The sequence below is a fragment of the Lycium ferocissimum genome, chromosome 5, assembly GCF_029784015.1.
Source record: "Lycium ferocissimum isolate CSIRO_LF1 chromosome 5, AGI_CSIRO_Lferr_CH_V1, whole genome shotgun sequence".
Taxonomy (NCBI): domain Eukaryota; kingdom Viridiplantae; phylum Streptophyta; class Magnoliopsida; order Solanales; family Solanaceae; genus Lycium; species Lycium ferocissimum.
The window spans coordinates 60,561,448-60,633,536 of record NC_081346.1 but is presented as its reverse complement, the minus strand read 5'-3'; the positions used below and the strand labels follow the sequence as shown (position 1 = coordinate 60,633,536).

Sequence of the window (72,089 nt, the reverse complement as noted above, 5' to 3'; positions counted from 1 at the left end):
TTCTCAAGTTCAATTTGACTTGTTTTAGCTACTTTTGAAGTAGTCTATTCTTTTCTACTTCATCGATGAGACTCATCCGGTCTTTTCAAGTTTGCTTTCAATCTCAAGATGAGTCTTACTGCCCTCCCCTTTTTGTTTTCTCCAAGGCCTGTTCATCTATTTTTTCATTGGCTATTTAACAGAGCATTATCTCTAGACAATTCCTCAAGTTGTTCCCTTAGATCCACTATAGTGACTGCCATATCATCTTTAGCTTGTTCTAAAACATTAACTCCCTCATTTAGAGTGTTTTTCTCATTTACAAAACTATGATATGCATCAACTAATACATTTGGAAGAGATATTAACCCATTTTGAGAGTAGTTTTTTACATTTCTCTGAACATCTAGAAGATTTACCTCGTTGTCATCCTCATCTTCAAATCTTGCCATAAGTGCAAGGATGAAGTCATATCGTGAAGCTTCATCATCAGTGTCCATCGAGGATGCCTCCCCAGTATCATTTTCATCTTCAGATTCGTCTGAGGTATCTTTAACATACAGCGAGCCTCTTATCATGATGTCGGTGGCGGTTTGAATTGAGCTTGTCGACTGGACACAATTCTTTTCCTTTCCTTCTTTGAGCATTTACTGCTAAGGCATCCTATCTTAGATAGTTCTTCGATGTACGAGAGTTAATTCGGACTCCTCATTTCCGGGTTACTTTGTCCTCATCCTTGGTAACTTTCCTTGTTCGCCGTAACTTCTTGTTTTCTTCATTTTTCTTTTTTTAGCTCATAGATCTTGAGATCGTATATAAGCTCATCAAGAGTCACATTTTCCAAATCTTCAAATTCAACGATGGTACACACTTTCTTTTCCCATGATATTGGCAATGCCCACAGTAGTTTGCGAATAAGAGACTCTTCCTCGTATCCTTTACCCAGAAACGAAGCTCATCAATGATTGGGGAGAATATAGCATTCATATCAAAAATTTACTCACCATCCTTCATTTTGAAGAACTCATATTCAGTAGTAAGCATCTCAATCCTGGACTGCTTTTCTCTATTGCTTCCTTCTAGAGGAGTGTGATATTGTGCAAAAGAAAGGAAGATCAAGATGCAAATTTACTATATCTAGTCTCATTGAGGCAAACGAGAAGATCTTGCCTGAAATGGATAGGTTGCTAGTTGAAAAAGCTCTATTGAAAGCTAAAATTGCTAAGTTGAAGCTAGAAGGACCTGGTTCGAGTGTGGTGCAGACAGCAGAGGTTGCTGAGTTAAGATAAGATAATGCTCAGCTGAAGAAGAAGGTTGAGAAACTTTAGGAGCAGATCTTGGACACCCACAAAGCTACAGATGCTAGGCTGGACATGACGCTCAAAGCTTTCAACCCCACCAAACCTGCAGACCCATGACTCAATTCCCTCCGTTCTCCTTCGTTGTTAAGCTTTGTCCTTGTTTTTGATAATACTCTATTTGGTTTGACTGATGACATTGGCACTCTGGCAAGTTTATTCTGTATGTTTGTGGCACAAATTGACTGCTAAGCTCTTTTGCAATTTACTTCTATGGCACTCTCTCTATTTTGTGCATATGCTTCTCTTTTTGTATTGTTTTGGTTGCTTCTGTTAGTGATTATCTAAGTCTGTCCCTGTGGCCTGCGTTAATATCTCTGAACTTCTTTAAGCTTGTGCTAAACTTGTGTCTCTTTTCGATGATGCCAAAAGGGGGAAATAGTGTCCTTTGACGTTTAATGATTGCTGTAATGAGATTGATATGGTTTATGTTCTCAGGAGGAAGTAAGTTCCAAATAAATCAGGTATAGTTGCACAGCTGTTTTGATTACATAGCAAGTGAAAATGTCAACATGAAGTTGAGGGTCTAATTTACAGGGGGAACATGGTCCCACAGGTACAAATAGAAATGAAAAGTGCATACTGTTATGCTATTGAGATTTATCATAAAGAAGAAACCTGATTCTCAGGGAGAACATCAGTTACAAGTTTGTCATCATCAAAAAAGGGGAAATTGATGAGTTATAACTTCTTATAGTTTTGATGAATCGAAAAACATGCCAAGGACCAAGTCCTTGATTAGGTCCCCTGAAGACTGTACATCACATGACAGCTATAAAGTTGTGTGCACTATTCCTTCAGGCAGTACCACAGCAGCATAGCTGTATGCATGCTAAATACTAAAGACTAGTGTAACGACTCTTTTGAGGTCAGATGCACCTTACATGATCCTCACATGCTCTCATTTGAGTTCATATTTAAACAACATGTTGGCATTGTTTTAACCCATCACTTGAAAACCTAAAAATTCATATCTTTACAAGTGCAGCCGCCACTGTTCTCTTTGGGGCTTTCAATAACTAAGCTAAGACAAGTTCAAGGACCAGATCTCAACAACGAAAGATGTCTTTTAGTCTACAGAGTTGTCTAGTCTTTATGATCTCTATATTGTAAACCTACATTTCTTCAAGAGAGGAGTTACGTAGGTATTTTGTTTTTATCAAGCTTTTATTGTAAACACTTGGCTAGAGTTAGTCATAGTGATGTTAAGGTTCAGCTAGAGCTAGTTGAATCAGTTTGGTGCTTGACTAGAGCTAGTCAAGAAGGTTATTGCAATAGAGTTATTGTAAAGGGAAGGATTAGTGGTCTAATTCCTAGGTTGCAAAAGCTTGTAATCTTAAACATTGCTCAGTTTAGTGAAGTTGGAAATCCTACTGAGGTAGGTCGTGGTTTTTAATCTCTTGAGTAAGGAGTTTTCCACATAAATATCTTCTCTTAATTACTTTTGAGTATTTATCCGTGAAAATAGTTTTGGGGACCAGGTCCCTTGGATTGTTTTGGTGGAATCAGAGGTTCTATCAAACCAATTTTCCGATAGCTAATAATCATTTTTCTTACAGTGAGTTATGTATCGAAGGAAGGTAAAAGATATCCAATCGAAAAAAGGAACCTTATTATTTAAGAATTGTTTGAATTTAAATTTTTGTTTGTATATTGAATGTGTAACAAAATTTTCCAGTAAGAAGGAGTAAATGCAATATTTGAAAACTTTTTCCACTAAATTTAATTTTTTTGGATTACAATAATCCATGAAAGAAATAAAAGTACGAAAATCCATCAAAGAAATAGAAGCAGTTTTTGAGGATATAATCCTCGTCAAATTAATTAAAGAAAATAGAATACATCAGATATAGGTAGGCTATTAATAACTAGTCACAATATTTGTCATTTCTTTTGCTATAAAAGCCCCTATCCTTGAACACCCATCATCATGCAATTCGTCAAGTGTTTTATTTCTTAGAGGAGTGGAGGGAGATGGTAGATGAGGGCTTGTTTGCAGGTAACCAAATCATTTTGTGAGTATTTTTTCGCAGGTAGCAAAAATGTTCTTGTAAAATGGTAAAAACTTTAGCAATATCTCCCGACCCATCTTTTTCAACCTTAGGTTTTCTTTTTCTAAAATAGGTCTTTTTCTTCTTGTTTTCTCCCTGTTCCATCAACACCTTCTTCGACCACTGGAGCAGTGATTTTGACCTCCTTTGACTTGGATTCCTTATCAACAAAATCTACCTCACACCAACCTTTTGCACTGTAATTTTCACACTTATGCATACTTTTACCAATAGGGGTTTGAATATGGGTAGACCCGTTCCCAACACGATTTTGATGATTTTGACGAATTGGATTTTATTTGGTGTCTCGTTTTATTTGTCCTTCTTCTTGTTTTTACTTTTCTTGTTGTTTCTTCATTTTTCTTTAAGCCATCGTTCTTGGATCTGGTCTGTGGAGACTTAATTTGAGGGGCATGAAGGATACTTTTAAGAATCAGCCTCAGCCATTGAAGATCAAACCAAGAGATTTCGATTCAGTCACTTATTTTTTTTTATTTGATCTTCAATTGTTGAGGCTGATTCTTAAACGTATCCTTCACTTCCCTTGAATTAAGTGTCCACAGACTAGATCCAAGAACAGTGGCTTAAAGAAAAACAAAGAAACAACAAGAAAAGTAAAAACAAGAAGAAGGAAAAAAAAAAAAAAAGCAAAACACCAAATAAAATCCAATTCGTCAAAATCATCAAAATCACGTTGGGAATGGGTCTACCCATAGTCAAACCCCTATTGGTAAAGTATGCATAAGCGTGAAAATCATAGTGCAAGAGGTTGGTGTGAGGTGGATTTAATTGATGTGGATTTTGCTCCAGTGATCGAAGAAGGTGTTAATGGAATTGGGAAAAACAAGAAGAAAAAAAACTATTTTGAAAAGAGGAAACCTAAGGCTGAAAGAGATGGATCAGGTGATATGGCCAAAGTTTCGACCATTGATATGGTCGAGGAAGAAATCATGGCAGTTGTGAGTGTGGAAGACGGTGGAAGAGAATTATCTAAAGTTTAGACCATTGCTCAAAAGTTTTTCTTGGTTTGATCTTCAATGGTTGTAACAACCCCTCTGTTTCGTTCTCTTCTCCACCATTGAAACCCCTCGGTCCAAACTTTCATTGCCATAAATGCGCAAAACAGAGATTCAAAAATTGTTTGAGACGCAGCTTCATTGAGATTGGGCTTGTGGAAAAAAAAATATGAAAAAGAACATGGAAGAAGATCGCATGTTTTTGGATTGGGGATATCAGTAAAACCTGTGAATCCCGTGCATATTGAAATTGTATAATTTTGGTCGTCACTTTTTTCTTACTGCACTTGTATATGTTTTGTAACAAAACTCTTGCTACATTTGGTAAACTACAAAATACTACTCACTCTGTTTCAATTTATGTGAACCTATTACTATTTGGAGAGTCTACGAGGTGATTCTTTGATCACGTTTTTCTTACATTTTTTCAAAATTATTTGAATTAAAAATTATCCTGGCTTAAAGTACTTTTTATTTGATTTCTAAATATATATATTTTATTATTACAAACTTTATAAATCTATGTCAAAATTTACGGTCAAAGCTATAAAGGTTGACTCTCGTACTTCGAAAAAGGTTCACATAAATTAAAACGGAGGGAGTACTACATTTGATAAATATGGATCTAACTTTGTATATATATATAGAGAGAGAGAATTTTTTCCCAATAAAAAAAAAAAAAAAAAAAAAAAAAGTCAGATCTTGTTAAACCATGAACTGGTTTGTTTCAATCATATTTGTTTAATTAATTAACAGTGATGTCAGATCTTGTTATTCCATATTTCAATATCATGGTTTCATTTCTTATTTGTTTTCTTAACCTGGATTTCTTGCTTGTTATTCCATATTTCAATATCATGCTTTCATTTCTTATTTGTTTTCTTAACCTGGATTTCTTGACTTAGATCTGACTAATTAATTAACTGAAATCTGATTTTTTAGACCTCAAGCTTTTACAAGATGAAATTCCATGATGATACATCCAAATCAAAATGATATATTCGAAAGGAAATCAATATCGATGAGGATTTTGAAAGACAATTCCTTTTTGAGTATCCTCTATATGAATATTTGATCAAATAAGTTAAATCAATGAGTCACCAAATTGTTATCCTCATTAGAATCCTCTTAGGATCAGATTCGCAAAATCGGAAAATTTAGTTTTAAGGGATTAACAAGCATTGAAATTAATTGTTTTCTATGGAAGATTGATAAAACTTTATGTATTATTTTGTTTAGTAATTGAATGTAAGTTGCTAACCTATTTTATTTTCCTAGCTACGGAGGTTAATAAATAGTCATATCATAAAATGTATCATGGGAGATTTTGTAACAAGAGTAGCGGATTTTGTCAAAGACTATATTTTTATGTTATATCCAAATGTGTATAAAAAGATCATGATTGAGAAATTAAAGGTTCTTCTACCATGCTGAAGTGGACACGTGAATATTTGAGCTTACAATACAAAATTCAGTTACTTCCCAACAATTAACAAAATTTTAGCATTAAAAGGAACTAATCATCTTGAGTAATGAACTTAGAAATATTAAATAAGAGCATCTTGCCCCCAACAATTAACAAAATTTTAGTAATGACTACTTAGAAATATTAAATAAGAGCTTTTATATACACACACACACATACACACACACACACATATATATATATATATATATATATATATATGTATATATATATATATATATATATATATATATATATATATATATATATATATATATATATATATATATATATATATATATATATATATATATATATTTGATATATACACACACACATATATATATACATATATACACATATATATATACGCATATATATATATATACACATATACACACACACACACACACATACACACACATCGAGCCTATATTTTTTCGCGTCATTTTGATATATATATATATATATATATATATATATATATATATATATTTGAATCAGCCTTGAACATAACTTCTATTTATAGTTATTAATTCAGATGTAATTACCTAAGTAAAGATATCGCAGCTAACGTGGGTATAGCAATTTTAGCATCTCTAGAAATTTTATCAATAAAGAACTGCATATCTAAACAACACAAAATTTTTATATCTATCAAGCATGTATAATTGTGTTGATCATTAAATTGTTACTTATTTGGTGTGATAGAGATGAAGAATTTAGTAATCAGATATTTATTAATTACCTTACTCAATGTGGCATTCAAAGACAAGTATCAAGCTCACATACATCTGAGCAGAATGAAGTTGTTGAATGAAAACATAGATATCTAGTTGAGACCAGCTTAATTTTATTATTCAAAATGCTAATGTTCTGCTGTATTTGTGGGTTGAAATATTCATGACATCAGTATATCTTATAAACTTGGTCCTTACGTCTGTTTTGAAGATGTCATGTCCCCTTTCAACAGTTACACAGGATAAAATCTGATTATAGCGGTCTTAAATCATTGGTTGTAGATGTTTTCCACATCTAAAGATTACAACAAAAATAAATTTCAACCAAAGACTTCTCCGTGTGTTTTCATTAGATATAGTTCAAATCACAATTCTACATCCGAAAGGAAATCAATAATGTTACGACCAAAAAATCATAAAGTCGTGATGACACCTATCCCAATCAATAGGTAAGTCAAACCCAACAATTCCCAATTAAGCGACATGAAGTAAAGGAGAGTTACAAAAAAAACTCCATGGGTTGCTAAACACAATTTGATAATGTGCAAGGTGTTTAATCAAATTCCTCAAAAGACATTCTTTGTCCTAATTCTTTTGATGCTTTTTCAGTTAGAGAGGAACAATTACTTAGTCTGGACAGTCCTAAACTTTATGTTGCACATCCAGAATTGGCAAACATGCTAATTCAACAGCATGCTGCTAGTTTGGTTTGTTCCATCCCTGTTTTGAAGCCCTTAATGGATACTTTAATCATTTCAGCGTATGAGGTGCCAACACAATCTTTGGGGTCATTTAGTGATCTACAAGATGAATCTAGACAATAACTAATCTCTACGGGAAATGACCAAAATGTGGATTCATTGGTGGCTTCAACTCCAGCGCACTCAATTAACGACTTTAACACTAAGAGTTGCCAAAAAAAAAAAAAAATGGTGTGAGTTCAAAGACTTGGGATGATATGACGGAGGAGGAGGAGAAGCAGGTTATATCCCCTCCAGTGCGCAACAAGTTGACTCATAGCAAGTTGAGTCCAAGGTAGCCCCCGGCATTTGTGCCTAGTCATGCCATGGTAGTTCCACTACTAGCTGCAAGACAACTTATGGCTCAAGTGAGTGCTCCAAATAGTAATATTGCGAATAGGGATGCTCTTAATGAACTTGTAAGTAATAAAGTTGAAAAGTTGAACTAACTTGAACTATCTAACTCCGATTAACACTAGTAAGCAATTATGAGTTGTTGGAAGTAGTTCTTTTTCTCCACATATTATACAAGATGCAGACCTTTTTGACGAAAGCGAAGGGGATGAAATTCTAGATTGATGTTTTGCAAGTGCCACTAGGGACACTAACATCTCTCCTAGGCAACAAAGATGGAAATGCAAAAATAAAAACAAAACCCATGGTAGATATCATTGTTGGGATGATAAAGTGTCTGAAGAGTTTGTCCCAAGGTAACTACCAATGAGAGTGGAAAAGTAGAAGGTGACAAGGTTCAACTACATTAACAAGGTTCAACATATCTAAGAAGAATTATGTATTTTCAAGGAACTTTTGAACAGGGTGGGGGAAGGAGATAAGGAGAAGAACGAAGTTGATACAAGGCTACATATTTTAGGATTTGTCACTGGTACAAATAAGAATGAGATCTACTCTACTTTCTTTCTTGTTTTATTTTATCATTTTATTACTATCCTCATATGTAATAACATTATATAGAGTGTGTTATAAGTACCGTGACGATCTTAGAGTAAGTTCTCTCAAGTTCTTATGTCTTACAAGCTTGCTAGTAATAGTAAAGGCACTTGACCTCATTAAGATTTGCAAGGTAAGACCCCCCTTACTTGTCCTTATTCTTTTTTTTTAGGTTCTTTTATTATCAATAAAAAGTCACTCAAGGTGAATACCTGAGTGGTCTAGTATTCGAAAAAAAAAAAATTCTCCTACCCCCAATTGAAAATATATATATATATATATATATATATATATATATATATATATATATATATATATATATATATATATTTTTTTTTTTTTAAAAAAAAAAAAACAGTTTGATATTATTTCTTTATTTTGATTCAATAATAAATTAACAACCTACATTATTCGCTTTCAACCCAATTATTTCATTGTTGCAATTTATGTGATAATTTGCTTTTCGAAATAAAGTTTATGTACTTAAATACTTATTAAAAGTAGCATAAGTTACAATATTTAATATTTTAAAATATCTAAAAGACATATAAAATAATTATGGTGGCAATGAATAAGTCATTTGACTCTCAAAATTCGAACATATCACATAAATTGAAACAAGAGAAGTAATACTCCCTCCGTCTCAATTTATGTGATACATTGTAACTAAATATAAAGTTTAAGAAAAGAAGGAACACTTTGAAACTTGTGGTCTAAAACAAGTCATATATTTGTGTGACATTAAATAATTTTATTAAGGATAAAAAGAAAATTTTTGAGTTAAATTAGTTTAATTCTAAATATAGACATGTAACATTATTTTTAGAATAAATTAAAAAAAAGTGTATCACTTAAATTTGGACGTATAATTACTCCCTCTATATAAAGTCATCCATGTCATTCTATACAAAGAACATTAGTAAGAAGTAAAGAGACGAAACTATACTCATAAAATGCTTAATTTATATGGCATTTTGTTTTTATACTGTCTCAAAAGAATATTATCTTTCTATATTTAGAAATACTTTAACTTTATTAGATGATTTAAAGCCACATAACTATTTAAAATTTATTTTGGATTATAAATTTTAAAAATCTTTCTTTTTTTTCTTAAATTCCGTCTTAAATCAAATGATGACACATAAACTAAACGGAGAAGTAAGATATTAAATGTTACTTAAAAAAGAGGAAGATGCATGCACCGAAAGGTTTTATACAGGTATAAAATATAAAAAACAGAGAAATTCGATCTCACACACAACTATAGATCCACGTGTCTTCCTTTTAAACATGCCATAAATATTTGCCTAGTCTTTGCTTGCATGCAATTACCTATTTGCTAGTCCAAGTGCCCACTTCCTCGGTACTCTCAGTGGGCGGGCCAGCAGCTATTATTTTTATAAGTTTAAAATTATTTTTTATATATATATAGTAGATGTTGAGCATGACGCCAACTTCGTATGTTTACTTTTTTATATTTTGAGCACTACTATTGAAAATCACCAGCTCCGTGCAGATGCTACTCTATCCAACTAACCTTTTTAATGCTATATTTTTGTTTTCAATTGTAAATTCTGCATTATTTGAAGGATTAGAAAAGGTAATCCCATTATGAAATTTGTATAACAATATAAATATAGTATTTTACTGGAGAAATTAAAAACGAATAGTTTCTAGTATTGGTTGGCTGAGGGATTTCTTAAAAGTTTACAAGCTAGATAGTCAAATTTTAAATTTACTTCCGCATAGATAATATTTTTACAGCAGTGTTTATGCAACTTTATACATTATTATGCGGTATACATATATATATCTATATAAATACTATATTTATTTTTGTATATAATAATATACAAAAATTCACTTGTATAAAAACAGATTCTTGTTCGACCGATCAAAATCTTCAACATTGACTTCAAATTTTATAGACAACTCCTTTAGCCTGTTTTCAAAACAATACAATTTAATATTCTCACAAAAAAAAAAAAGAAGAAGTAAATTCAACATTCAAATTCACATCTTCAAGTTTGTTTAACAATATTGAGTAGCTTTCAATATAAATTTTTACCTCTCAAACCTTATAAAATCCGCTAACCATGATTTTGAACTCCAAACACAATATTAACTTGAGGAATTTGTCAATTAACAATCAAGAGGTAGCTGAGGTGGGAAAAAAAAAAAAAGAAGGGAAAACGATATAATTTTTAAATTATTAAATAATAGGTCAATATGGGATAAGGGTTGGAAGTTGGAACATAATCTGTTTTAATAATAAGCTTGCAATAGGTGATTGAGAGCGTAGAAGTCTCTACTGACTACTAGTCACACTAACATGTGTGCACTAATTACGTGGGATAAAATGCAGAATAAAAGTGTAAATTAACAAGACATTAAAAAAAATTAAAATAATATGCAGAATTCATTGATATTTTTTAAAATTTGTCAGTAAATCTAATCTAGTATCTTCCGATTGGATATCTGAACATACGTTCCAATAGACATTTTCTACTAAAAATTTGAATAAGCTTTTGCGCATTTTCTCAAGCATGCATTACGTACATAAGTTAATTACTTAAAACGTATCACATTCTTTAATTATATGCATTACCCTCAATAAGCCATAAAACTTCATATCTGTTTCAATTGATCTTGATGTGTTAATTAAAGATGGAGACATATTTTATGTGATTAACTTATTTACATAATGAACATTTATAAATACGTTTAGAGTTTCTTTTAAAATATGAGCCGAAGCTATTTAACCAAAATACTTTGTCACGTGTTCAATTAAAACAAATCATAATTCGAGTGTCTAAATAAAATTTACTCACAAGTTTAAGGATTGTCAATATATTAAGCCAAAAATATACCCCTTCCGTCTCAATTTAAGTGTCTTATTTATCTTTTTGGTCTGTTTAAAAAAGAGTTTTTCTTTCTATTGACAATTTAAATATCCTACATGATGAGTTTATAAACACAAAATTCAAAGAATAATTTAGTACATCATACACCTCTATAGTTTAAGGCAACTCCCTCCATCTCAAAATATTTATCGTATTTTTCATTTACATTCTCATTAAGAAAACATTTATAAGGGTAGCATTTTGAGCATTTTATCATTTTAACATATTTCATCATGTTCTCTCTCTTCAATAAATATTTACTCCATTAATGCTGAAATCTCTTAAATGTTGGTTTGTGAACTCATAACATCAACTCATTAATGTAATTAAGAAAAGGCTACTTAATTTTATCTTGGATAAATAAAATAACAAATACCTTGAAACAAGTACTTTTGGTAAGGACGACAAATATTTGAGACAGAGGAATTAAAAGATTCAAAAGTTACTATTTATTATTTCTTAAATTTTGTGAATAGTCAAATTAAGACACTTAAAATGGACGGAGGGAGTACTTATTAAAGTACTCCCTTCGTCCTATAATAAGTGTCACATTAACCAAAATAATTTATCCATAATAAGTGTCATTTCAGGGAATCAAGACATAAATTGACTAGTTTTTTCTAATTCTACCCTTAGACAATAAAATAACATTTAAATGATGATTGGAAAAATCACATAGTAACTTGATATTGTTGGATTATCAATATCAAAAGTATTACTACTTGTGTATGTTCTAATCAAGAGGAAAAAATTATTTATTTTTATTATATACGGGTGATTTAATGAACTTAATATTGTATTATTAATTTTTTAATAATATGCGAATTTTTGGCTAAGGTAACACAATAACATTTACCGTATTAGTATGTCCAATTATGTGTTAACCTTTTTAATCCCAAAGTGGTAAAAAGAAGCGGAATGTGCGGTCGGTTAGTGTTTAATTTGTTGTTATTCATTCAGTCATACTAAAGTCTTCTCTTTCTTTCTTTCCCTTTTTGGTCTCTCTTTTTCTTCTTCACTTTCCCTTCTTTCTGCCCACAGCTTCTTATCTTTCTCTTCCTGGTATTCCCCTTTTCCTCTTCCCTATTAATTATTAAATTAATTAATTCTCCTTCTTGTAATTCAATTATATTAATTCAGAAAACTTGTAACAACACTACTATTTTGTTAAGTTCTTCAACAAAAAGACTTGATTTTCAGAAGTAATCACTTACTTGGGTTTAACTTTTTTTTTTTTTTTTTTTTTGTTTCTGTTTTACTCTTGAGGAAATGAAATGAATTTGCTGATTTGGTCCCTTTTCTTTTTCTTATTAATAATTGATACTTGTTCGTGTAATTTTTTCTTGATTCAATTTTGTTAATTGACAAAACTTGTAAGGAACAGTACTCTTGTTCAATTGCCCATAACTTTTTTCAAGACCAAAAATTGTTTTTCACAAGTAATTACTTACTTGAGTTTAATTTTTTTTTTTATTGTTTTTTTTTTTTTTATGTGTTGTGCTTATTTGGTCATAGGAAGGTTCTAAAACTAGTGTATTTTATTCTTGTAATTTTGCTTATTTCAATTTTGTTAATTGAGGAAACTTGTAAGAAACAGTACTTTTATTCAATTTACCCATAAGTTCTTCAAGACCCAAACCTTGGTTCTTTTTCCGAAGTAATTACTTACTTGGGTTTATTTTTTTTTTTTTTTTAAATTTGTTTGTTTCAGTTGGTTAATTAATTTTTTATGTGGTTAAAAGATCCATTAGCAAGACCAAAACTTGCTTTTCTGAAGTAATTACTTACTTGGGTTTTTTTCTTTTAAAAAAAAAAAAAATTGTTTTGGTTCATTGTGGTTAATTAAGGTTTCATGTTTTTTTTTTTGTTTTTTGTTTTACTGTTGAGGAAATGAAAGGAATTTGCTGATTTGGTCTTTATAAGAAGGTTTATTTATTGTACAACTAGTGTATTTTAGAATAATTTTTTATTCGTTGTTGAATCAGGTATATAAGAAATCTTGCTGATAGATCTTTACTTTTATTTTTTTGGTCCATTCTTTATATATATATATATATATATATATTTTTTTTTTTTTTTTGTGTGTGAAGAAGGTTGAATTTATCTCTTTCTGAGTCTTGTGTTCCTATTTATTGAAGTAGTTTTGGTTTTACATGCTTTTGCGGTTGCACTTAAAATTGTTAGTGTAAGATCATGTAGATAGATGTGACATAGGGATTTAACCAAAATTTAGCATTCAACTCATTGTACTTGTGAAAATATGGGTTCAAAAGTTAATATTTGTAGAAAAGTTTAGTATTTTAACATATATCTATGTTCTGAATGTGCGAATATCGTCGAACATAAGCTCCTCCATCTTCCTCTGACGTAAACAAGGTATATTTCCACGAAAAAGGGTCATTCTTTAGGTGAGTTAAAAGAGCCGATCTTTTCGCTGCCATCCAAATAGAGTGTAGGACAACTAATTGTCGTGTCGTTTAGTAATGCTTTGAGTGCTCAATGTGCATTAATCATGTTTTTATTTGGCGCCATTCATACTTTTGACAAAAATGATGGGGTTTTAACTAAGGCTGCTTTTTGGATTAGGCAGTTGTAAGTTGCAATGAAGGGTGGAAAAGGAAAAGGGGCGTTGAGAAAAGAAACAAGGTCGGCACTGAAGCCTGTTGAGGATCGGTATGTAACGTTTTAAAGTTTGTTTGTTATTCTGGCTTTATATGTGAGTAATTTCTATGCTGGATGGACCTTTCTGAAATTTTAGCTGATGCTACCTTTTGGGTTACGGATATGAAGTTCCTCTGATTTTAGTTTTGACGTTATGTTGTGGCACAACGACAAAAGGAGTATTTTAGTGACGGATCATGTCTGTGTCTCTTATTTTCAGAAAGATGGGGAAGAGAAAAGCCACGTTGAAGGACGACAAAAGGAAGGTCAAGAGGGATAAAAAGGCCAAAAAGGATCCTAATAAGCCTAAGAGGCCTCCAAGTGCCTTCTTCGTATTCCTGTACGCTTCGTTTTCGTCATAATAAACTCTAGATTCAGTGGGATATGTGTAATTGTCTGCTGTAACTGACAAATAATCATGCATGCTATTGCGCAGTGAGGAATTCAGGAAGACATTTAAAAAGGAGAATCCTAATGTGAAGGCTGTATCAGCTGTAAGATTTTGATGATTATTTCATAAGCATTGCTTCATTTGATAGTTGGTTCTGAGAAATTGAATACTTCTTGGTTTATTTATGTTATAAATGAAGGTTGGGAAAGCTGCAGGAGAAAAGTGGAAATCTATGAGCGCAGCTGTAAGTAATTCAATTATTTCCTAAAATTAGTGACTCAAGCTGCCAACTTGGTGCAATGACCATTTCATACATGTTGTACTATTATATTGTTATACGAGTTACAGAGTCGAAAACTTCTTTCAGCATTCTTTTTGAAGAAGAGCCAAGTAGCATTAGTAAACCTATGTGCTGGTTATGTATATCATATGTATATTTATGTATATCGTATATGTATACTTAATATACAAAACATATACATTTATCGGCTATTATGTTTTAGAGTGGTCCAAAAATGTAATTATCTCATAAATTTATTTGGCGGCGGAGATATTAGTATTTATTTTGCGGCAAAGGGTCATGTATGCCCTTGTACTCTCCCAAATAAGTTGTAGCTGTCCTCCGTTTGCTTTTCCGATGATATATACCCCCACTGTTATCTTTTTTTAGTATATATATACCCCTATGTTTAACGGCTCCGTTTTCAGATACACGTGGTATAATCTGAAAGCCCCAGCCCTTTTTTTTCTTTTTTATTTAATAATTTTAACACCCAAACCCCAATTCTAATTCCAAATATTGACCCATACCCGTATCTCATTAGAAACCCATTCTTCTTCTTCTTGATCATTGCTACAGCTACGAACTGTGCAAAAATTGCTCAAACCCAATCTTCTTCTACACCATTATTAACAGACCCACCACCTACACCAACCCTCCATCGCCGTACAGATGCAGAGAATTGAGCCAAACATAACAGTAGTGGTAGGAATTATAACAATGATTTTCTCAATCACATTCTTGCTACTTTTATACGCAAAAAATGGTAACAGGGGTCCTTCCGGAACCAACGACTCCGGCAGCGGAGTTCCGCTGCATTCGAAAACCTTGCTGGCACCTCAAACTTGAGTTTCAACGGGCGAGCCAAACCCAATTTCAACCGGAGCAACTGATTTTCAGGTGGGTCTTAGACTCGGAGAAATGGTGTCGACGGAACTGGGTTTGTTTCTGGCTGGTGGAGAAGAAGATGAGTTGGGTTTCGGGTGGACTGACTGTGAAGATGACGGTGGTTCGCGGCGGCTTACATAGTTTTCCAGTGATGGATGCAGTGTTTGATGGTGTTTTGATAGTTACATGGAGGTTCTTGGGTGAAAATTGATGGATTTTGGATGGTTTCAGGGGAGAGAGCCGTTTCCGGCAGAGTGGAGGATCGCTGGAGATAATTTTTTCCGGCTCAAAAGAGAAGGAGAAGATGATGAAAATGGGTCGAGTCGGAAAATCATCATCTTCTCCCGTGATTTTCTCCATTCCTTTTCCTGTTCTTTCTTAAAAGTTCCTCTTTCAAAGCTTAATTGAACATGGTTGGAGCTTGTGTCAATGGAGAAGTATGCTGTTAAAGAAGAGACAAAAAGAAAGAGGGTCATGGGTCGGGTATGGAGCTGGTTCGGGTTAAAAAATTAGTTGGTCCAAGAGATAATTAAATAAAAAGAAAAAAAGGGTTGGGGCGTTCAGATCATGCCATGTGTCCCGGGGAAAGGGGCCGTTAAACGGAGGGGTGTATATACTAAAAAAGATAACGGTGGGGGTATATATCATTGAAAAAGCAAATGGAGGACAGCTACAACTTATTTGGGATAGTACAGGGGTATATATGACCCTTTTCTGTTTATTTTGCACAATAAGAATAGGTTAATTACCATTTCTTTTTTGGGACAATATCTACGTATTTAATGTAATGAGGCCACTTATAAGGCTGGTTTTATCTGTTGAAAGGAAAAAGCACCATATGAAGCCAAAGCTGCAAAAAGGAAGGCCGAGTATGGCAAGCTCATGAATGCTTACAACAACAAGCAGGTAAGCTTTCAGTAACTTGTTTTCTTTTCAAGATTCGTATGATCTTTGCACATTATTAGTCATCATCATAAAGCTAGAAATGATGGCTTATTTGTTCTCACTTCATCAATGGAATTAGCCGGAAAGCTCAGATGATGAGGGCGAAGGCGAAGAAGAAGAAGAAGAAAAGTCAAAACCTGAGGTACATGATGAAGATGCGGAGGAAAGTGCGCAGGTATAATTATAAATAGTTTTCGGAATTCCAGAGTGTCCTATTGACTCGATACTTGCAATTGCATCTAATAAATTAAAGTTCATGTTGACAAGAATGCTGTGGCTCACAGTTCCTCTTCTTCGAGGATGTTAAAACTTTAGGGGTCATTTGGTTCATGTGATAAGGTGGAATATCACAGGATTAAGTTTGGGATTAAATCTAAGTGTTGTCGGCTCATAGTTATCCCATCCGTAAGGTTGATAGAGAATAGGTTCATTGACCATTCTAGGTTCATTGACCGTTAGAGAGTAGGATGCATGAGGCGCACTTCTGATTGCAAAAATGACCGAGGGAGTAGATGTTAAATGTTAAACTTTGGATGTTAATGCTTGATCCAATACGAGTCTGAGGGACATTGAAAACTAGAATCTACTTCTGAAAAGACAATTTATGATAATTGTCATAAATGCTGGTGGTTTAGACAAAATTAGTGCTGAATTTATAATAGAGTTGATTTTGAGTTCTGTGGTTAATGATCTGCTCAATGAACTTAAAGAAGGCAAGTGCCTTTCCTATTATGAAGCTAGTTAATTAATGTGTAAACATTTATACATTGTCCTCATATGGGACATGGATGCATTACTGGAGGTGCTATGCTGCTTTAATGGGGGAAAAGTATTTATTTCAAGTAGACTCATCTGTCGGAGTGGCTGCGTTGTTTTTCTTTCGGACTAACTAGTGCTTGATAATCCGTAGGGCGAAGAGGAGGACGACGAAGAGGATGAAGACGAGGAAGATGATTGAAGTTATGTTTTCCTTGGTCCGTGACAAACATTATAGTTTTTGTACTTATGCCATCCGGTATGGGGTTGGGTGAACGTATGTATTTTTGTTGTATTTTCTGTTAACCTAGTTGAGTTACGCAGTTTGCTGAAACTCAGTCCTATGAACTTGTATATATATATATATATGACGATACGTGATATATGGCATGTATGTCATATATCACGTTGGCTTTGACTGGCATTTTCTAGGTGTAGTTCGGTTATTCCTTTGTCTTTATCTATTTATAGGGAGGTATGCGACGGGAGAGATAGCTGGTTAGAGGAATTAAGGTTGAAGACACAGAGAACGGAGTTTTTCCAAAGAATTACTGCAATTTTCCCGCTTTTTTTTTTGGTTATCATAGATACAAAAAGGTCTCTCCCACTTCATTCTCTTGGGTATCAGAAGCTTGATGTACCTCGGCAAAATCAGTTATACATTCCCAGTATCAGATATTTTTTCAATTTTCAACTTTAGTATCAAATTTTATTAGAAGCCCTAATTCCAAAATTAGGAAAATACAAAGCTTGAAACAAGATCAAGATTCAAGCAAGAAATTCATACTGCATGCTTGAGAATAAACTGAGGCAAGGGGATCATAGTTTATGCCGGAACGTATCTTATGGTGACTCTTTGAACTTTCCCATTTAAGCTTAATAGAAATTTTTAGTGAAACGACCAGCAATAAGATAACTCGATAACGGATTCTGCAGGCAAATCACTAAGCAAAGCGTCAAAAATTGTATCGACGAATTTTTTTTTTTTTGAGGGCTTAATACATAGCCAACCTTTTTAACATGTCAGGATATTCCATTTAAAAACTCGAACTAGTTTCTTTTCAATTGAAGCGCATCAACTCACTAATAAGTTTCAATTAGATGCTTACGGTTCAAAGTTTGAAACATTTTTCTGTGTACCTTTTCATTCGTTTATTAGGTAGTTAAGTTAACCTCCATAATATATGTCATCTCCTTTAATTATACGCGTTCGCCTCAATAAGTCGTAAAACCCCAGACATTTTCCACTTAAGATTTCTATGTATAATCAAAGAAGATGATATATTTATATGGTTGACTTAATCACCTAATAGAAGAATGAAAACACATGGACATCTCTTTTCAGATTAGGTTGTCATTCAATGCTAAACGTAGTCCATAAGAATGCCAGCAATTCTGCTAGTATAATATTAGTTGTGTCAAAGATGCTGGACATAAAGCACGTGACTCATTCTCCTTTATGTACCAATAAATAGAAAAGCCATTTGTGTTTAATTAGAAGCATCCATGTGCATAGGGGCGGGAGCTGTCTTGGTGTGGGTTTGGCCCTACAAATTTTGTTCAACCATATATCTTAAATTTTTTGTCAAATATGTACAAATTATTAATTAAGAACCAATGAACTTTAAAAATTAGAACCCCGAACCCACAAGTTTCGAATCCCGACTCCGCCTCTCGTATGTGCAAGAATTCCATTTTACAAGAAGTGGGATTTCTTGGCTGTAATCTTTAAAATGACATTGGTTTACTTTGCCATACATGAAGACGGTTTTATGTACAAAAGAAAAAGAAGTTAGCGGGGTAGTGCTGTTAAAACTTTTTTCAGAGCATCCAATAACGTTTAATTACCATAAATTTTCCGGGATAATAGTCAAAATACCCCCAACGTTTGACCAAAAATGCCAACTACACACCTAACCTTTTTGTTGGTCCTATTACCCCCCGACAAATTTTTTTCAGTATTAAAATGCCCTTTTTTTGATGTGGCAGAGAACGTGAATACACCGCCCGGTGGCGCGTGATGGCCTTCAAAAATCTGCATACGCGTGTTTTGGACTCCAACTAAGCATGATGCTACATAGATATATTTAAATTCCTCCATTTTTACACCCAACTTCTCATTTTTTGCCCAACTTCTCATTTTTTTCTCAATCACGACCTAAACAAGCCCTAAACACAAAACCCATTTTCCTTTCATACCACCACACTGATTTCATGGTTTCTTACGATTGCATAGGGAAATTAAAGATCGTCTATGAGTTTGAAGTGTAAGTTGCCAAGTGAAGATTTGGATGTTTTGGTATCCATCTCCATTTTTTTTGTCAAAATAATATCCATTATAAACAAAAATCTGAACTGAAGAAAATCCACATATGATTCCCAACAACTTGTTAAAGAACAACTTTCCACCATAAACGAAAATCTGAAGGAAAAAAAACGAAAAATTTCGAAAAAAAAAAAAAAGTTGAAAAATCTAATGTTGTTAAAGAAAATCGATTGGAAGTTGCTTGTTTGGAGTTGCTACTTGTTTCTTGGTTGGAGTTGTTTAAGCACTAATTCTTTGAGTTGATATTGGGAGAAAATTAAACTCATTGCTAGAATTTGGAGAAAGCTATGAAGAACACCAAATGGGTTTATTTAAATTCTTCATTGTTTGATCAAATTAATGGATGAACTTTGTTCTATTAGGTGTTAGGAAGCTTCCTTTCATATTTGGATTTGTTTGGATTAGATTTGAGGAAGTTGGTGTGATTTTTTTTTTCCAACTTCTAATGAAGATGATGATGATGATGATAATGTTGATGAAGATGAAGGAGAATTGGTTATGGGTTTTTGGATCCTTACTAAAAATAGAGTATGGAAAATTGAGAGATTTTTTTTTTTTTTTGAGTTGATTTGGTGTGATTTTTTTTTCAACTCCTAATGAAGACGATGATGACGTGGCACGTGGGCCGGCGCGTGTATACAAGCGCTGTAACGAATTGGGAGTTGTCATATTATTGAACATCGCCAAAAAGGGTCATTTTGATACAAAAAAATTTGTTCAGGGGGGTAATAGGACCCCCGCAAAGGTTACGTGTGTAGTTGGGATTTTGGTCAAACGTTGGGGGGTATTTTGACTATTATCCCTAAATTTTCCCTTTCCATTTGAGTAGGTTGAATTACAAGAATCCACGGCAAAAGGGGAAAAAAAAATGATATCACAAAATTCATGCCATTAGAAACTTGCCATAAAATTCATCATAGGTTTAGCTATAAAAAGCCACATCACTTCACAAAGTGGCTATAGTCCCCAAGGTAAATTCATTCTTACCTACATAGATATACAGTTTGTAATTGCTTGCACGTAATTTAATTTGGGTATTTTTGAATTTTTTCTTAAGTAGGAAAAAAGTTTCATTTTGTTCTTTATGGTGGTGTTTTTGAAGTAATAAAGATAGGTAAAGAATCATATTTTGAAAGATAAATGCTGGCTGGGCCGGAACTTCTAATATGTCTCTCCGTCTAAAATTATCTGTCGCGATTCTCTTTTACACCCCTTTAAGAAACATTAATTAAGAGGGGTTTTAGACTATTTTACCCTTATTTATGTTTTAAGATATAATCTCTCTTTTGAATATTTACTCTATTTATGCACCATCACCCCATAATTGAGGTGTTTGTGTCTTCACGAACAATTATTACTATGGGTAAAATAGAAAAAATAATTAATTTTGTATTGAACTTCTAAACGACATATAATTTGAGACGGAGGAGTACTATACATTACAAAAGAGTGCGCATGGGCATTTTTAAAAGCGGACTAAGGAGTTACCTCCTTTGATTCTTGTAGGATGCTTGTTGTGGTTTATTTGGATGCATTTTTTTCTAGTGATTAGTGTATCAATGTGAACATCTTCTTTATTTTTAGGTTATGGTCTGAAAAAGGAGTTACATTTTCGTTAAAAAAATAAGGGCGTGCAACTGCACTACAAAAAAAAAATAAAATGAAATTAACTACGAACTTCGTCGTTAATATATTCGCTAAATTACTCGTAGCTAACAGAACTTTTTTTATTATCCGTCGCTACATTGTTTAGCTACAACATTTATTTGTAGCTAATTCCTTTTTTTTTTAGTAGTGACGCAATAAACGATGGAATCCGGCTGGGGAGTGAACGGGATCTCGATTGTCTTTATCGGATACTGCAATCAAGCTATAACTATTCACAAGGTGCTTTCACTCGAATCCAAAAAAATATTAGATCAGAAAATATTGTGTAAGTTGTGAACTGACTTGGTTTAGATATATGCATAGTGAAGTTCTATCTTTTGATACCTTTTATTTGTACAATTGCTAAACCTTTTGGGAAATCGTTCTAACAAAGCCATTTCGACGATAGTACTTGCATCCCCATCGATTGGTATACAAACTTTCGATGATCAATGAAAGTGGTGTAATAGTATTGGAAAGGTGACAAGAGGGGTTGATCAGATGGTAAGCACCCTCCGCATCTAATCTGAAGGTTGTGGATTCAAGTCACCAAGAGAGCAAAAGGGGAAGCTCCTGACTTCGAGCCACCAAGGGAGCAAAAGGACAAATGGGTAGCCCGAATAACTAATTCAAGAATATGACACGATACCTCTCTCTATGAGCTCTAGAGAGAAAGAGAGTGACAAACCCACATAATTGGAAAAAAAAAAAAACTACGGGGTCGGATTGTGCATGTATTTAAAGTTTTTCAAAAATCATAAGGGTCGGATTGTGCATGTATTTAAGTTTTCAAAAATCATAAGGGTCGGATTGTGCATGTTTTTAAGGTTTTTCCCGCCTTTGAAAAGGAAAAACAACCGTTAAATTAGGAAAATATTATCCAAGTTAATATTATATTTGAACATGAACTTTACTTGAGAAAAAATGTGAAAGTTAAAAAATTATTATGAGCATCACCGGATGTCACCTAAAATATACTTTCAAACTAATAATGACATATTTTAAAATAATGAAATTCTAAAAGAAAACGTTTTGGGTGAGCTCTCTTCGCAATCAACTCAGATTAGAACCAAATGTACATACTGTGATTTATGACAAACGTTTTTTTTTAATCAAGATAAAGTTCAGGTCCAGATTTACAATTTCTCTTTCATTTATCAACTTAATGCTCCCTAAGGTTGTACATTATCTAAGTTCTCAGACTTTCCCCACATCACATCACTTCACAGATCAAATTTATTTCAACCAATTAGTTTCATGTAGAAAATATGATTAAATTCAATGGCACGAGTAAACACATCACACTTGCCAACTTCTAAAGTGAATGTTAAAAGTTAAAACTGATGGCCAATCAGATAAATCAGATCCTTTCCCTTTCATTTTTTTGTTGCATGGTTATCATTTTGGTGACCCGAATCTGCTTGTTAGGATCTACTTTACTCGAATATAGGTTTATAGTTTAGCCTTGTAACTTGTTGCAATGACATTGCAATTATCAGTCAACTTTTCCTTGGAAAGTTTAGATATGTCAGTTTTTAGCCTAATCTCACTACCTTTTGCTATTGAAAGTATCCTTTCACGTTAATCACACCTCTAGTTTTACAGAACTTAAAAGTCGTTCAACCAATTAACATATGAAAGAAACATAATTTGTACGCAAAGAATTAGTGAAAAAGATGATGAGCATTACCATATCAGAAAACAATCTCAGAACCTCTAGATTAGGAGAATTCCTAAGCAATGACATCATAACTCGCATGTAACCTTCATCAACTCCAACGAACAATCCGAATTTCTTCAGCTTAGAAAAATTGACTAGAGAGCTCCATCCTACAGTGATAAGACCCTACAACCGCAAATAACAAGAGATGATATAAGTTTCTTTAACTAAGAAGTGAGAAATATATTAGTAAAGAGGTTAATTGAAATGGCTTAAAAATGCTTATTTGTGTGTGTATGCATAAGTAATTAAAATTCAATTTTATGTTTGACCTAACGAGAAAACTTTACCATTATAGACATCATGCATAGCTTCAAACTTGAGGTGGAAGGAACCTTGTCTAGCATGTCACGCAAGATCCTGCCAATCTTATGAAATGATGGGCCATATTAGTAAAGTATATGTAAAGAGATCCCATTGAAGGGATATTCTTTGCGATCAAATCCTTGGGCAGCGGACAGACATATTGAAGAACTTGAGCATGGGGCATACCTATTCCCGTTATCATTGTCATTTAGTATGGTAATGTAAACAAGAGATGTTCAAGCGATGTGAATTAGGGTAAGATCTCCTGCATTACATCGTGCTAAGACCAACTTTTTCAGAATACTTCTTGATAATAAACGAGTTGTCAAATACTGATCGGAAAACTGATCATGCTCAAGATGAAGGGTATGCAAGTGAAGCAAACCCAAATCGTTAGGCAGCGGCATAAGAATGCCCTGCGACAAGCATATTTTTAAAACTTCCAATGAACCGCAAGAGATGAGACTAAAAGACAACTTAAATCGCCCACCTGCATCAATACTTAAGACAATTTATTAGACGTAGCTTTTTCGCTACGGTAATCCATCTTGACAGTTAATTTATCAATAGAAAATCAGAATCTTTTAACATGTCAGGATATTCCATTTAAAAACTCGAACTAAGCCCTGTTTCAATTGAGCACATCAACTCCTAATAAGTTTCAATTAGATGCTTACGGTTCAAATTTTGAAACATTTTTCTGTGTAACTTTTCATTCGTCTATTAGGTAGTTAAGTTAACCTCCATAATATATGTCATCTCCTTTAATTATACGCGTTCGCCTCAATAAGTTGTAAAACCCCAGACATTTTCCACTTAAGATTTCTATGTATAATCAAAGAAGATGATATATTTATATGGTTGACTTAATCACCTAATAGAAGAATGAAAACACATGGACATCTCTTTTCGATTAGGTTGTCATTCAATGCTAAACGTAGTCCATAAGAATGCCAGCAATTCTGCTAGTATAATATTAGTTGTGTCAAAGATGCTGGACATAAAGCACGTGACCCATTCTCCTTTATGTACCAATAAATAGAAAAGCCATTTGTGTTTAATTAGAAGCATCCATGTGTATAGGGGCGGAGCCAGCCCTTCGGGTGTGGGTTTGGCCGAACCCAATAGCTTTTGTTCGAACCATATATTTGTATTAAATTTTTTGTCAAATATGTACAAATTATTAATTAAGAACCCAGTAACTTTAAAGAATTAGAACCCCGAACCCACAAGTTTCGAATCCTGACTCCGCCTCTGCATGTGCAAGAATTCTATTTTACAAGAAGTGGGATTTCTTGGCTGTAATCTTTAAAATGACATTGGTTTACTTTGCCATACATGAAGACGGTTTTATGTACAAAAGAAAAAGAAGTTAGCGGGGTAGTGCTGTTAAAACTTTTTTCAGAGCATCCAATAACGTTTAGTTACCATAAACTTTCCCTTTCCATTTGAGTAGGTTGAATTACAAGAATCCACGGCAAAAGGGGAAAAAAAAAATGATATCACAAAATTCATGCCATTAGAAACTTGCCATAAAATTCATCATAGGTTTAGCTATAAAAAGCCACATCACTTCACAAAGTGGCTATAGTCCCCAAGGTAAATTCATTCTTTCCTACATAGATATACAGTTTGTAATTGCTTGCACATAATTTAATTTGGGTATTTTTGAATTTTTTCTTAAGTAGGAAAAAAGTTTCATTTTGTTCTTTATGGTGGTGTTTTTGAAGTAATAAAGATCGGTAAAGAATCATATTTTGAAAGATAAATGTTTAGCTGGGCTCGTAACTTCTAATATGTCTCTCCGTCTAAAATTATCTGTCGCGATTCTCTTTTACACCCTTTAAGAAACATTAATTAGGAGGGGTTTTAGACTATTTTACCCTTATTTATGTTTTAAGATATAATCTCTCTTTTGAATATTTACTCTATTTATGCACCATCACCCCATAATTGAGGTGTTTGTGTCTTCACGAACAATTATTACTATGGGTAAAATAGAAAAAATAATTAATTTTGTATTGAACTTCTAAACGACATATAATTTGAGACGGAGGAGTACTATACATTACAAAAGAGTGCGCATGGGCATTTTTAAAAGCGGACTAAGGAGTTACCTCCTTTGATTCTTGTAGGATGCTTGTTGTGGTTTATTTGGATGCATTTTTTTCTAGTGATTAGTGTATCAATGTGAACATCTTCTTTATTTTTAGGTTATGGTCTGAAAAAGGAGTTACATTTTCGTTAAAAAAAATAAGGGCGTGCAACTGCACTGCAAAAAAAAAAAAATGAAATTAACTACGAACTTCGTCGTTAATATATTCGCTAAATCACTCGTAGCTAACAGAACTTTTTTTATTATCCGTCGCTACATTGTTTAGCTACAACATTTATTTGTAGCTAATTCCTTTTTTTTTAGTAGTGACGCAATAAACGATGGAATCCGTCAGAGGAACGGGATCTCGATTGTCTTTATCGGATACGCAATCAAGCTATAACTATTCACAAGGTGCTTTCACTCAAATCCAAAAAAATATTAGATCAGAAAATATTGTGTAAGTTGTGAACTGACTTGGTTTAGATATATGCATAGTGAAGTTCTATCTTTTGATACCTTTTATTTGTACAATTGCTAAACCTTTTGGGAAATCGTTCTAACAAAGCCATTTCGACGATAGTACTTGCATCCCCATCGATTGGTATACAAACTTTCGATGATCAATGAAAGTGGTGTAATAGTATTGGAAAGGTGACAAGAGGGGTTGCTCAGATGGTAAGCACCCTCCGCATCTAATCTGAAGGTTGTGGGTTCAAGTCACCAAGAGGGCAAAAGGGGAAGCTCCTGACTTCGAGCCACCAAGGGAGCAAAAGGACAAATGGGTAGCCCGAATAACTAATTCAAGAATATGACCTGATACCTCTCTCTATGAGCTCTAGAGAGAAAGAGAGTGACAAACCCACATAATTGGAAAAAAAAACTACTGGGGTCGGATTGTGCATGTATTTAAAGTTTTTCAAAAATCATAAGGGTCGGATTGTGCATGTATTTAAGTTTTTCAAAAATCATAAGGGTCGGATTGTGCATGTTTTTAAGGTTTTTCCCGCCTTTGAAAAGGAAAAACAACCGTTAAATTAGGAAAATATTATCCAAGTTAATATTATATTTGAACATGAACTTTACTTGAGAAAAAATGTGAAAGTTAAAAAATTATTATGAGCATCGCCAGCATGTCACCTAAAATATACTTTCAAACTAATAATGACATATTTTAAAATAATGAAATTCTAAAAGAAAACGTTTTGGGTGAGCTCTCTTCGCAATCAACTCAGATTAGAACCAAATGTACATACTGTGATTTATGACAAACGTTTTTTTTTAATCAAGATAAAGTTCGGTCCAGATTACAATTTGTTTCATTTATCAACTTAATGCTCCCTAAGGTTGTACATTATCTAAGTTCTCGACTTTCCCCACATCACACATCACTTCACGGATCAAATTTATTTCAACCAATTAGTTTCATGTAGAAAATATGATTAAATTCAATGGCACGAGTAAACACATCACACTTGCCAACTTCTAAAGTGAATGTTAAAAGTTAAAACTGATGGCCAATTAGATAAATCAGATCCTTTCCCTTTCATTTTTTTGTTGCATGGTTATCATTTTGGTGACCCGAATCTGCTTGTTAGGATCTACTTTACTCGAATATAGGTTTATAGTTTAGCCTTGTAACTTGTTGCAATGACATTGCAATTATCGCAACTTTTCCTTGGAAAGTTTAGATATGTCGAGCTTTTTAGCCTAATCTCACTACCTTTTGCTATTGAAAGTATCCTTTCACGTTAATCACACCTCTAGTTTTCAGAACTTAAAGTCGTTCAACCAATTAACATATGAAAGAAACATAATTTGTACAGAAGAATTAGTGAAAAAGATGATGAGCATTACCATATCGAAAAACAATCTTAACCTCTAGATTAGAGAATTCCTAGCAATGACATCATAACTCGCATGTAACCTTCATCAACTCCAACGAACAATCCTAATTTCTTGAGCTTAGAAAAATTGACTAGAGAGCTCCATCCTACGAAAAGATAAGACCCTACAACCGCAAATAACAAGAGATGATATAAGTTTCTTTTAACTAAGAAGTGAGAAATATATTAGTAAAGAGGTTAATTGAAATGGCTTAAAAATGCTTATTTGTGTGTGTATGCATAAGTAATTAAAATTCAATTTTATGTTTGACCTAACGAGAAAACTTTACCATTCTAGACATCATGCATAGCTTCAAACTTGAGGTGGAAGGAACCTTGTCTAGCATGTCACGCAAGATCTCGCCAATCTTATGAAATGATGGGCCATATTAGTAAAGTATATGTAAAGAGATCCCATTGAAGGGATATTCTCTGCGATCAAATCCTTGGGCAGCGGACAGACATATTGAAGAACTTGAGCATGGGGCATACCTATTCCCGTTATCATTGTCATTTAGTATGGTAATGTAAACAAGAGATGTTCAAGCGATGTGAATTAGGGTAAGATCTCCTGCATTACACCGTGCTAAGACCAACTTTTTCAGAATACTTCTTGATAATAAACGAGTTGTCAAATACGGGCGAAAAGCGATCATGCTCAAGATGAAGGGTATGCAAGTGAAGCAAACCCAAATCGTTAGAAATGCATAAGAATGCCCCGCGACAAGCATATTTTAAAACTTCCAATGAACCGAAAGAGATGAGACTAAAAGACAACTTAAATCGCCCACCCAGATAAATACTTAAGACAATTTATTAGGACGTCGCTTTTTCGCTACGGTAATCCATCTTGACAGAGTTAATTTATCAACAGAAAATCAGAACCTTTTTAACATGTCAGGATTTTCCATTTAAAAACTCGAACTAAGCCCTGTTTCAATTGAGCACATCAACTCCTAAGAAGTTTCAATTAGATGCTTACGGTTCAAATTTTGAAACATTTTTCTGTGTACCTTTTCATTCGTCTATTAGGTAGTTAAGTTAACCTCCATAATATATGTCATCTCCTTTAATTATACGCGTTCGCATATCAATAAGTCGTAAAACCCCAGACATTTTCCACTTAAGATTTCTATGTATAATCAAAGAAGATGATATATTTATATGGTCGACTTAATCACCTAATAGAAGAATGAAAACACATGGACATCTCTTTTTTCGGATTAGGTTGTCATTCAATGCTAAACATAGTCCATAAGAATGCCAAAGAATTTCGCTAGTATAATATTAGTTGTGTCAAAGATGCTGGACATAAAGCACGTGACCCATTCTCCTTTATGTACCAATAAATAGAAAAGCCATTTGTGTTTAATTAGAAGCATCCATGTGCATAGGGGCGGAGCCAGCCCTTCGGGTGTGGGTTTGGCCGAACATAGTAGCTTTTGTCCGAACCATATATTTGTATTAAATTTTTTGTCAAATATGTACAAATTATTAATTAAGAACCCAGTAACTTTAAAGAATTAGAACCCTGAACCCACAAGTTTCGAATCCTGACTCCGCCTCTGCATGTGCAAGAATTCCATTTTACAAGAAGTGGGATTTCTTGGCTGTAATCTTTAAAATGACATTGGTTTACTTTGCCATACATGAAGACGGTTTTATGTACAAAAGAAAAAGAAGTTAGAGGGGTAGTGCTATTAAAACTTTTTTCAGAGCATCCAATAACGTTTAATTACCATAAACTTTCCCTTTCCATTTGAGTAGGTTGAATTACAAGAATCCACGGCAAAAGGGAAAAAAAAAATGATATCACAAAATTCATGCCATTAGAAACTTGCCATAAAATTCATCATAGGTTTAGCTATAAAAAGCCACATCACTTCACAAAGTGGCTATAGTCCCCAAGGTAAATTCATTCTTACCTACATAGATATACAGTTTGTAATTGCTTGCACATAATTTAATTTGGGTATTTTGAATTTTTTTTTAAGTAGGAAAAAAGTTTCATTTTGTTCTTTATGGTGGTGTTTTTGAAGTAATAAAGATAGGTAAAGAATCATATTTTGAAAGATAAATGCTTTGGCAGGCGAACTTCTAATATGTCTCTCCGTCTAAAATTATCTGTCGCGATTCTCTTTTACACCCCTTTAAGAAACATTAATTAGGAGGGGTTTTAGACTATTTTACCCTTATTTATGTTTTAACATATAATCTCTCTTTTGAATATTTACTCTATTTATGCACCATCACCCCATAATTGAGGTGTTTGTGTCTTCACGAACAATTATTACTATGGGTAAAATAGAAAAAATAATTAATTTTGTATTGAACTTCTAAACGACATATAATTTGAGACGGAGGAGTACTATACATTACAAAAAAGTGCGCATGGGCATTTTTAAAAGCGGACTAAGGAGTTACCTCCTTTGATTCTTGTAGGATGCTTGTTGTGGTTTATTTGGATGCATTTTTTCTAGTGATTAGTGTATCAATGTGAACATCTTCTTTATTTTTAGGTTATGGTCTGAAAAAAAGGAGTTACATTTTCGTTAAAAAAATAAGGGCGTGCAACTGCACTACAAAAAAAAATAAAATGAAATTAACTACGAACTTCGTCGTTAATATATTCGCTAAATTACTAAGTAGCTAACGAACTTTTTTTATTATCCGTCGCTACATTGTTTAGCTACAACATTTATTTGTAGCTAATTCCTTTTTTAGTAGTGACGCAATAAACGATGGAATCGAAATTTGGGGAGTGAATGGGATCTCGATTGTCTTTATCGGATACTGCAATCAAGCTATAACTATTCACAAGGTGCTTTCACTCGAATCCAAAAAAATATTAGATCAGAAAATATTGTGTAAGTTGTGAGCTGACTTGGTTTAGATATATGCATAGTGAAGTTCTATCTTTTGATACCTTTTATTTGTACAATTGCTAAACCTTTTGGGAAATCGTTCTAACAAAGCCATTTCGACGATAGTACTTGCATCCCCATCGATTGGTATACAAACTTTTGATGATCAATGAAAGTGGTGTAATAGTATTGGAAAGGTGACAAGAGGGTTGCTCGGATGGTAAGCACCCTCCCGCGTCTAATGCGAAGGTTGTGGGTTCAAGTCACCAAGAGAGCAAAAGGGGAAGCTCCTGACTTCGAGCCACCAAGGGAGCAAAAGGACAAATTGTGAACACCTAATTTTTGACCGAACATAAGTTTTTACATCATTTTTAGTGTTTAAATATTTCTTTTAGGTTTAGTTAGATATTTTAATTTTTTTCTCATTTTTTAGTAAGTCTTACATTTAAAGATCGAAAGCTACAAAAATAGAGTCACATTTTAGGAAAAGTTTTGTCGTTATTTTTCAAAAGAAAAAGAAAATATGTTTCCTTCTAATTTAGGTTTTAATCAAAAAGCTAGTGTTTTTTAATAGTTTTCTTAGTTAGATTTTATTTAGGTCAAGCTATTTAACTTTTCTATATTTTATTAGTCTAAGAATAATTAAGTAATATTGTTGTCATTATATTTTATGGAGAAAAAATAAACAAAATAACCAAAAAGGGAAAAAGTACGAAATCAGAAAAAATACAAAAAAAAAGAAGGTTTTTTTTTTCCTAAAATAACTAGCCTAAAACCCCATTCATGCCTAAAACTCCTCTCCTTCACGTCAATTTCCCTTCAACTAATCCCAAAACCAATTCCTCAGCTCCAATAATTTCTCAACAAATCAATTACCTATCACTCCCTCTTCCTTACGTTCTCCTTTTAGAAAATCAATCCTAATCTACCCAAACCTTTCCCATGCTAATCCTAACCAAAATAAACTTCCCTTCCCTAAAAACTCTCCTCAAACAATTATCATTAATTAGTCCTACTCCTTTACAAACTCTACAACGTAACACTCACATACCCTATATAAACACACACCTACACGTACAAAAACACACAAAAAAAAAAAAAAAAAAAAAAAAAAAAAAAAACACAGAGGAAAACGTAAAACACAGAAACAAGCACATGATATAGAGGGGAAAAGAATTTCAGGAAAAAAAAAAGAGTGGTTTTAGCAAAAGAATTTTGCAAGTTTGCGAGCTTGAGTTGTGGTTCCTGTCGAGTTCCGGTGACGACGTTCTTACCGCTATTTTCAGTTAGTTTACTACACAGGTTCTTGCTCACTTCTTTCTATTTAATTTTGGCAACTTTATTGTGAATAAAACTTGAGCAAGACGATTCAGAATTGGTTTCTTAGATTATTTAGCATGTAAGTTTTGAGCTAATCATGTTATATTTCCAGTTGCATATTATGTTTGATTATCAGCGTTGTTTTCTCTTATTCCGTTCAAGTCACCATGTTTTGAGTTCGATATTTTGTTAGACCCTGTTTAGATTAAAGGCCAAATAATAAAGTTTATGGTCCATTAAAAAGTGTTTCGGTCTTTCGTTTTGGTCGAGAACGAGTACTGTTTTAATATGAATAGGCTATTGCTAGTAATCAATTTTTTTTAAAAAAAAATAGATATTGAGTTTTTTTTTGTTAAAAGAAAAAAGGATCTGGTTCGTGTTGGTAAGTCAATATTCGTTGTAGTTGAGATTTATATTTGAAGTACAGATGTGAGGATTCATTTAAAGCTCATGCGTATGTGTAGTTCATATTTTACTAGTTTAGTATGAATGTATAAGCATGAGGTTTAACTGGTTAGGAACTAAAAAAAAAAAAAGTACGAAGAGGCAATACTTGCATGCCATGCTGCGTTTGTGATTTTTGAGTTATTTATGACTTGGGTGCTTATTTTTGCTCAATATATTTTTATCTAGGTAGTTGATAGTAAGTTTTTTTTTATTCTTTTGTTTTCTGTTTTTTGGTTCTCAAAATTGCTGTAAGTTTTATTTGTTTTTGCTAGATATTAGCTTACTGTTGTGTCTAAATAAAGTAACGTATAATAGAACATTGGCAAGCACTAGTTAAAAGTGATTAAAGAACACATAGTGTTTAAAATAAAGAATAAACTTAATATCATGTTTCATCACTTAATAAAAATGCTATTTGAGCCTAATGACGCTCCTTAGTTTGAAGTCGAGTGCTTAATATTGAATAGGTCACTGTTTCTTATTGAATATATATCCATGTTTTGCTGAGATAAAGTGATTTGAATTTGATCAAGCGTTTTTTGATTTAAAACTTTGAAAAGAATAAGGCGCGAGATAAAAGATCAGAATTGTGGTGAGGCTGGAAAGTGCTGCTACCAGTACATCACACACTAACAAAAAAAAATTAGACAGTTTTTTTTAATTCCAAAACAATAAAGAGGCTAAAAATAAGTACTTTTAAGCTCGTAAGCATAATGTATCCAGGAAAAATAATTAAGCTGAATATAAGTTGATAAAGCGACCGTGCTAGAACCACGGGACTCGAGGGGTGCCTCACACCTTCCCCTCGGTCAACAGAATTCCTTATCTGGACTTTTGTTTTCGCAGACCAATAAAAATAGAGTCATTTCCTTTTGATTAGGGATTCATAAGGTGACTTGGAACACTAAAACTCAATTCCAAGTGGCGACTCTGGAACAAAGAAATAATCCCTTCGCAAAACATCACTTTAATTGGAAAAACCCTTTTTAAATAAAAACCAATCAAATTTATTTTTATTAGGAAAAAAAAGGGGTGTGACACAAATGGGTAGCCCGAATAACTAATTCAAAAATATGACCTGATACCTCTCTCTATGAGCCCTAGAGAGAAAGAGAGTGACAAACCCACATAATTGGAAAAAAAAAACTACTGGGGTCGGATTGTGCATGTATTTAAGTTTTTCAAAAATCATAAGGGTCGGATTGTGCATGTTTTTAAGGTTTTTCCCGCCTTTGAAAAGGAAAAACAACCGTTAAATTAGGAAAATATTATCCAAGTTAATATTATATTTGAACATGAACTTTACTTGAGAAAAAATGTGAAAGTTTAAAAATTATTATGAGCATCGCCAAGATGTCACCTAAAATATACTTTCAAACTAATAATGACATATTTTAAAATAATGAAATTCTAAAAGAAAACGTTTTGGGTGAGCTCTTTCGCAATCAACTCGCATTAGAACCAAATGTACATACTGTGATTTATGACAAACGTTTTTTTTTTAATCAAGATAAAGTTCAGGTCCAGATTTACAATTTCTCTTTCATTTATCAACTTAATGCTCCCTAAGGTTGTACATTATCTAAGTTCTCGATTTTCCCACATCACATCACTTCGTATCAAATTTATTTCAACCAATTAGTTTCATGTAGAAAATATGATTAAATTCAATGGCACGAGTAAACACATCACACTTGCCAACTTCTAAAGTGAATGTTAAAAGTTAAAACTGATGGCCAATCAGATAAATCAGATCCTTTCCCTTTCATTTTTTTGTTGCATGGTTATCATTTTGGTGACCCGAATCTTCTTGTTAGGATCTACTTTACTCGAATATAGGTTTATAGTTTAGCCTTGTAACTTGTTGCAATGACATTGCAATTATCACCAACTTTTCCTTGGAAAGTTTAGATATGTCGCTTTTTAGCCTAATCTCACTACCTTTTGCTATTGAAAGTATCCTTTCACGTTAATCACACCTCTAGTTTTACAGAACTTAAAAGTCGTTCAACCAATTAACATATGAAAGAAACATAATTTGTACAGAAGAATTAGTGAAAAAGATGATGAGCATTACCATATCAGAAAACAATCTAAGAACCTCTAGATTAGGAGAATTTCTAAGCAATGACATCATAACTCACATGTAACCTTCATCAACTCCAACGAACAATCCTAATTTCTTCAGCTTAGAAAAATTGACTAGAGAGCTCCATCCTACAGTGATAAGACCCTACAACCGCAAATAACAAGAGATGATATAAGTTTCTTTAACTAAGAAGTGAGAAATATATTAGTAAAGAGGTTAATTGAAATGGCTTTAAAATGCTTATTTGTGTGTGTGTATGCATAAGTAATTAAAATTCAATTTTATGTTTGACCTAACGAGAAAACTTTACCATTATAGACATCATGCATAACTTCAAACTTGAGGTGGAAGGAACTTTGTCTAGCATGTCACGCAAGATCCTGCCAATCTTATGAAATGATGGGCCATATTAGTAAAGTATATGTAAAGAGATCACATTGAAGGATATTCTCTCGCGATCAAATCCTTGGGCAAATGGACATACATATTGAAGAACTTGAGCATGGGGCATACCTATTCTCGTTATCATTGTCATTTAGTATGGTAATGTAAACAAGAGATGTTAAAGCGATGTGAATTAGGGTAAGATCTCCTGCATTACACCGTGCTAAGACCAACTTTTTCAGAATACTTCTTGATAATAAACGAGTTGTCAAATTCTGGTCGGAAAACTGATCATGCTCAAGATGAAGGGTATGCAAGTGAAGCAAACCCAAATCGTTAGGCAGCGGCATAAGAATGCCCTGCGACAAGCATATTTTTAAAACTTCCAATGAACCGTAAGAGATGAGACTAAAAGACAACTTAAATCGCCCACCCAGATCAATACTTAAGACAATTTATTAGGACGTCGCTTTTTCGCTACAGTAATCCATCTTGACAGAGTTAATTTATCAAACAGAAAATCAGAACATAAGAGAAATCTAACAATTTGAGTAGAGCTCTGAGAAAGAAATATAATCCTAGTGAATGTCTCTTCAATATAGTGGAATCTCTTGTCATCCCCTTTAGTAAGGATTAATTCAAGTTAATAAGATGTTAACCATGTTTTGCAATATAATCCGTTGGATGTTGTTGTATAAAATTTTATTTACTAATATGAAAATGTGAGTAGTTTAATTAAAATTCTAAATTATTTCTACTATAAAAGTAGGACAAGTTTTTCTTTATTTCTTTCAATTTATAACATTCTTAAATTGTTTTCTGATGAGGTAATATTCATCATTTTTTTCACAATTATGTACCTTTTCTATGGTTGTTGGTCGGAACGACTTGTATGTTCTGTATAACTAGAGGTGTCATTAACATGAAACGATTCGTTCAATAACAGAAGGTAGTGAGATTAGGCTCAGAACTAACATTACTAAACTTTCTAAGGAAAAGTTGACTGATTTGCAATGTCATTGCAACAAGTTGCGAGGCTAAACAATAAGCCTATATTGGAGTAAAGTAGACTCAAACAAGCAAAATTCCTACACCAAAATTGACTGATCATCTGTTTTAACTTTTAACATTCACTTTGGAAGTTGGCATGTATATGATGACATGTTTACTCATGCCATTAAATTTAGTCATGTTTGCTGCAAGGAACTTAATCTTTTCCACTTAATCCGTTTTAACTTTTTAACTTTTAACATTCACTTTGGAAGTTGGCATGTATATGATGACATGTTTACTCATGCCATTAAATTTAGTCATGTTTGCTGCAAGGAACTTAATCTGTTCCACTTAATCCGTATTTCATGGCAACATATCTGGTTGTATTAATTTGATCTGTGAAGTGATGTCAGGCCAGTTTGAGAAGAACTGTGATGATAATGATACCGTTTTAGGGAGAATTGAGTTGATATCAGGAAAAATCATAAATCTGGTCCAGAACAATATTTTGACTTAAAAAAATCCAGTAATCAAAGTATCTACATTTGATTCTAAGCTGAACTGATTGCAAAGAGAGCTTGCCAAAATTATTTGATTTCCCCTCTGAAGAAAAAGATGAATAATTGGCACCGATTGAAATCAACTCATTTCAATGTAGAACTTTTGAGATGCATATTTCAAATGTTTTCATGTGCAGGAGATGTGGTTGAACGGAACCATTTGTATACTTGTCTCAATGAGGAAATTGCTGGTTTAGATGAACTGCTATGAGTAAGATGTTCTTAGGATGGATAGCTTATTTTGAATTGTAGGTACATACTCTGCAATATCAGCAAATTATTGGAAATTTTAGTGCATCAGGCATGCCTAGGGGAAAAAAGAGAAGTTCCAATGAAAAGGAAATAGTCCAAACATTTTGAAAATGAATATTGTTTGACATTTCACTTGTAATGTAGAAAATGATTGCTTATGCTGTTGAGTTATTGTTAAGTGTTATTAATTGTTGTTCCAATATAAGTGTTTATTGTAGTCATTGAAGTGGTTTCTCAATTGTCTGCTAGAATGATGGAAGCTGGAGTGAGAATTGGCAGATGCATGATCCTGACGAAAGAATTGTGTGCTTGGAATCTCATCTAAGGTCGATCCAGTTGGCTGGTTTAAAAAGAATGAAGAAGAAAAACGAGATAGAACTACTAAGGTTTTTTCTAAAGAATGCACGGGTATTAGAAAAACTGACAATTTTTTGGGCTAGCTATGCTCGTACATCGGAAGAGAGACTAAAGAAGGTTCTGGAGCTTCCTAGAAGTTCTTTTGACATTTCTCAATGCCAAGCCCCAACCTAAACCAAGATCTCGTAACCGGTATGATAGTTATAAAAAATGAATAGGCTTGGAAGAGAATTCATTATTGGATGTACTCTGATCAACAATCATTGTTTTGCCTTTCATGTTTGAATTGTTATATAGGAGTAGTAAGTATTGAGTCACAACTCATACCGATTATCTTTCTGAGATGTGGCATCTGACTTCAAAGTCCAGCTAGCCTTTTAAATTTCTAACTGAATTGGCATGAAATCTCTGATAGACAATCTCATGATAAATTCGAAAATCTACTTTTGTAGTTCTTATTTGTCCTCTTGTCCGAACTTATATGATACTTTCTTCATTTTGAGTTGTCTTTATTGTCTTTTCAATGATAATAGTATTCTATACTTCATTATTGTATGCTTCGTTTTGTTAAAGTAATTACCTACATCAACTTCGTCCTTTGAAGCGACTTACATTTATTATATCAGCAAAGGTTCTATTTTCTTATAGCTCGTCGGATTGCTCATAGTGCTTGCACAGTTTCTTTTTTCAGATGCTATGATCCTTAAACTTTTGATGCTAGATTTGATTCTTGTTTCAAGAATAACCTGTCTGATTTAGTACCTTGACTTTCGAGTTTCGAGTAGATTTGCCTTTGACCCTTTACGTTCATCATCATTTTTTTATTTTTCCAACTTAATCATAACTTCATGTATGCTTATTGATTCTACTGCAACTATTGTCACGACTCACTCCTTATTATTGAGGAACATGTGACCGGCATCCGATGCCTTTGACTTTCATCGGTCGAACCAACTAGATATGCTTACCCATCCATAATCGTGAACATACATGAATCGTTTTGATAAAACATGATTAATTTTGAATAAGTTAATCATATGGCTTAATGGCTACACATATCTAAGAATCATAATGTATGGGCTTAGAAGCCTTAATATATAATGTATAAATTATACATAACATGAAATGTCAAAAAGGACTTGTGTACGTAACTACACTTCCCACGGTGTATCATGAAGTCTATCTCTTGTGTACTTGTGGATTCTATGAAACAAGTAAGGTCAATAGGGGCATTACCAAAATTGCCAAAAGGCCGATAGGAGCAGTACTAATAATTGTTAAGGTGCTTTGTGAAGTATGAACTCGATCGGACGGCCAATTGGCAGAAATGGAGCGATGCCAAAATTTCGTCCCTATAGTATAAGAGCGTTCACATTTTCTTACTCTTTCACTTCAGGCTACGTGTCCTTCAGACCGTCCACCAGTTTCAACAAATGGGAAGACAAATTCTTGCACGCGGAAATTGAATTCTCTACTATATGGGAGGGGGTCGGCAAGGTAGAGTACTGAGAGGACGCACAAATAATTAAAAGCAACAAAATACCTCAATTAGATGTGAACACTAGAATCTTAGGACTATATACTCGAAATAGTTTAAGGGTACCTATTTGGTTTATTATTAGCCTAAAAAGCCAAAAAAAATATTAATTTCTAGCAAAATTTAACAATAATTTAATTATTTTGCCTAAAATATCTAGCAAAATTTAACAATAATTTAATTATTTTGCTAATAGAAATTTCAACTGGAAAATTAAAAATCATGTCATCTTGGTTGATAGTAGGTAGTTAATACCTCAAACTTAAACTGCACCTCTCTTCAAAGGGAAATTTTCTTTTCGCTGGATAGTTGGTCAAACTCCTCTCCCGCAACATTTGATTTTAAATAGTCAAAAAAAGTCTAAAAAGAAAAAAAAAGTGGTGATGTTTTTTTGTTGCTTTTGATTTATTTTATCTTTATTTATTCATCTAACAGGCCGGGCTAGCTCGTTTGCGACATAGACTGCATTGGTTACAGCGGAGGCTAGCCCGTTTACATCCCGGATCGCACGAGTAACGGCCCAAACCATCCCGGAATGGTACAAGGGAGCCGGCTATCTATGCGAAGGTGGGGGGCTGCTCTAGGTTACTTAAAGATCTTTTGGGCTGTACTATAATCATTTGAGAATAGCTTTTGTTAATAGTTTGTGTTTGACAAATATTTTCAAAAAGTGTTTTTACGTATCTTATTACAACAAATGAAGTTATACTAATTTTAATATGGTAAATATGGATAATCTTGTCTTGATATGCAAAAACATTTATTTTTTAGAGACGTTACTTTTTTCACCTTTTGTTTAAAAGCTGAAAAACAAGTTATGTTACTGCTTAAAAACACTTGTTTCTTCACCTAAAATATATCCAAACACCGTCATTCTCTAAAATAAGTTTTTTGTTGCTAAAATAAACACTTTTGGTCTTTTAAAAGTTTAGTCAAACAAGCTATAAGAACTAAATTTAACGGCAGTAGCTGCAGGAATGAAGCCTCGTCTTCAGCATCAACCCTTATATTAACTAGAGGCGATGTTCCATCTGCCAACAAGAAGATCCCGGATTATAGATATAGCAGTTTCTTTGTCACTCTTGATGCAATTGCTACTTGTCGTTCCCCAGTAGCGAAGCCAATATTTTTAATTTATGAATTTTGAATCATAATTCTAGTTATTTATTGGGTTTTGAATAAAATATTTTTAAATATTAAATGAATTTTCTTTTTACCACAAACATAAAGCTTATGGCCAAATTGCTAAATTCTGTCAAAACCCATATCGACCATGGTGGCTCCGTTCCCCAGACCCAAATTGTTCACAGGCCACGTGGTCCTGCAGGCAGCATATCAAGATAGATTTGGGGTGTGGGGGGGCTTAGGTTGAAGCCTAGATATGGGTATCCAGAATTTATAAAATTAAACCCCTATGTTGTTTTAGCTTCTTATCATCCTTAACTAGGGCTGAGCGTTCGGTCGGTTTAGTTCGGTTTCACAAATTCGATTCGGTTTGTAAAAAATAGGAACCGAAACCGAACTGAAATAACTTCGGTTCGATTCGATTTTTGCAAGTTCGATTCGATTTTTTCAGTCGATTTTTTTGGTTTACATATGGATGACATAGTTAAGCATCAATTTAACAGAAACCAAATGACAACCATTCTATTATCTTCTCTCTTGTCCAATCTTTAGCACTAGTATACAAAAGTCAGCTACAATCAATTGGATCCTGACTTTATGGTTTCAGCATTCATAATAGATGAAACAAAATGGAGGATTAATAAGACATCCGATAGTGAGAAGCAATCAACACTTGACTAGACAATAAAGCTCGTTTTGGTCTCTTTGTTTCTTGATCCTCTCGGTATAAGCTTTATACATTTTCAAGAAATTTGTCGTATTTTCTCTCTTATAATAACACACGGACCACGAATCACATATTATAGAGACCGAAAAGAGACATTTTTTCATCACTTACAAAGAGGGCGAAAAATCGAGCCCCAAAATTTCACACTGCAAATCTAAGAGAAAATAACTTCAAACATCTGCAACAGCAGGTTTATGACTCTCTTCTTGCTTTCTAATGTATTTTGGAAGACTAAATAAATTGTTAAAAGTTTGGGAAGATAAAACTTCCATCTTGTTATAGACATAGTAGTGCACCACTTCTCTAGTTTATTATTTATGGGCAGAAGCCCAATATATATGTATAATATATGTTTCAAGAAAAAAAGGCTTGTTAAAATTCGGTTTTTCGGTTTAATCAAATTAAATTTTGCATAAACCGAAAACCGAATCGAATTGTTGAAATCTTATAAATTTAAACCGAATCGGACCGAATAAACCAAAAAACTGAAACCGAAATTAACTTCGGTTCGATTCGGTCGGTTTTTTCGGTTTGAACCATATTTTGCCTAGCCCGATCCTTAACCCCCTCAAAGCTGAGTTTGGGCTTGATGTTGTGTTAAACTTCTGATGTCAATTGCAGCCTGTTTGACCATGAGAAGTTTTCACTTTTTCTGAAAAATTATTTCACTTTATTTAGAAATCAACGTCATGAAAATTCCAAATACAACTTGAAGTTTCAAGTTGTATTTGGAATTTGTAAAACACCTAAAACGTTATTTTCACTTTCAATACATTCAAACAACCAAATATTCTTTGCAAAAACTATAATCAAACACAGCTCCATCTTCAACTCAAACTTCGAAATTCCAAATAAAATGAAAAATATTTGATTTTCATGGCCAAATGCCTACGTGAGGTAGGACTTTTTAATAGGTAAATAATAGTTTGCTGATGCAACTTTTAAGTTCTTTATGTTTGTTTTTTCTTGTTTTCTCATCGAGGAGTTGAATGTGTGCTTGGGTCAATACAATAAATTTGATTTCACCACCGAAGAATGTGTTGCAGCAGATATGACTGCTCCTCGTTTACCCAGAAATTTCAATTTTTAATCCTGGATATGAAAAAAACTTTTGGTAGAGAGCGTTTCCCCCGAATGGACCCTACGCGGCGCGAATTCAAAGATAGTAAGGATGCAATATGAATACCTACATCGCGTGGGAAACCAAAAAAAAAAAAAATTGATTTCTCTCCTCACATATTTCAATGTATTCTTACATGATTAGAGGATAAATTTACACGGCCCAACTCTTGAATCTTTGATTGCTAAGTGAGTCGATATATAAGTGGTACTACCTCCGACCCAATTTATGTGAAAGTGTTATTATTTTGGAGTGAAATAATTTTTTCTTTGATTATAATTTATTCAAATATCTTGAATCATTAGCTATGTTTACTTGTAGTACTTTTCAAATATTGAATTTTATTTTAAAATATTCAAAGAATCTATACCCAATCTAAAGTCAAAATGAAGTGTTTGGACTCTAGTACTTTGAACCCTTTCACATAAATTGAGAGAGAATAGACAAGTGTGTGTGTATATATATATATATATATATATATATAAAAGTTAAAAATAGACACTGTTTTTTTTTTTTTTTGGTAAATATAGAAACAGTTAGATAAGGCAGAACATTTTTCTGGGATATAGCTGGGGCATAGAACCCCACTTTTATTCTTTACGAATCAATAAAAGTATTTTCTTTTGTGCTAAGTTGTGTTGGAGAATTTTCCAACTGTCATTGGGGTTATGGAGTTCGGCCAGACGTTGCATATATTCCTTGATTCACCACTTAACCCATAAGCCTTCTCTTTATTGCTAATTTTACACTGCAAAAATTAAAGAAACGGTACATCATACACTCTCTGCCTTACCAAGCGACACTAGTTTGGTCCCGTTGATGTGCTTGCTTCTCTACCCTTTTCGCTCGGAAATCATGCAGAAATTGTCCGTTCAAAAACTTGAGAAACTATCATCAAGACCAGTAATTCTCATCCTCCTCTTCTACTACTTGGTTATGATGGTTCCAGCTAGAGGTAACTCTCTTAATAGTTTAGTTGGGAAGCTATATGTAATATTACACTATCATGTCACTTTTACTTATTGTAGCAGGTAATATATCTTATTTTTTCGGGATTATACAAGCTCATTTTAAAGAAGCTTACCTATAGATATTCTTGTACTGGCGTGGTAGGATACTGCATGACGTACAATGAAACCTCTCTATAACAGTGTTATAAATTTATTCCTGTAGTTTTTGGCTGCCATAAAAAATGTTCTTATGAAAAACGTATAATATGACATAACATGAAAGATTGATTCCATAGGAGATATAATTGTTATAGTGAAATATTATTATAGAGAATGACTACTATAGAGAGATCTGACAGTATATTGATAATTCATTTGTAACTTGCAGGCTCTCATGTGACTAATCATGTTATTGAGGAGGATGATGATGATACGAAGCGAGATGAGACATCATTGGGAGTCTCCAGGAAACGATTAGAGCCCCTGCACAGCGCTACCGAATACAGACTAGTAACAGCATCAATGGAATTGGAAACAGAATTAGCAGCTGGTTATAATAAGTCTACGATGTGGTTGTGGTCGCAGCAGCATCAGCAACAGAATGTGGCGCCTTTTCAATTGTGTCTGGCTTGCAAGTGTTGTATGTCGTCGAAGGCAGAGCCCAGTAGCAACTGCACAAGCATGCCTTGTTGCTTTGTTATCGACTGCCAACTCCCTAATAAGCCTTTTGGAGTTTGTGCTTTTGTACCCAAGACCTGCAACTGCACCTCATGTGCTACTCCTCTCCTCTAATATTGTGTTTGGTCAAGTTTTTAAAATCTACTTATTTTAAAAATTGCTTTTCCTTAGAAGTGTTTTTGCAAAAAGTACTTTGGAGGATAGCAGTTTGTATAAACACTTTTGTTAATATTAAAGCGATAATTTGTTCTAGATCTTAATGTAAATAAATGCACTTAACACACACACACACACACACACACACACACACATTCCATTCGTACCACACACACAGTGCAAACAAACGAGGCACACACCTACACACACACACACACAAGAGGCAACTAGCTACCAATCACACACACACACACACACACACACACACACACACACACACACACACACACACACACACACACACACACACACACACACACAATAGCTTTTGGCTTAAGCTATGTATTAAAAGATTGACTAAATATGTACAAATAATAGATATTGAATCCAGTAAATTTGATGGAAGTAGTAGAATTTTTCATCTTACATGCTACGTACGACATGAGTACCACTAAAATAAGATGATTAATCATGCCCGCACTACTGTTGTATATTGTCAAACAGGATTCTCGAATCATTAAAGTAATAGCGGGCAGAAAAACACCAATCCTATGTAATTTGTGTCAAAGTCTACGGCAAATTCCTAAAATGGATTCAGAAATTAACTCCCTGGTTCTTTCAGGGGATCCCATGGTTATCCTATATTTCTTCGCAATCAATATTTTCTATCCACAACCTACATGATTGGTCAAGCTTCAATTTCAGGAGAAAGCATGAAAGGAAAAGGACGTGTATGAAAATTTCAAGATGTCGAAATTCTCTACTTATCCTCTTTCCGCAATGACAAACTGGCCATAGAAACAAAATTGCTTGAGACCTACAATTAGTTGTGATTGGTTTTTGGGCATGTGATTTGGTGTCAGTTATTTTTAGGACTTGTCGATTTTTGGACATGATTTTGGCACATTCATAATCTCAGTGTACATTTTGTCTCAGTGTACACTTAAATAATGTTAACAATTAGTGTTACACTTATTTTTGGTGGAAACAAATTTTCCAAAATTAAAATAGATAAAATCTTCCATAAGATCGACAATGTTTCAAGAAAGATTAAATGCATTATCATTTTATCAATTAAAAATGAATTGTTAGAAGAAATCTACTCCCTCTGTTTCAATTTATGTGAACCCATTTGACTGGGCACGACATTTAAGAAAGAGTGAAGACTTTTGAAACTTGTGGTTCAAAATAAGTCTTGAATATTTGTGTGGCTGTAAATCATTTCATAAAGTGAATTTGTTTCCAAATTAGAAAAGAGGCCATTCATTTTAACACGGACTAAAAAGGAAATAGGTTCACATAAATTGAAACAGAGAGAGTATTATATAAAAATAGAAGCATTGCATCTAAAAAATGTAGAAAGTAAACTTCAAATAAAAATAGAAATAAGGTTTTGTGTTTTCTTTTTATATAAAAAACTTAAGATTTCTCTTTAAAATTTAGTTTTATGCCTCCTGCCTTCAATTTTGTCGAGGCGTGATGATTTATTACTATGAGGAATCTGCCTTCAGGTCAAGACAAACAAGAAAACAACAAAAGCGCAAGCCGTAGACAAGTCCAAAAGGAAAATATTAACCTTAATAACTGAGAAGAGAATCATGTATATTACCGGGAATAATGTCAAACATTGCGCTTAGACATATAATATTATGTCCTTGTTTCTTCTTCACACCATAGATTCATAAAGTTATCGTTTTATGTCAATATTTTATCCCATGACTACTTTCAAGCACTTGAGTTTTTACCGAAAAGAGCTTGTTAGTATATAATACATGAGATGTATATTAGCTAATTAGATGAAGGGAGTTGGAGTTGGTACACAAGATGGAAGTAGGACCCTAGCATTCAGAATGGTTGTTGGCTGGTAATTGGGATATAATTATTAGGTAAAGTAAGGTTGCCGCGTTACTTTTCTCGGGCTTTTGGCTAAGATCAAGTCAAGAGTACTATATATTCTTATTAATTTAATCTTTGATATGCGAGTCATAGGCTCACACGATATATTAACTGTTTCTAAGGGGCTAATTCTACCGCACCCCACCAAAGAAAAAAGTAAGGTGGTCGTGGTCTTTTTCTTTCCTTCTTGCAGGGACGGAGCCAGTATTTGAAGTTTATGTGTATAGAATTCTAATTTTTTAAAGTTATTATTAAATTAATAATTTTTACATAGTAAATGAATTTTTTAAGATAAATATAGCGGTTTGGACCAAAATTACTGAGTACGGTAGAACCTATACCTTGAACTCTAGCTCCACCCTAGTATTCAAATCCTATTGTTTTGTTTTTTGGACCGACATATATACTCTTCCCGTGGGCAACTAGCCTATTATCGACCACGAGTTGATTAATATCAACTGTAGAGAGATCTATACCTATATTTTTATTTTATGTAACGAGGAATGGAATTAGTGGACAAAGGCCAGCCAGCCCTACCTGAATGATGTGGATGTTTAACATTGTTAATAACCACTAATTAATACCATCCACTAACAATTTCTGATTGCCAATTAAATAAAAGGACAATATAGAGAAACAAACATAAATTAGTTGAAAGAGAGGTCTCGCTTTCTACATACATACATTAATTATTGTATACATTTTCATTCCATTGGCCAATACTCTTCCAGTTTACATTCATAGATAGAATAGTTAATTAATCTTTTGCGTACTAAGTTTGAAACCCATTCAGACGCGACAAAGGCTCGTCATCTTCCACTAAGCATGATCAATAACCAAGTTGAAAGATTATATATATTAATCATATATTGAAAAAAATAATAACTGTCCGACTATATTCTTCCAACGTATTTCGTTCTAATCAAAATTTATTAAGAGAGGAAGTTCAATGTTAGCGAGATTAGTCAATATTTATCTATTTCGATAGAAGAAAAAAATAAGCAATTTGAGTCGCTCTTCAAACAATTCCTTGCATTTTCTCCATCTTACGTCAATACATGTCAAAAATTCATCCAGCATATCATCATAAAAAGCTACGAAGCAAACCTCTTGTTTACAACAACGAAGATGAACGCAAAGATTACAATAATAATGGTCTTCTTCCTTCTCCTCCTCCTCCACCAGCTCGATTAATGTTAAGTAGGCCACGGGCTAATTGCCCGTCTATTTTTACAGTATGGAAGAAATCCAGTATGAGTTTCCAAGGAACAGATGGATTTACGGTGTTTGATAAGCAAGGCAGATTAGTTTTTCGGGTAGACAATTACACCCGAAGGAAGAATCGATCCATTGCTAGCCGCGGCAGCAGATCTGGTGGACTTGTACTCATGGATGCACCTGGTAAACCTCTCTTAACATTGAGACCACAGGTATTCATTACTTTAACTTCATCCTCGTCTTCATTTCTTCTTCTAATTAATCAAGGCTAATACATAGATAATCCCTTAAATTTGGTCTGTAAATTTCATTTGGAAAATCAAATTTGACCTGTTTCACTTGAACACCTGAATATACATGATAACGCGTTCACTTCCGACTCAAATTTTAGAAAAAATTTTGTGCGTATTTCAAGCGCCAATTATAAATCAACCACTTAAAATATGTTAATTACTGTATAGATTATACGTGTTAGTCTCAATGAGCCATAAAACTTCAGGCCTGCTCTAATTGATGCTGATATGTATAATTAAAGGAAACGACATATTTTATGTGACTGGGTAATAGGTGCTTGAGGAAATGGGCAAATGGGCGGAAGTGTCTAGTAGAAACACATTATTGGTTCGGGTGCTAAATTGAAACAAGTCATAGTTCAACTATCTAAATGAAATTTAATGACAAATTTAAGAAGCCGTCGATGTATTAATCATATTAATCAATTATGAATCATGCATATGTATATTAACAGATGACCGTGCAATTGCAATATGAATGGAATGGATATAGAGGAGGGGAAGATGATGATCAATCCACTGAGCTAAACAATTCTACTCCTTTGTTCGTAATGAGAAGACCTCCATTATCTTTGTTTACTATGATGGGAACAAGTACGACTTCATCATGCCAGGCTCAAGTCTTTGTTGCCGGAGAGAATAATGTCATGGACATGAAGACTAGGAGGAGGCCGAATTACAGGGTGGAGGGTTCTTTTCGTAGGCGAAATTGCAACATCATCGACTCTGATGGTCATATTGTAGCAAATATATCGCGAAAAGTAGCTAACACGACAACCCGCGCTCGCAGTACCATTTTGATTAGCGACGACGTTTTTAGCTTGGTGGTACAACCAGGCTTTGAACCTCACATTTTTATGGCTTTTGTTATTATCTTGGATCGCCTGTATCCTAATTCATACGCTCCCATTATTTGTTCTTAATGTAATTGATTTGCAGCTCTAAAATATCAAGGGGTTTTAAAGAAAAAAGAAATTCTACCGGTTTAGTGTAAATGAGCTTCTCCAATACGATGTTGAAGCTTCTTATTTTTATTTCACTTTTCTTCTTGCCTCTAAAACTTATTCTGGTTAAAGAACTATATGAAAAAGCCTCTTTAAAGATGGTTTACGTGGGAGCCTGTCAAGTGGGCCGGGATGGGCCGGGCCATTTAAACGTGGACAACACGGGGGCCGGGCCGGGCTATAGTTAAGGGGCCGGGCTTGGGGAGGGAAAAGGGTGTCCGGCTCAGCCCCTACCCGGATAGGGGGCTACACCTCGGGCTAACCGGGCCGGGCCGGGTTTAGTTAGTGGGTCGGGCCTTTTTTTAAAAAAAAAAGTTCTAATACAAAAATAGACATTTACATTCACTAATAATAATAAAATTAACATTTACATCTAATGATAAAATTACTAAACTAAAAAAAAAAAGTTTAGTCGTTGTCAAATTCAAAAAGCTAGCCGTTGTAAATTTAAAAAAAAGCTAGTCGTTAATTTTATTTGAACCCCTAAATTTATGAATAACTACACTTTGGTCATATTTTCAAACTATAAATACCCCTCCAATCTTCTTCATTTTCACACAATTCTTCCACAATTCTCTCTTTGTCTAAATTTGTTATGCCACTAGTGTACATTACTACTTTCAACTTCCATGGATAATCCTCCACCTTCTCCTCGAGTTCGAAGATCAACTTCAAGTGCGGTGTGGATCCATTTTGAGCGAGTAAACGAGGAACATGTTAAATGTCAACATTGTGGTGACATATATCTCCACAAGTCGGAGCGCGGTATTAGCCTATTGGGGGAGTGGGGTGGGGGGTGTGGAGGGGAATACGGTGTGTTGCGTAGGCACTTGTGAAAAGGCACGAAATTAAACTTTGAAGTTTATCTCTTCTTTAAATTTGTCCGTCGATGTTAGCCGTTTAATTTGTATGTTTTGAACTTTGATTTGCAATATTTCGCCGTTCAAGTTTGTATGTTTTGAATTTGCAATGTTGTCAATTTAAGTTTTAAGTTTTATTTTAAATTATTTATGTAGATGTTGATATGTCTATTTGACTGGGCACGAAGTTTAAGAAAGAAAAGAAGACTTTCAAACTTGTGGTGTTATATGAGTCACATATATTTTGTGTGGCTATAAATCATTGCATAAAGGTAAATTGTTTGCAAATATAGAAAGGGGTCATTCTTTTTAGCACGGACTAATAAAGAATTAGGTTCACGTAAATTGAAACGGAGGGAGTATTATATTTGATATAATCTACGTATCCACAATATATATGACATGCTAATGGAATTTTACTTTTATATAAAACTATCACAATCTAATATATACTATATACTGAAAATGTATCAAAGGTATATTTGTTGAGAAAACAAGATTGTCTAGCTTTAAAATACAATTTTAAAGAAAACCAAAGTGCTCCGTAAAAAAAGACTCCTAATTAATTTATTGTGATACAATGTTTTTAAAACATTTATTATTAGTAATAAATGTAGAGCCCGTTTGGCTTAGCTTATAAGTTGCTAAAAACCGCTTATAGCTTTTTTGAGTGTTTGGCTGGCCAACTTATAAGCCATTTTGTGCTTAAAATAAGCCACAAAAAATAATTGAGCCCGTTTGGCTTAGCTTAAAAAAAGCAGCTTATAAGCTGCTTTTTTAAGCTAAGCCAAACAGGCTCGTAGTACTTATATCTCTCTTTTTTATTTTTATTTTTTAATTTGAAGTGGGCCGGGCGGTGCCGCGGTCATCACTCGGAACCTTCGGTGGGCGGGCTAGTCGTCCACCTAGTCCGGCCCAGCCCTTAATAAATCCCACCTAGCGCAATCCCTGGCACCTCTTAGTGGGTCTGGGCCGGACCGGTGGTGGGCCGGGTTTTCCGGGCCGGCCTGACCCACTTGACAGGCTTACGTGGGAGTCATAGATTTTTTTTTCTTATTGGCCAAATACGTTAATAATTAAGAACCCCGCTCATCTCCATTTTTCCCAAGTTCCTATCTAAATGTGTGACACTTGTCTAATTTTATTATTAGTGGTTTAAATTTAATTAACTAAATCAACGTCTTAACCATAATTAATACAATAGATATTTACATATATTTATTCCTAAAAAAGGGGACAACTCCACAATCAAGCAACACATGTGATTAAAAATACTAACAAACCGTTCTGTAAAAATTTAAGCAAACAGGAAATTACAAGAAGCCTAATTAACCATTGGGATAAATGAATGTAAAATCGATGGGAGATAATCAAAACGAAATTGCTACTGAAAATAAAAATTCATGTTATTAAATGCTATGAAAATTTTAAATAGAGCTACATGAAAAAGAGAACACATTTTTCTTAATATAATTAATATGTCTTGATTAATTTCATTTAAGATTTCAGAAGATGATTGTGAACACCTAATTTTTGACCCAACTTAAGTTTTTACACCATTTTTAGCGTTTAAGTATTTCTTTTAGGTTTAGTTAAATATTTTTAGTTGTATTTTATTTTTAGTAAATCTTGCTTTTTAAAATTAAAAACTACAAAAAATAGAGCCACATTATGATATGTTTTGTCTTTATTTTTCAAAAGAAAAGAAAATTTACTAAAAAATATGTTTTCTTTTAAATTTAGCTTTTAATAAATAAGCTAGTGGTTTTAGGGTGTTCTTAGTTACAATTTATTTTAGTCTAGCTATTTAACTTTTCTCATACTTTTGTTAGTACTCTAAAATAGTTAGCTAATACTTTTATCACTATATTCTATCTATATCTTTAAAAGACCAAAAGAAAAACAAAACACAAGAAAAACAAATAAGAGAAAAAACAAAAGAATTGAAAAAAAAAAAAAAAAAAGGAAAGAAAGGAATAGATTCCCTAAAAAGAAACCAACTAGAATCTGTAAAAGAAAACCTTTCCCCAATTAACCTAAACTAACCTACAAAAATTTAACTCACCTAACCCCTAATTCCTCACCTCACGTCCTTTTCCCACATCCCCAAATCCCCACGTTTTATTGCTCCCACCAAACTCTCAACTAAGAACCTGCACCTCCTAATCCTACTCCCTCACGTCCCCCTTAATCTGGGAACACAAAACACACGGCACAACACACACATTAGTATATATATACTCCCTCTGTCCCATAGACAATCTTTTTGAGACAGAGGGAGTACTACAAACACGTAGAAACAAAAAATATCAGAAACAGTAGAGGAAAAAAAAAACAGTAAACAAAGAGAGCAAAAAAAATTCTAGAGGGAGCTTCGAGAGTAAAATTAGAAAGAAAAAAAAAATCAGTGGAGTTTTGGTTCGTACTTGAGGTTCGAGTTGAGGTTTTCGTTTGCAGTTTCGAGTTTGTGAACCTGAAAGTTAACTTTTGTTAACTTTGGAAATCAATAGATTGTAGCCGTTTTCATTGTCGTGAATTAATCTTCGCAAAAGGTAACATTCAATCTTCTTTGTATGGTTTAAATATCACAATTATATGAGACCTTATTCCAACGTTATGAAGTTTTTCTCAGATTTCACGCGTGTCTAACTGGCAATTATTCTCCAACGTTATAATATGAAGTATGTTGAATTTTTATGGTTAAAATTTAGAGTAAAATTGGTAAAATGCGTGATTATTTTCCTTGCATGCTTAAGGTCCAATTTTTACCTTGCTCTTGATTAATACATGAAATATGGTGTTCTGCTATTGCATGTGTAAATTAATTGAAATTTGAACGAGGTCGTAATTTAAATGGTTGTGTTATTGCTTATGCTTATCATGTTTATTTGGGTAGTACGTTAAACATTGACTGTTAAGCTGCGGATTTCTCATTTTGCATAAAGTGATTACCTTGATGAGCATTTAATTTTGCAAAAAGCTAACAAGGATGAGCAGTCTTTAAATAGATCCTTTCAACTGTGACCAAATCTAGAGTGATAGTTTTCTTAAATATCGAAATTTTCAGAAACAAGTACGTAGGGATTCAATTTCTTTCATTTTTGGAAGTATTTTAAATAGTTATAACGTTGTTATGTTTTCTCTAAACAAAATTAGATGTAGTTGTGTCATTCCATTTTCAGATCAGTAGCCAAATGCATGCAAATAAGTTTAGTTTCAACTAATTTTAGAGATATTATTTTTCATCTCTTTAGAGTAAATTCGATATTTATTTTTTTTTTTTTTTTTTTTTTTTTTTTGTAGGTTTGGTCTTATCATTTAAATGGAATTGAGACTAATGGTTTAACGTTTTGAGGGGGAACTGTTTTATTCTATTTGCTATTGGGAGTTAACTTTTTGTTTTACATCTTTAATTAGTTTCATGCAAAGGACTAAGATGCACTCTTCTCTAAATAAAATGAGCGGTGAAACAAGTTTGGATATGGCTTGTTAATTACAAGAAGTTAGTATTTTTTAGAGCTTAAGTCATAGAATAACTTTAGCACTCGCTCTAGTTCGTGTTTTTAAACTTACTTAATGCTGTAGTTCGTGTTTTGAAACTTATTTAATACCATGCTTACAGTTTCATTTATTCGTATTTTTGCTTCTTACTCTATAAAATGTTAAGTTGCATGATTTTCTTGGCTTAAAATATATGTAGCGAATTTTGTAAATACTTAGGGCCAAGACAAGCCCAAGGCCCAAATAAATTAATTAATTACTCAGAAAAGAACGAGTTTTTGTTTTTAATTCAAAGAAAGCGGAAATAAGTAATCTTAAGCTCATAAGCATAATGTATCCTAAAAATTAATTTAAGCTAGGTATAAGTCGATAAAGCGACTATGCTAAAGCCACGGGATTCGAGGGTGCCTCCTTTCCCTGGTCAATGAATTAAACTTATCCGACTTTTATTTTCGCAGACCCATAATTAAAGATTCAACTTTCCTTTTGATTAGGGATTCAATAAGGTGACTTGGAACACCAAAACTCAATTTCAAGTGACGACTCTTTATAAATAAATTATCCCTTTTCAAAACGTCACTTTAATTGGAAAAACTCTTTTAAATCCTTTTAATAGGGGTAAAAAGGGGGTGTGAGAATGATTTAAAAAAAAATTGGCATAAAACTTTTCATCGACCATTAAAAACTTTTCCTTTTAATTTCAAATGATTAGAGCTTGTTACCCTAATTTTCTTAGGTATAAACAGTTCTGTTAAGATTTTAAGTAAGAAATTAAGCAGGCGAACAAACGTCCTGTATTCGGGCTACATGTGATTCAAAATACTAGTAACAAATTTGGACGGCTTAATTATGTTAGGGTTGCTGGTGTTCTTTTTTGTAAATAAAGCATTATTAATAATTAAGCACCCCAACCAGAAAGGTGTTGCTAGATTTGTGGAATTATCCCCCTTTTTTGGAGTAAGTATATAAATATCTATTGTATTAATCATGGTTAAGATCTTGATTTAGTTAATTAAATCTAAATCACTAATAATAAAATTAGCCAAGTGTCACTCATCTAGATAGGAACTTGGAAAAATAGAGACAAGAAAAATGAAAAGAAGCTGGACCTAATATTTAATATGTGAGTCGATGACTCACATAATATTAACTCATTATTTTAAGCGGATAATTACATCGCCCTAGTCTTGCCCTATAGCTTGGGCCTGGCACACCCCACTCAAGAAAAAAGTAGGGTTGTCGTGTTCTTTTTTTTTTTTTTTGGAGTCAGAATTTGAAGTTTATGAATTAAAGATTTTAGTAATTTTAAGTTATTTAGATTCTAAATTAACAATTTATACATATTATTAAATAAATTTCTTAAGTCAGATATAATGTTTGGATTTACTAAATTCGATCGAACCGGTATGTTGGTATCTAGCGCCGCCAAAACATTTGTATTCAAATCACACTGTGGGCATCTAGCTAGCCTATTATTGATCTATTGAATTTACCAATATCTGCAGAGAGATCTATACCTATATTTTTATTTTATGTTACTAGGATGGAAGTGGACATAAGGCCAGCAGGCCCTACCTGGATGAAAGATCCTGATGTTTAACATTGTTAATTAATAACCACTAATTAATACCAGCCACTAACAATTTCTGATTGCTAATTAAATAAAAAGGAAAATATAGAGAAACAACAAACATTAGTTGAAAGAGCGGTCTCGCTTTCAAAATACATACATTAATTCTTCTAGAATTTTCATTCCATTGGCCAATAGTCTTCCAGTTTGCATTCATAAATAGAATAGTTAATTAATCTTTTGCGTACTAAGTTTGAAACCCATCTTAACGCGACAAAGGCTCGTCATCTTCCACTATGCACGATCAAAAACCAAATAATTTTAGATTTTATAATAACGATCTGACTATATTGTTCAAGTTATTTGGTTCTAATCAACTTTAGTAAGAGAGAAGGTTCAATGTTAGTCACATTAGTCAACATTTATCTATAGAAAAAAAACAACTCAGAGTCACTCTTGAAACAATTCATTGTATTTTCTCCATCTTACTTGAATAGATGTCAAAGATTCATCCAGCATATCATCATAGAAAGATGCAAAGCAAACCTCTTGTTTACCTCAACGACGATGATCGCGAAGATAATAATAATGGTTGTCCTCCTCCTCCTCCTCCATCTCGGTTAATAATAAGTAGGCTGCGGGCTATCTTCACAATGTGGAAGAAATTCAGTATGAGTTTCCAAGGAACAGATGGATTTACTGTGTTTGATAAGCAAGGCAGATTAGTTTTCCCGGTAGACAACTATACACCACGGAAAAAATCGGTCCATTGCTAGCCGAGGGAGCAGATCTGGTGGACTTGTACTCATGGATGCACATGGTAAACCTCTCTTAACATTGAGACCACAGGTATATTACAGGTTGGAGGGTTCTTTTCGTAGGCGAAATAGCAACATTATCGACTCTGATGGTCATACTGTAACAAATACATCGCGAAAAGTAGCTAACGCTAGTAGTCACACTCGCAATACTACCATTTTGATTAGCGACGACGTTATTAGCTTGATGGTACAACCAGGCGTTAACCTCAAGTTTTTACGGCTCTTTTTATTATCTTGGATCGCATGTATCCTAACTCATACACTTCCATTATTTGTTCTTAATGTAATTGATTTGCATCTCTAATACTCTCTCACTTTCAATTTATGTGAACCTTTTCGGATCTGAGGTCAAATTTTATAACTTTGACCTTAAATTTTGGCATATAGACTTTTCAAGTTTGTAAACATAAAAATTTTATATTTATAAACTACATTAAAAGTACTATAAGACATGATAATTTATAATTCAAATAATTTAGGAAAAATGTAAAGAAAATAAGGTCAAAGAACCACCTCGTAGACTCCCCAAATAGTAAAGGGTTCACATAATTAAATTGAAACAAATGGAGTATATCAATGGTTAAAAAAAATAAAAAATTCTAGCGATTTAGTGTTAAAGAGCTTCTCCAACACAATGTTAAAGCTTCTTATTTTTATTTCACTTTTTTTCTTGCCTCTAAAATTTACTCCGATCAATGAACTATATGGTAAAGCCTCTTTAAAGATGATTTACGTTAGTCAATCCATTTGTTGACAAAACCGCTTTATGGGAGTTTCGACCCATATCCCATTTTACCTAACATTCTCAGACTGTTACACTAACATCAATAATAACATTCTCACTAATTTTGTCCCTCAGAAAATGATCTATTTTAAGGTTTTGTGGGGAAAAAAAAGTTAGGGGGTAAATCATAATCTCTCCATTACAATTTATTTGTTTTACTTTTCTTTTTAGTCCATTAAAAAAGAATGCATTTTCCTTCTTTTTTTTTACAACTCTTTTTTTACATTGCATGTTTAAGACTATAAGATTAAAGGACATTTTGACACATTCTACATATCTTTAATTTAAACCATAAGACTATAAAAAAGGACATTTTGGCACTTCTTTAATTTACTTTTAAGATTAAACTTCGAAAAACATGAAAACTAGACAAACAAATTGAAACGAATGGAGTAAAAAATAAGATAAGGGTGCAAATAAAATAAAAAACATTACATACATTTAGGGCGCAAAATACAAAGAACTCTTAATCAAATGCATCAACTAGAGAGATCCACCATCGGTATAAAAATCACACTTTTTAGATAATGGCGTGTGCAAGGCTCTAGCGCAACGCATGAAGAATATTCTGTGCATACTTCGGTTATTGTATTTTTTCCACAGTATCTTAATTACATGCTTTTACGACTTTTGACGATGATGCTAAATGATTTCAAATTGTAAAGTATATTATAGGCTAATAGACGAATGTTATGATTCTATGAAATGGGCCAAAGAGCCGAATGTTATGATTTTTTTTTTTAAAAGGGCCGAAGGTGCCAAACTTAATAAAAGTGGCCAAGGGTACCAAACGAAAAGAAATGTTATGAAAAGATTTTGGGAGCGCACTCTTAGAAACTGAGAAAGTATGTGCAAAAGAGGGCCAAATATATAAAGCTACACTTTCCAGTGTAGGACTATGGTTGTAACATTGATAGCGGTGACTTGATAGTCTCCCTTGGTTGGGGTTAATTATAATGATTAAATAAATAGACGTCGAGCGGCAACGTGATGAGACGGCATAGCCAGTCGGGCGTTGACTGGACACCATGTCATACCTATGGTGACTTATTATGCAGTAGAAGTCCGCCACTTAAATGACACAAAAGTGACAGGAGATATCAAAATAACTCGATAAAAAAATAAATTACAGAAATATCTTTTACGCACTAGATTAGTGTGTAATAGGACTTAACTGTAAATTTACAGTTTGGTCTTATTGCGCAATAAGAGTATGAAAAACGGGTTCCCTTCTTTTTCCCCACTAATCGGTCTCCTCACCATTTTAAAAAACAACACGACTTTCCAGTGGTCCCCACATTAAAAAAACATCATTCTCGTGTTATTTTTTAACCCAAAAGTCAATATTCTCAGTATATTCAAAGCAAGGAACAAGTTTCAAAGCTTTGATTTCGGAATAAAGCGGCGTAGTATTTGATTTCAAAAACTAAAAATAACCTTCAATCTAGGTATTTCACTATGAATTTTCTATTACATTGTTAAATATATTATTATCCTAAGCATGATTATTGTGTAATAGTTGTGGATTTCGAAAAAAAATACAACACACTTTTTTTTTTGCGCAAATGGGGCAGTCCACTTCCCCTTTTTTTCGTTTTATTTTTATTTTTTATTAATTAATTGTTAATTTCTTTTTAATTAATTGTTAATTGTTTGTTAGCTAATTGTTTATTTGCTGATTATTTATTTAGTATTTGTTAATTGTGGGATTAGCTAATTGTTTATTTGTTAATTATTTTTTAATTATTTGTTATTAGTTTGATTAGTTAATTGTTTGTTTGTTTGTTAATTATTTATTAATTAATTATTAAATATTTGTTAATAGTTTCGTTAGTTAATTGTTTATTTGTTAATTAACTAATGAATATACCTGAGCAGGTTACTTGGGAGCACAACCATTATTCGCGGGACAAGCGTGCGGCCGTCACAGATGCATTGCAGACCTTTATGCAGCTCCAGGTCCACCGTTGGGATCAGAGGGTAAGAACGCTAGTAGTGGTCGGACATGCGACTCCGGTCCAGAGGTATATGGAGTGGTACACGAGGATCACTCGCAGCTTGATTGGCAACCCCGCGAGGCCTCGTGTAGATGGCCTAGGATATGCAACACTCGCAGGACAGTATGAGGCATTGGTAAGTTTTATTAGTCTTAAACTTAATTAATCATCTTATGTATTATGTTCCAAATTTGTTCAATCATTAATATTTGCAAATAAATGCAGCTACGGACCGTACAGAGGATGCATTGAGAGATCTTGGACCATATGGATGCCCCCAAGATAGCGAGATATGCAGCGCGGATGGTTCAGCTAGTCGAGGGTGGTATGCTACAGGCACAGGAGCTCGGATGTCTCGACGAGCGTGTTCCAGAGGTCCCGTATCAGGCAGTGGGTGGTCGTGGTCATGGTCATGCTGGAGGTGGTGGTGGCAGAAGGGGGTGACAGAGGGGGTGGGCCAGAGGGGCTGATGGCCGAGAGGGTAGGGCCAGAGGGGCTGGTCATAGAGGGGGTGGAGCTTGAGGGGTTGGTCACAAAGGGGGTGATGGTCTAATAGATGAGCCTGACGAGCATGCTCCAGTTCCAGCTCCGGACCCGGCACCTCTCGTCGACCAGAGATCCCGTCGACTTCTTCTCGGCACCGCCGACACCGTATAAAAAAATCGTATTTATTTCCGGATCACGTATTCTATCCATCGCACCGCACGCCGCCGCCCGTCATCCACGGGTGCGAGCGACCGTGGCCTCGTGAGCTACAGGGTGGCATGGAGCTGGACTTCGATTACTTATTCGAGGACTTCGACATGTCTCCGGCTCCGGGGCCCGCTCAGGAGACCGCTGAGGAGCCCTTTCACCAGCCTTCTCAGGAGCCCGTCGACATGCAGGTTTGATTTTTTACAATAAAATAATGTATTAATTAATTGTTTATATGTTATTTCATGTTTAGTTTAAAATAAATCTAAACTAAATTGTTTATATGATATTTCAAGTTCATTCTTCTGCGCCTGTGGACCAGTCTCCTCCTCCGACACCATCTACATCTCCGGCTACGAGGACCGCACAGGAGACCGCTAAGGAGCCAGCTCACGAGCCCTCTCGCCAGCCATCTCAGGAGCCCGTCAACATACAAGTTATTTTTTACAATAAAATAATGTATTAATTAATTGTTTATATGTTATTCCATGTTTTGTTTAGCTTAAATCCAAACTAAACTGCTTATATGTTACTTTAGGTTCATTCTTCTGCGCCTATGGACCCGTCTCTTGTTGAGATTGAGTCATCTCCTAAAGCTCACATTTCGGCCACCGTCGTCTCCCTTAGGAAGCATATTTTGAGCAAGCCCCCATGGAAGGGAACGGAGGATGATCATGCCACACAGCATGTACGAATTAAGAGGAAGAAGGGCGATGGAGGTGATGGTGAGGGTGGTGAGGTTCGCCTTAAGCCTAAGGTTATTTTAAAGGCTCCCACATGTGGGACCTAGGGGGATGGAGATTGTGTAATTGTAAATAAAATGTACATTTTATGTTAATATATTTTTTTTTTGGTATTATTTTCTTAATGATAATTAATTATCTTAGTGTTTATTGTCGTTTAATAATAAATCGTGTGACGTCCTAAATTAATCAAAACCCTATAAAATAAAACACTGAAACCTAAAGATAATAAGTTTCCAAACAAACAAAACTTACTTTGGGGCACTTTACAACCCTAAAACGACGATCCAAACGTATAGGTATACTTGATGTGTTGAGCCTACATTATTGTTCGCGGAAAAAGATATAGGTTCTATATAAAATATTGATATTCCTGCGTTTTTAAACATGTCTAATCTTTGGTCAAAGTACGGAAAAAACGTGAATTTCAAAACTTTTGTCCAATGAACTTAGGGCTGGGCGTTTTATTAAAGACCTATTCCGCACTAAATTATTGCGCAATAGGACTTAACTCTAAATTTACAGTTTGGTCCTATTGCGTACTAATTTAGTGCACAAAAGATAGTTGTGTAGCTTTTTTTTAATGGGTTATTTTGGTACCTCCTGTCACTTTTTGAGTAATTTAAGTTGCCAACTCTATGTAGTAGGTCAATGACTAGTAATTCCCACAAAAAATTATATGTATGTTACGTTCAAAGCTTAAGTTATGATGTTTTACGGAAATGAACTTGTTTATTACTCCCTCCGTCTTAAAAAGATTGTCTTAGTTTGATTTGACACAGAGTTTTAAGAAATAAAGGATGACTTTTGAAATGTGTGGTCTAAAACAAGTCTTAGATATTTGTGTGGCTGTAAATCATCTCATAAAGTTAAATTGTTTTTAAATATAGAAAGGTGCTAATCTTTTTGGGACAGACTAAAAAGGAAGACAATCTTTTTAGGACGGAGGGAGTATTTTAAATTGCATATTATATTTCCATGCCATGTTTCTCCTTAACTGTCTTGTCCAATTCTACATGAGGGAGCTTATGACGCAAGCGAGTACTATTCCATATACTACTAGAAAAAGTGATTTTTCCAACAAACATTCCGTGAAAAATTTGTGTTATAAAACATGATTTTCTCACCTCATTCCCACCGAATAATCTCACCGGAAAAATGCATGGTGAGAAACAGGTTCCCATTGAAATACTAGGAAACTTCATAATTTTTCCATGTGAAAGTTCTCCTATATCTATTTTTCCCACCGACATTCAATGGGAAATAGCCACTAAAATTTTTTCAGTGAGAAAATAGCGATTTTTTAGTAGTGATATTTACTCATGTTCCTTTTTTTGGGACACTGCATCTATTTGTGGATGCAGGTATTGATCTTAGGACAACGTCGTGGCCTATTGCTAGGCCTCTCCCTCCGTCTCCGATCTTTTGGTGAGATCCATTTTAGTTCAGGGCATTCCTTTTATATATTTAGATTTTTGCCAATTATTTTGCGTATATTTGGGGCCTTGTCGCCTACATTTCTCTCATGTTAATGTCATGCAGTTTCCATAGGCACAGTGGGTAATGTTATGTCATTGTCTTTTGCTTTGATGTCTCATCTTGCATGCATGTATTAATATTTTAAATTTGTAGTATTAAAAGTTTATGAAAGAAAATATTTTATGAAAGGAAACTGTTTCCTGAAAGGAAAAAGCGAATTCATGTAAGGCTGGTTCGCTAAGTCAAGGTAAGGCACCAGGTGCCGGCCCGTCCCACCAAGATTTTGGGGTGTGACAACTAGTCCTTAGATGCCTGCTTCAATCCATCGCCCCTTGGAGCAAACACACATGATTCATGCTAGTAAAATCCTCAAATACTGGAGGTTGCAACATATAGATCGTTTCTTTAAGTTGTCCATGAAGGAAGGAATTTTTCACGTTTAGTTAATGAAGAGGCCATTGTCGAATCATGGCCATAGTCAAAACTATATGAACTGTGATAACTTGAACCACCAGGTTGAATGTATGTTCAAAATCCACTTTGATCGAATTACATTCATATGACTTATGAGGTTTGAATGGTACAAGTCTCCAGGTGATGTTTTGATGTAGAGCTTGCATTTATTCTCTCATGGCTTGTAACTAGTGGGGCTGTGATAGGGCTTCTTTAATATTCTTGTGTTCACTAGTGTTAGACGAAGTGGTAGCCAAAAGGTTTAGAAATTTTAGAGGCTGCAATATGCTTTTAGGTTTTGTTCTGGCGATCATGTGATGGGAGTTATCAGGAGAGGTTGAGGATGTAGTTGAAATACACTGATAATCGTTGAAGTCAATGCACAAATCAATATCTAAGGAGTCACCACGACGAGAACATGTACTGTTGAACTTGATATGGTGTGAGCATCTATAGAGGAATTAGTAGTCTTTAAGGAACTAGATGGGCTGTGAACAGATAATGATGCACGTGAGTAACTATTCTCTAAGCTTGGAGAGCTGCTCTTTGATAATTGTTGCTGTATATTGTGTGTGTTTGTTTGTGTGATAGTGAGTGCATCTTGGCCCATAGAAGGAAGTAGCTTAATATTTTGCAATGAACAACTGCATTAGATTCTTGAGCTGCAAATATTGGTACCCTCACAATCTGCTCCATCTTTTGAGACATCCGAAGGTCCAAAGAACTCTCAGTATGTAGATATTGAATAAACTTGATCAATTGTATGATGTATGACATTAGAGGCGAACGGTAAACAATATTCGTCAAATATTTGTTTGTGGATGATAACATCTATACCTGTTATGTAAAGGACTTTATTCAATGAAAACATATACACTGGAAGGTATTTGGTTGAGATTTATTTTTGTTGTACCCTTTAGATGTGAAAAACATGTACAACCAAAGATCTTGAGACCGCTGTAATCTGGTTTCCACTTATGGAATTGCTGAAGGGGAGATGGCATCTTCAAAACAGGCGTAAGGAGTAAGTTTATAAGATATATTGATGTCATGATGAATACTTCAACCCAGAAATACCACAAAATATTAGCATTGAGCAATAAAGTTAAGTTGGTTTCAACTAGATGTCTATGCTTTTGTTCATCAACTCCGTTCTGCTGAGGTATATGTGGACATGACACTTGTCTAATCTTTGCATGCCACATTAAGGTAATTAATAAATATTTGATTACTAAATTCTCCAACTCTATCACACTATCTTTTTTTTTTTAATTTTCCTATCAAATTGATTTTCTACCAAATCTCTGAAAGTCATGAAGTATGTTGAAGATTCTGACTTTTCTTTTCAAAGGATAAAATCAACCGTACTTTGTTTGATCATCCACACAAAGTACCCTTATTGTTTTTTTTTTTTTTTTTCAAATACCGGACCACTCAGATATTCACCCTAAGTGACCTTTTTATTAATAATAAAAGAACCTCAAAAAAAGATAAGTACAAGTAAGGGGGCTAGGCCTTACCTTACAAATCTTAATAAGGTCAAGCACCTCTATTATTACTAGCAAGCATGTAAGAAATAAGAACTTAATACTCTATGATCATCATGGTGTATAACACACTCTATGATGATATTACTAATGATGATACTAATAAAATGATAAAATAAAACAAGAGAGAAAGTAGAGTAGAACCATTCTTCTTTGTACCTGTGACAATTCCTAAATTTTATAGCCTTGTATCAATTTGGTTCTTCTCCTTGTCTATTTTCCCCAACCCATTCAAGAGTTCTTGAAAATACATAATTCTTCTTAGATCTGTTGAACCTTGTTGATGTAGTTGAACCTTGTCACCTTCTGCTTTGCCACTCTCATTGGTAGTTGCCTTGGGACAAAATCCTCAGACACTTTATCATCCCAACTATGATGTCTTTCATGAGTTTTGTTTTTATTTTTGCGTTTTCCCCTTCTTTATTGCCTAGGAGAGATGTCGGCGTCCCTACGGTACTGACAAAGCATCTATCTAGAATTTCATCCTCCCCGCACGTCAAAAATATCTGCATCTTGTAGAATATGTGGAGAAAAATAACTACTTACAATAGCTAGTAATTGCTTAATAGTGTTAATGGGAGTAAGAGAGTTCAACTTTTCAACTTTAGGACTTACAAGTTCATTAAGAAGATCTCTATCGGCAATATTACTATTTGGAGCACTCACTTGAGCTATAAGCTGTCCCACAGCTAGTGGTCAAACTATCATGGCATGACTAGGCACAAATGCCGGGGTTACTGGACTCAATTTGCTGCACACTGGAGGGGATATAACTTGCTTCTCCTCCTCCGTCATATCCGCCCAACCCTTCACACTCACACCACCTTTTTGGCCACTTCTAGCGTCAAAGTTGTTTATTGAGTGCACTGGAGTTAAGGCCACCATTGTGTCCACATTTTGGTCATTCCCCGTAGAGATTTGTTTCTGTCCAGAATCATCTTGTAACTTGCCAAACGACTCCATAGATTATGTTGGCACCTCATACGCTAAAGTGTTGAAAGAATCCATTAAGGGATTCAAAATGGGGATGAGACAAACCAAACTAGCAACATGCTGTTGAATTAGCATGTTTTGCCAATTCCGGATGTGAAACATGAAGTTTAAGACTGCCTAGACTAGGTAGTTGCTCCTCTCTAACCGAAAAACCATCAAAAGAGTTAGAACAAAGAATGTTCTTTGAGGAATTTGATTGAACACCTTGCTTCATCGCAACGTTCGGCTCATGGGCATGAAGCAAAGTGTCAACTACGGTTCCCACACCTTGCTTGCTTGTTACCACAGTCCAATCCTCAGCACCAGCTCTATCTTTGCCTTTGGTTAACTCTTTAGCTTGCATGAAAACCCCAACATCATTCGCGACTATTCTCGAAACCACATATAAGTGGGGCAAAATTTAAGAACAATGCATTTGAAGGGAAATCCGTGCAAAAACTTCTTTTAAAGAACCAAATTTAGGCTGTTAGTTTGAGGGGTATCCTTGAGCCAAAAACAAAAGTTGTGGTATTTTTAGACCAAAAAGTGAAAGGAGAGGTCTACTTGAGCCAAAAACAAAGGTTGAGGGCATTTGTTTTACGAAAAGGTTGAAGGAGGATATTTGTGAGTCATTTTCCATACGTTACAGATATTTTTGGCTTTCTTTCGAATAATAAAATAGCAATTGCTTTGTTAGACTTATCGAAGAAATTAAATGGAGCAAATATCTCAAAAGGTTACTCAACTATGAGAAATGATGTAGTAAAGTCATTCAACTTTGTTTTGTATCAATAAAATCACTTAACTTAGGGCTTTTCTCTTATATAGTCACTCACCCAAAATTTTCATAAAAAAGAATATGACATGACAAAAATAAATAAATTATTTCATGTAGAATGGACCCCACAAATAAAACAAAATTAAATAAGACCCATGTCACTTTTATTTGGTATATTAAAAAACAAATTAAAAATATTTCTAAATCATATCAATGGATGATGGACCACTCACACACCAAAATTCTTCTTCGTTTAGGAAATATTTCTTCCTCATTTTTAATTTTTTAAGATAAATTTACTTCGACGGATTAGTTTTTTGCGCTGTAAGGAAGAAAAATGCTAGGACTTATTAGAAAGGTTAGAGAAACTACGGCCATGCTATTGTATTTACGGCAATGTGCCATTCGATGATTTTAGATCCTTGATGTGTTTCTCTTTATAGTGAGAGCTTTGGGTTGAAGCTAATAAAGCAAAGGTCTTAGGCCTCAAAAGTTGAGAAAGTCACATAAATATAACTTTTTAAAATAGTAATTAAAAATATTACAATTATTTTTTTTTTAAAAAAATTACATAAATACAACTTATTCAAAATTGAACTTTTTAATTACATAAATACAACTTTTACATTCCTTAAGTATCAATATAGAGGTATATTTATATTAATGTATTTCATAAATTTTTTTAGTATATCAATGCACTTTGCTTAACTTATATTAATATAGTATATCGATGCACATATATGCATATATATAGTTTTTTTTTTTTTTTTTTACATTGTTTTATTACATAGGGGGTAGGGAAAGGGAAATGGGGGAGGGGATTACAACGTGGGGATTCGAACCCTCACCAACAAAGTGAAAGTTCAGGTAGTCAACCAACTGAGCTACTAGATCCCCACATGCATATATATAGTATATAGTATATTATATTTAGTATATATGGTATATGTATAGTTAATAATATTGCCTTCATCATATAACTAATTCTATTATTAATCATTGGTAGGAAAGGAGAATTTGTAGGGACAAATTAAAGAAAAAAAATATAACCTATATAATTTGTTACCATATTTATACTAAATTGTGTGTACTTAAATAACCTTCATCATAAATTTGTTTGTAGGGACAAATTATGGGAAAATAACACCATATTTATACTATTTATAAATTGACCATATCTATTGATTTTTACCTTTTATCATTTATAGGGTATATTTTGTAGATTTTGTAAATTAAAAATTAGTTGTTGGTTATGTAAATAGTTGTATATTTACTAGTATTTGTGTAAGTTCCCCCAAAATTTTTGGGGTCCGTTTTTCACTATTAAAGGTTTATAAATTAATATTGTATTTGAAAAAATCAAGTATCTTAAAGTAAAAAATTTTAATTTTTTAATTCAGAAACAAAAGAAAATTTCAAAATAGATTTGAACAATTCGAATTATATGAAAAAAACTTTGGTTTTTTCTCACGGGATGCACGTGCAGCAAGACAAGATGCACGTGCGGTGCACAATGCACGTGTGACGCACACAAAAACTAGTTATATTGAATATACTTGAGACCTCTTATTAAGATTTGATTTTTGACCATCAATTTCATTAAGCCGCCCTGCTTGATTAAAGAGAATCCTTTTTCATTCTCCATTTTTATTTAAATTTAAAGTACGAATGTTGGGAATACATCACATTGACGAATAAGTTCAAATATTGGGAATACATCACATTGACCAAGAGAACCATGTTCATTTAATTTTGTTTTATATATGGGGTCCGCGTCTACATGACATAAAAAATTAATTTATTTTGACATGCCATGTTTTTTATGACAAATTTGGGTGAGTGATCTTATAAGAGAAAAATCTTAAGTCGAGTGATTTTATTAATACAAAATAAAGTTTAATGACTTTACTACATTATTTTTCATAGTTGAGTGATCTTTTGAGATAAACTATAAAGACTGAGACTCACATGATCAGTTCATTAAACAGGACACTAACAATATTATGCTAATCTGATTACGTAAAAGAAAGTTGATTAAATCTCCCATAAAATCACTTTAGTCATTTAAAATGAAGACACAAGCACTATTGTGCTAATCTGATTACGTCAAAGAAAGTTGACTAAATCCCCCATAAATCCACTTTAGTCATTTAAAATTGTTGTTGAATCCATTTCATGTGGGTGAAGACACCTCCCTCTCTATTCTCCTAAGAAGAAAGAAAATGGCAGGAGATAAGACTTAAGAGCCTGAATGGTATATCATTTTTTTTTTTAAATTTCCCAGGTTGAGTCCTGGTAGTTGCATATTATTATTGGAAACTGGGGGGGACTAGACCTTACCCCTAATATACAACAGCTGATTGTAGCCAATCAACACAAAAAAAAGGGAAGCTGGGATCAACATCATCTGCATTCCCCAAAGGTGATCGTACCGATCTTTATAAGGCTAGCTAACAAAAAAATTGGCTTTGTCATACCTTAATCTCACATCAAGGCTTGTCTTTTGTCCAAGGCGAACATCCCAACGGCCCTCCTCTAGGCAGATGATTTTCCTCTTGAATAGTCATAGGCTCAACCAACGTAGTAGCAAGCTTTGCAAAATAGTCCGCCACTGCTCTATTAGCTTCTCTATAGCAGTGGTTGATGGTCACTTGTTTGCCTTTAATGAGTGTCAAAATATCCTCAATAATAGGCTTCAACTTGAGGTTGCTGGCATTGTTTTGCAGCAGCAGATTTGTTACAAGCATTGAGTCTAGTTCAAGGATGCATTTGTTGATATTTCTTTCTTTATCCTTTTGTCCGGATACTTTGCGGCCATGGCCTCAGCCACGTTATGGCTTACCGCATTGTATTTGGACAAAAAAGCAAAAAAAGAAGCTCACCATTTTGATCCCGAGCCACACCTCCAATCCCTCGCTTTCAGGCTTGCTCTTATGTAACTTCCATCCGTATTAATTTGATCCATCCTTCATACGGCAATGTCCACTTCACTATTTTGCGTGATGGTTCTTGGTCTTAATTGCTCAATCTCTCTTGTACATATAAAAGGCCATCTCCAATCCATCTTGTGGCTCGGGAATGTTTTGTCCATAGCCGCTTTCATATTCCAAAGTACATTCTGCTCAATTCCTCTAGCGTAGATATTAGTCTGATTGCCATATCTGCATTTGCACCTTGCCTTCCACATTTCCCAGCAAACTAAGATTGGAATCACTTGGATAATCATCTTGTGAATTGCATTTTTGGTCTCGGTTTGCCACCATTCTTGAAGGAAAATTTTCCGGCTTTCTTCGATATCGGATACCCAAAGGATGTCCAAAGTAGGACCACAGCCTACAGCTATCTCGCCATCAAAGAAGAAATGTTGAATTGTTTCTAGAGCTGGTACTGCACAACATAAGCAATTAGTCGGCATATTTTCTACAAACCTGCACACAAAGATGTTAGCAAAAGGCAGTCTATTTTTAATCATTCTCCAAGACAGAAATGAAATTTTAAAAGGGATATTTTTATGCCAAACTCTACTGATAAGCTGATCAATCGGGTTGTGGTCTCTAATTTCATTCCACGCTTCTTTGTTCGCGAAATTTCCATCCGAGTAGTCTTCCAAGTGAGGTAATCTTCTTTGTTAGGATCCCCTATGTTGATACTTATAATAAGCCGGCAAATCCAAATAGCAAAAAAGTTAAGAAGGCTTTCCATATCCTGTTTGGTCCCATATAAACTCCTTCACTTGAGTCCTGGTTGAATGCACATAATCTGGACAGTATTTGGCAATATTCCCAATGCCTGTCCAGTTGTCCCACCAAAAACTACTTTCACCATTCTGGATATTCCAGATCATGTTTGGTTCTGCTTTGATTCTGCTCTTGGTTAAAGATTTCCAAATATGGGAATTACCGTAAGCCCATCTTTTACTGACAGGGTGAGCTCTAATACAATATTTGGCTTTCATGAATTTAGCCTATAAGGAATCTTGACTTCTGAATCTCCACCAATTCTTTAAATTCAGAGTATCACAAATGTCCTTCATCTTTCTAACCCCTATTCCCCCTTCCTCCTTAGGAGAGCATAGATTTTCCCAGGAGCTCCAGTGGTAATTATTTTTACCGTTTGACGAGCCCCAAAAAAATCGCACAAAATGCTTTTCCATCTGGTAGATAACACCTTTAGGGGGGAGAGCAATGTAGGGTATAAACGGTAAAGACCGCAGACATGCTTAATGAGAACAATTTTAGCCCCAAAAGATAACATCTTGCTTTGCCAAACGTTGAGCCTTTTGATGATCTTAGAAAGGAGTTTTCAAAATATTCCCCTTTTTTGTCCCGAATAAATTGGGCATCCCAAATAATCAAAGAAATTGCTTTATCCATGAATCCAAGAGCATCACGATTTTATTGATCCTCGAAGGGCCGGTTCCGGGGGCACGAAAAACACTTGTTGCAGCTCATTTTTTGCCCCGAGCTCTTCTCATACCATGAATAACGTTTCATAATAATTTTGATAGACTTGGTATTACCACCGGAGAAGATAACAATGTCCATAGAATAAGATAAATGGTTAATAAGTGGCCCTGTGTGCGACATGGAAAAAGGTAAAAAAAAGCTTATTATGATTAAGATTATTAAAAGTCTAGCCAAAACTTGGCTAATAATAAAAAGAGGGTGAAAGAGGATCTCCGTTTAAGTCCTTGAGAGGAGGTGAAGAAGCCATTTCTTATGCCGTTGATGATGATAGAATACCATATCCGGATAGTACTCCCATAATCATATTGGTTACCTTTTCGAAGAACCGAATTTGTGAAGAGCAGTTATTAAGAAGGTCAGTGACATCTGTCATAAGCTTTAGCCATGTATAACTTGAGAACCACATTGCCACCTTTATTCTTGCATTTGATGTTATGAACAATTTCTTGAGCCAGTTGAATGTTTTCTGTAATAAGCCTTCCTTTTAGAAAACCACTTTGGTTTTCAGAAATCATAAGAGGAAGCAAAGGATTCAACCTTCTAGCAATAATCTTGGTAACAATTTTGCTAGAAAAGTTACTGAGGCTAATTGGCCTGAAGTCGGCAAAGTTAGACGGACATTCTACTTTTGGGATTAATGCAAGAAGAGTATGTGAAAAGAATTTAGTCAGTTTTCCTCCAAGAAAGAAAAACTGAACAAATTCTACCACATCATCCTTAATTATATCCCGCTGACATTAGTAGAACTTTCCCGTAATAACCATCGGGCGACACTTTGTCGGCACTCATGTTAAAAACAGCTTTGTTTAATCTCATCTTCTTGAGGGCAACTAATCATAAAATTATTATCATCTTCACCGATACATTTAGGGATGCACTCTAGAATATCGGGGTCTAACTTGGCTGTTGGAGGTTAAAAGCTTTGTTGAAAGTGTTTGATAGCCACTTTCGCAATCTTCTCGTCTCCGGATACCCATCACTTTTATTATTCATTATTCTCATCGATTGAGTCTTCTTCTTTTGTCACAATGACCGAATGAAAATACTTAGTGTTCTTTGTCCCCCTCCTCAAACCACCTCACTTACGATTTACGTTTAAGAATCTTTGTCTCGCTTTGTTCAACCAATAGATATACTCGCATGCCCTTTATTAAGGTCTTCTCTAAATCATCGTTCTCAACTCCATATCCTTGTCTTCAGGATATTGCATCCGTCTTCCCACATTTCGGTGTTTTCATAACATACTATTCCTTCCTTGACCACTTAGAGGTTTCTCCCAATCTTTTAAGCTTATTTGAAATTTCCACATGGGGTTGCCATGAATATGCAACCTCCAATCCGCAGTAACTATCTCTCTGAAGTCTTCATGAGATGTCCAGAAATTTAGGAACTTGAAGTATTTTACCCTTTGCCTTGATGCGTTTTTACTTGTGAAAAGCAAAGGCCTATGATCGAATCCGGCCTTTGGGAGGTGCTTCACTCGTGTTGGAATTGTAATTTTGGGCCCGTTGGTGGTTGTTCCACGGCTTCTGTCTAACCTCTTCCATATCCTCGAGCTTGGGATCCAATTGGCTTGCACCGTGTGTAATTATAGCCAATATATCCAGTATCCATCATTCCACACGAGTCCATGCATTCGGCAAAGTCATAACTTTCGGCATTTCTATGAGAGTAATCCTCCAGTCTTTTCTTCGGGATGGGATTACATTAAAATCCCCCACTACGCACCAAGGTTGATTAATAACCCTATTGAGAGTTTTCAGGCTACTCCATAAATCCATTCTTCCCGACGATACATAGCATATACGGCGATTTACAAACAAATCCACGACAATTTTGATTTTTTTTAACATTTAAAGTCATTTCATGGACATGATTATGAATAACACTAACATCGCGTCCATCTCTCCAAAAACACCATATTTTGCCATTGATGTTGGAGATGCAAAAGTGGGTTGAAACCCAAGAATCTTTTGTAACCCTCAATTTTTTCTTTGCTTACGAAAGGTTATTGCGAAATAAAACTATACGTCTTGTGTTTATTAACCATTCTCTTGAGTCCGTGAATGGCCTTTCTGATCGAACTCTCGAATGTTCCGCATGATTACCTTCGATCATTGGAAACTTAAAGTTTGGATTTTTGTTCTTTCCCCCTCTCGCCCGAGGTGAATTTCGTTTGTTAGTTCTTTTGTTGTTCTTGTTGTTTTTGTTTTTGTCCCTTTATTTGAGGACATGTCACTTTCTCTTTGCTGGATTTCTTGCTCGAGATTTTTTGTGCTCATGATTTTGTGCTCCACTCCTTGCTTATCTATCATGTTGTTTTGGGCCGTTAGCCGAAGCCTCATCTTCCGTGTTGCTTTCATTGCTTTGCTTGCTTGTGTTTTCACTTGTTTTGCTTGCAATCCACATATCCATGCCTATATCGGGGGGATGCTCTTGCTAGACCTTTTTGATCTTATTACCTTTGTCATATCCTCTTATTTTACTTAGCTTCTTCTTTGGTGAAATGCCAATTCTACCACAAACTTCCCTTAAGTGTTGTCGAGCATCACTTTTTTCCCGGGACCGCCTATCTTTTTCTTTTTCTTTCCATTCTTCTTGCTTGTTGTTACTAGTATTTTCTTTCCTCGTTGATGCCCATCTTCTCTTGGCCATTGTAGTAGTCTAACATGTTGTCATTTAAATCAACTACCAAATCAATTCCAGGGTGATTTTTAATATTAGAAGGAAGGCTAGAAGATACTGATGCAGCAGCTTGAATGAGGATGTTTCTTATATTTTCGCCGCATTTCTTTTTGCGTATATCGACTCCGTTCCTCAATATCGGTATACGTGTACTTTCCTCTCGTTCGGCATTCTCTAGATTTTGATACCCATCTTTCTCCGCAATTTCTAGTGTCAATTTCCCCTTCACTGTAGTCTTCTTCTACCCTTTCCTGTTCCATTGGCTCAGTGATCTTCTCTTCAGCAGCCCTGTTGTTCCCTTCTTTTATGCAATCATTTTTCATACTGATTTTCACTTTTCTTCTCTTTTTTGGCATCCTCTTTTTTTTCCTCTGTTTGATCTTGCTCAGCCTTTCTTTAAGCACGGATACGATTTTTGTCATTTTCTTGTCTGGTTTGTTCCTTTTCTTTGTTTTCCCGTTATGAACATTCTTTTCCAGAGATTTATCTCCTCTTTTTCCGTATTTCTTCTTGCTCATTTTGTTGTCTCCCGATTCATAACTTTCTTTTGCCTTTCTCATGCTCATTATTCATACCGTTGTCTCAGTACCCTCAACTTTTACGATCTTCCATCCTCGACCTTGAACCGTGCTTATATCATTGTCGTTTTTGGCACTTGGTTCCCCACTACTTCAATGTGATTGTTCTTCCTCGCCTTGAATGGTCTATCGTGATGGTACAGAAAACCCAATGACAAATATTGTGACTAGTTATTAATAGGCTGGATATATTTTCTTTAATTAATTTGTCTTGGATTATATTCTCGTAATATACTGATGGATTTTTGTACTTTACATTTATTTCTTGCATGGATTCTTGTAATCCAACAAATTAAATTTAGTGGAAAAACACTTTTCGAATATTGCTTTTACCCCTTCTAACCGGAAAATTTTGTTGCCCCTTCAATATACAAAGAAAATTTTGAATTCAAACTTTTCTTGAATATTAAGGTTTCTTCAAATTTTGGGGCCCATTTTTCTATTATAGGTTTATAAATTAATATTGTATTTCAAAATTGAAATATTTTAAAGTAAAAAGTGTAATTTTTAGATTAAAAAACAAAAGAAAACATCAAAATAGATTTGACCAATTCAAAGTATATGATTTTTTTTTTTCACTGGATGCACGTGCGGCGCTCGCAGAAGCTAGTTTTATTGAATATACTTGAGACCTTTTATTAAGATTTGACTTTAGGCCACCAATTTCATTGAATCGACCCTGCTTGGTTAAAGAGAATCCTTGTTCATTCTCCATTTTTATTTAAATTTAAAGTGCAAATGTTGGGAATACCTCACATTGACCAATAAGTTCAAATATTGGGAATACAAAGTCATTGAACTTTGTTTGCAAAGAAAATTTAATTTCAAGGGGATTAACACGTATTGAGATTAATTGTTTTTTTTTTTTGAAGAAGCTTTGCTCTATATACAATTGATAAACTTTTACGAGCAACATCTCTTCTGTATCATCCCTCTCAGTTAATTTTTACGGTTCACTTTTATGTAGGCATAAAAGCTTCTATCATAACTTGACCTTTTGCTGGTTTAATAAAGTCACCACCTAATTAATTATGAGAATTAGGAAAACCGATATGCTTTAAGGTTAGTCTTCTTGAAAACGTTTCTTA

General features: G+C 34.1%; 3 protein-coding genes and 2 pseudogenes across 11 annotated transcripts; all 5 read left to right on the top strand.

Moving 5' to 3' along the window:
• Positions 1–12,122: 12,122 nt before the first annotated feature.
• LOC132056989 (high mobility group B protein 1) lies at positions 12,123–36,559 on the top strand. 8 transcript variants are annotated; one of them, XM_059449403.1, is made up of 8 exons: positions 12,123–12,265; positions 13,794–13,876; positions 14,085–14,204; positions 14,301–14,358; positions 14,455–14,499; positions 16,249–16,329; positions 16,448–16,543; positions 36,263–36,559. In XM_059449403.1, the coding sequence occupies exons 2-8, from the start codon at positions 13,806–13,808 to the stop codon at positions 36,542–36,544; spliced, it is 753 nt and encodes a 250-aa protein (XP_059305386.1). In that variant the 5' UTR covers positions 12,123–12,265; positions 13,794–13,805; the 3' UTR covers positions 36,545–36,559. The 8 variants fall into 8 exon arrangements, with proteins under 8 accessions (XP_059305386.1, XP_059305385.1, XP_059305390.1 ...); XM_059449402.1 differs by having other exon boundaries at positions 13,790–13,876; XM_059449407.1 differs by lacking the exon at positions 36,263–36,559 and adding an exon at positions 17,596–17,736 and having other exon boundaries at positions 13,790–13,876.
• Positions 36,560–41,527: 4,968 nt separating this feature from the next.
• LOC132058447 (uncharacterized) lies at positions 41,528–42,710 on the top strand. Of its 2 annotated transcripts, XM_059450945.1 has the most exons (3): positions 41,528–41,659; positions 41,732–41,834; positions 42,218–42,710. In XM_059450945.1, exons 2-3 carry the CDS (start codon positions 41,735–41,737, stop codon positions 42,619–42,621), a joined length of 504 nt encoding a protein of 167 aa, XP_059306928.1. In that variant the 5' UTR covers positions 41,528–41,659; positions 41,732–41,734; the 3' UTR covers positions 42,622–42,710. The 2 variants fall into 2 exon arrangements, with proteins under 2 accessions (XP_059306928.1, XP_059306927.1); XM_059450944.1 differs by having other exon boundaries at positions 41,538–41,834.
• Positions 42,711–44,519: 1,809 nt separating this feature from the next.
• On the top strand, positions 44,520–47,058 carry LOC132058446 (protein LURP-one-related 5-like). The gene is made up of 2 exons (XM_059450943.1): positions 44,520–45,989; positions 46,526–47,058. The coding sequence occupies exons 1-2, from the start codon at positions 45,618–45,620 to the stop codon at positions 46,991–46,993; spliced, it is 840 nt and encodes a 279-aa protein (XP_059306926.1). The 5' UTR covers positions 44,520–45,617; the 3' UTR covers positions 46,994–47,058.
• Positions 44,569–44,704, top strand: LOC132058620 (U2 spliceosomal RNA; annotated as a pseudogene).
• Positions 47,059–53,443: 6,385 nt separating the features above from the next.
• LOC132058581 (protein LURP-one-related 5-like) lies at positions 53,444–54,117 on the top strand (annotated as a pseudogene).
• Positions 54,118–72,089: the final 17,972 nt, after the last annotated feature.

Excerpts from the sequence above, each read along its gene's own strand:
- LOC132056989 (XM_059449403.1), top strand. The coding sequence starts at position 13,806 with ATGAAGGGTGGAAAAGGAAAAGGGGCGTTGAGAAAAGAAACAAGGTCG. Across the intron at positions 13,877-14,084 it reads CTGAAGCCTGTTGAGGATCG|AAAGATGGGGAAGAGAAAAG; the intron begins GTATGTAACGTT and ends TCTTATTTTCAG. Across the intron at positions 14,205-14,300 it reads AGTGCCTTCTTCGTATTCCT|TGAGGAATTCAGGAAGACAT; the intron begins GTACGCTTCGTT and ends GCTATTGCGCAG.
- LOC132058446 (XM_059450943.1), top strand. The coding sequence starts at position 45,618 with ATGTCAAAAATTCATCCAGCATATCATCATAAAAAGCTACGAAGCAAA. Across the intron at positions 45,990-46,525 it reads TCTTAACATTGAGACCACAG|ATGACCGTGCAATTGCAATA; the intron begins GTATTCATTACT and ends GTATATTAACAG.
- LOC132058447 (XM_059450944.1), top strand. The coding sequence starts at position 41,699 with ATGTGCTTGCTTCTCTACCCTTTTCGCTCGGAAATCATGCAGAAATTG. Across the intron at positions 41,835-42,217 it reads TATGATGGTTCCAGCTAGAG|GCTCTCATGTGACTAATCAT; the intron begins GTAACTCTCTTA and ends TGTAACTTGCAG.